At 39.0% G+C, this 72,089-nt stretch overlaps 4 protein-coding genes across 4 annotated transcripts; 3 read left to right on the forward strand and 1 right to left on the reverse strand.

The window, feature by feature from the left end:
• Positions 1 to 20,270: 20,270 nt before the first annotated feature.
• LOC149623880 (uncharacterized) lies at positions 20,271 to 22,136 on the forward strand. Its single transcript, XM_089852217.1, has 4 exons — positions 20,271 to 20,462; positions 20,533 to 20,676; positions 20,767 to 21,532; positions 21,587 to 22,136. Exons 2-3 carry the CDS (start codon positions 20,574 to 20,576, stop codon positions 21,249 to 21,251), a joined length of 588 nt encoding a protein of 195 aa, XP_089708343.1. The 5' UTR covers positions 20,271 to 20,462; positions 20,533 to 20,573; the 3' UTR covers positions 21,252 to 21,532; positions 21,587 to 22,136.
• Positions 22,137 to 26,732: 4,596 nt separating this feature from the next.
• LOC149623881 (uncharacterized) lies at positions 26,733 to 32,551 on the forward strand. Its single transcript, XM_089852234.1, has 4 exons — positions 26,733 to 26,900; positions 28,452 to 29,219; positions 29,301 to 31,222; positions 31,350 to 32,551. Exons 1-4 carry the CDS (start codon positions 26,733 to 26,735, stop codon positions 31,408 to 31,410), a joined length of 2,919 nt encoding a protein of 972 aa, XP_089708360.1. The 3' UTR covers positions 31,411 to 32,551.
• Positions 32,552 to 41,151: 8,600 nt separating this feature from the next.
• On the forward strand, positions 41,152 to 43,482 carry LOC149623882 (uncharacterized). Its single transcript, XM_089852235.1, has 3 exons — positions 41,152 to 41,163; positions 41,913 to 42,080; positions 43,218 to 43,482. Exons 1-3 carry the CDS (start codon positions 41,152 to 41,154, stop codon positions 43,473 to 43,475), a joined length of 438 nt encoding a protein of 145 aa, XP_089708361.1. The 3' UTR covers positions 43,476 to 43,482.
• Positions 43,483 to 67,046: 23,564 nt separating this feature from the next.
• Positions 67,047 to 68,252, reverse strand: LOC149623883 (uncharacterized). The gene has a single exon (XM_089852236.1). It carries the CDS (start codon positions 68,250 to 68,252, stop codon positions 67,047 to 67,049), a length of 1,206 nt encoding a protein of 401 aa, XP_089708362.1.
• Between the last annotated feature and the right edge of the window lie 3,837 nt (positions 68,253 to 72,089).

Raw genomic sequence — 72,089 nt, forward strand, 5'->3', positions numbered from 1 at the left:
ACCTACAAGCACCCACAAGTACCTACAAGCACCCACAAGTACCCACAAGCACCCACAAGTACCTACAAGCACCCACTAGTACCTAGAAGCACCCACAAGTACCTACAAGCACCCACTAGTACCTACAAGCACCCACAAGTACCTACAAGCACCTACAATCACCCACAAGTACCTTCAAGCATCCATAAGTTCCTACAAGCACCCACAAGTACCTACAAGCACCCACAAGTACCTATAAGCACCCACAAGTACCCACAAGCACCCACAAGTGCCCACAAGCACCCACAAGTACCTAGAAGCACCCACAAGTACCTACAAGCACCCACAAGTACCTACAAGCACCCACAAGTACCTAGAAGCACCCGGGGCAAGAACCCATAAGTACCCACAAGTACCTAAAAGCACCCACAAGTACTTACAAGCAGCCACAAGTACCTACAAGCACCCACAAGTACCCACAAGCACCCACAAGTACCCACAAGCACCCACAAGTAGCCACAAGCAGCCACAAGCACCCGCAAGTACCCACAAGTACCCATAAGCACCCACAAGTACCCATAAGCACCCAGAAGCACCCACAAGTACCTACAAGCACCCACAAGTACCTACAAGCACCCACAAGTACCTACAAGCACCCACAAGTACCTACAAGCATCCACTAGTACCTATAAGCACCCACTAGTACCTACAAGCACCCACTAGTACCTACAAGCACCCACAAGTACCTACAAGCACCTACAATCACCCACAAGTACCTTCAAGCATCCATAAGTTCCTACAAGCAAGCACCCACAAGTACCTTCAAGCATCCATAAGTTCCTACAAGCACCCACAAGTACCTACAAGCATCCACAAGTAACTACAAGTACCCACAAGCACCCACAAGTACCTATAAGCACCCACAAGTACCTACAAGTACCCACAAGTACCTACAAGCACCCACAAGTACCTACAAGCACCTACAAGCACCCACTAGTACCTACAAGCACCCACTAGTACCTACAAGCACCCACAAGTACCTATTAGCACCCACTAGTACCTACAAGCACCCACAAGTACCTACAAGCACCCACAAGTACCTACAAGCACCCACAAGTACCTACAAGCACCTACAATCACCCACAAGTACCTTCAAGCATCCATAAGTTCCTACAAGCACCCACAAGTACCTACAAGCACCCACAAGTACCTATAAGCACCCACAAGTACCCACAAGCACCCACAAGTGCCCACAAGCACCCACAAGTACCTAGAAGCACCCACAAGTACCTACAAGCACCCACAAGTACCTACAAGCACCCACAAGTACCTAAAAGCACCCGGGGCAAGTACCCATAAGTACCCACAAGTACCTACAAGCACTCACAAGTACTTACAAGCAGCCACAAGTACCTACAAGCACCCACAAGTACCCACAAGCACCCACAAGTACCCACAAGCACCCACAAGTAGCCACAAGCAGCCACAAGCACCCACAAGTACCCACAAGTACCCATAAGCACCCACAAGTACCCATAAGCACCCAGAAGCACCCACAAGTACCTACAAGCACCCACAAGTACCTACAAGCACCCACAAGTACCTAAAAGCACCCGGGGCAAGTACCCATAAGTACCCACAAGTACCTACAAGCACTCACAAGTACTTACAAGCAGCCACAAGTACCTACAAGCACCCACAAGTAGCCACAAGCACCCACAAGTACCCACAAGTACCCATAAACACCCACAAGTACCCATAAGCACCCAGAAGCACCCACAAGTACCTACAAGCACCCACAAGTACCTACAAGCACCCACAAGTACCTACAAGCACCCACTAGTACCCATAAGCACCCACAAGTACCCATAAACAACCACAAGCACCCACTAGTACCTACAAGCACCCACAAGTACCTACAAGCACCCACAAGTACCTACAAGCACCCACAAGTACCTACAAGCACCTACAATCACCCGCAAGCACCCACAAGTACCCACAAGTACCCACAAGCACCCACAAGTACCTACAAGCACCCACAAGTACCTACAAGCACCCACAAGTACCTACAAGCACCCACAAGTACCTACAAGCACCTACAATCACCCTCAAGTACCCACATCCATAAGTTCCTACAAGCACCCACAAGTACCTTCAAGCACCCACAAGTACCTACAAGCACCCACAAGTACTTACAAGCAGCCACAAGTACCTACAAGCACCCACAAGCACCCACAAGCACCCACAAGTACCCACAAGTGCCGACAAGTACCCACAAGTACCTACAAGTACCTACAAGCACCCACAAGTACCCACAAGTACCTACAAGCGCCCACAAGTGCCCACAAGCACCCACAAGTGCCCACAAGCACCCACAGGTACCCATAAGCACCCACAAGTACCCATAAGCACCCAGAAGCACCCACAAGTACCTACAAGCACCCACAAGTACCTAAAAGCACCCACTAGTACCTACAAGCACCCACTAGTACCTACAAGCACCCACAAGTACCTACAAGCACCTACAATCACCCACAAGTACCTTCAAGCATCCATAAGTTCCTACAAGCAAGCACCCACAAGTACCTACAAGTACCCACAAGTACCTACAAGAACCCACAAGTACCTACAAGCACCCACAAGTACCTACAAGCACCCACAAGTACCTACAAGCACCCACAAGTACCCACAAGCACCCACAAGTACCTACAAGCACCCACTAGTACCTAGAAGCACCCACAAGTACCTACAAGCACCCACTAGTACCTACAAGCACCCACAAGTACCTACAAGCACCTACAATCACCCACAAGTACCTTCAAGCATCCATAAGTTCCTACAAGCACCCACAAGTACCTACAAGCACCCACAAGTACCTATAAGCACCCACAAGTACCCACAAGCACCCACAAGTGCCCACAAGCACCCACAAGTACCTAGAAGCACCCACAAGTACCTACAAGCACCCACAAGTACCTACAAGCACCCACAAGTACCTAGAAGCACCCGGGGCAAGTACCCATAAGTACCCACAAGTACCTAAAAGCACCCACAAGTACTTACAAGCAGCCACAAGTACCTACAAGCACCCACAAGTACCCACAAGCACCCACAAGTACCCACAAGCACCCACAAGTAGCCACAAGCAGCCACAAGCACCCACAAGTACCCACAAGTACCCATAAGCACCCACAAGTACCCATAAGCACCCAGAAGCACCCACAAGTACCTACAAGCACCCACAAGTACCTACAAGCACCCACAAGTACCTACAAGCACCCACAAGTACCTACAAGCATCCACTAGTACCTATAAGCACCCACTAGTACCTACAAGCACCCACAAGTACCTACAAGCACCTACAATCACCCACAAGTACCTTCAAGCATCCATAAGTTCCTACAAGCACCCACAAGTACCTTCAAGCATCCATAAGTTCCTACAAGCACCCACAAGTACCTACAAGCACCCACAAGTACCTACAAGCACCCACAAGTACCCACAAGCACCCACAAGCACCCACAAGCATCCACTAGTACCTATAAGCACCCACTAGTACCTACAAGCACCCACAAGTACCCATAAGCACCCACAAGTACCCATAAGCACCCAGAAGCACCCACAAGTACCTACAAGCACCCACAAGTACCTTCAAGCATCCATAAGTTCCTACAAGCACCCACAAGTACCCACAAGCACCCACAAGTACCCACAAGCACCCACAAGTAGCCACAAGCAGCCACAAGCACCCACAAGTACCCACAAGTACCCATAAGCACCCACAAGTACCCATAAGCACCCAGAAGCACCCACAAGTACCTACAAGCACCCACAAGTACCTACAAGCACCCACAAGTACCTAAAAGCACCCGGGGCAAGTACCCATAAGTACCCACAAGTACCTACAAGCACTCACAAGTACTTACAAGCAGCCACAAGTACCTACAAGCACCCACAAGTAGCCACAAGCACCCACAAGTACCCACAAGTACCCATAAACACCCACAAGTACCCACAAGTACCTACAAGCACCCACAAGTACCTACAAGCACCCACTAGTACCCATAAGCACCCACAAGTACCCATAAACAACCACAAGCACCCACTAGTACCTACAAGCACCCACAAGTACCTACAAGCACCCACAAGTACCTACAAGCACCCACAAGTACCTACAAGCACCCACAAGTACCTACAAGCACCCACAAGTACCTACAAGCACCTACAATCACCCGCAAGCACCCACAAGTACCCACAAGTACCCACAAGCACCCACAAGTACCTACAAGCACCCACAAGTACCTACAAGCACCCACAAGTACCTACAAGCACCCACAAGTACCTACAAGCACCTACAATCACCCTCAAGTACCCACATCCATAAGTTCCTACAAGCACCCACAAGTACCTTCAAGCACCCACAAGTACCTACAAGCACCCACAAGTACTTACAAGCAGCCACAAGTACCTACAAGCACCCACAAGCACCCACAAGCACCCACAAGTACCCACAAGTGCCGACAAGTACCCACAAGTACCTACAAGTACCTACAAGCACCCACAAGTACCCACAAGTACCTACAAGCGCCCACAAGTGCCGACAAGTACCCACAAGTACCTACAAGTACCTACAAGCACCCACAAGTACCCACAAGTACCTACAAGCGCCCACAAGTGCCCACAAGCACCCACAAGTGCCCACAAGCACCCACAGGTACCCATAAGCACCCACAAGTACCCATAAGCACCCAGAAGCACCCACAAGTACCTACAAGCACCCACAAGTACCTAAAAGCACCCACTAGTACCTACAAGCACCCACTAGTACCTACAAGCACCCACAAGTACCTACAAGCACCTACAATCACCCACAAGTACCTTCAAGCATCCATAAGTTCCTACAAGCAAGCACCCACAAGTACCTACAAGTACCCACAAGTACCTACAAGAACCCACAAGTACCTACAAGCACCCACAAGTACCTACAAGCACCCACAAGTACCTACAAGCACCCACAAGTACCCACAAGCACCCACAAGTACCTACAAGCACCCACTAGTACCTAGAAGCACCCACAAGTACCTACAAGCACCCACTAGTACCTACAAGCACCCACAAGTACCTACAAGCACCTACAATCACCCACAAGTACCTTCAAGCATCCATAAGTTCCTACAAGCACCCACAAGTACCTACAAGCACCCACAAGTACCTATAAGCACCCACAAGTACCCACAAGCACCCACAAGTGCCCACAAGCACCCACAAGTACCTATAAGCACCCACAAGTACCCACAAGCACCCACAAGTGCCCACAAGCACCCACAAGTACCTACAAGCACCCACAAGTACCTAGAAGCACCCGGGGCAAGTACCCATAAGTACCCACAAGTACCTAAAAGCACCCACAAGTACTTACAAGCAGCCACAAGTACCTACAAGCACCCACAAGTACCCACAAGCACCCACAAGTACCCACAAGCACCCACAAGTAGCCACAAGCAGCCACAAGCACCCACAAGTACCCACAAGTACCCATAAGCACCCACAAGTACCCATAAGCACCCAGAAGCACCCACAAGTACCTACAAGCACCCACAAGTACCTACAAGCACCCACAAGTACCTACAAGCACCCACAAGTACCTACAAGCATCCACTAGTACCTATAAGCACCCACTAGTACCTACAAGCACCCACAAGTACCTACAAGCACCTACAATCACCCACAAGTACCTTCAAGCATCCATAAGTTCCTACAAGCACCCACAAGTACCTTCAAGCATCCATAAGTTCCTACAAGCACCCACAAGTACCTACAAGCACCCACAAGTACCTACAAGCACCCACAAGTACCCACAAGCACCCACAAGCACCCACAAGCACCCACAAGTACCCACAAGTACCCACAAGCACCCACAAGTACCCACAAGTGCCCACAAGCACCCACAAGTACCCATAAGCACCCACAAGTACCCATAAGCACCCAGAAGCACCCACAAGTACCTACAAGCACCCACAAGTACCTACAAGCACCCACAAGTACCTAAAAGCACCCACTAGTACCTACAAGCACCCACTAGTACCTACAAGCACCCACAAGTACCTACAAGCACCTACAATCACCCACAAGTACCTTCAAACATCCATAAGTTCCTACAAGCAAGCACCCACAAGTACCTTCAAGCATCCATAAGTTCCTACAAGCACCCACAAGTACCTACAAGCACCCACAAGTAACTACAAGTACCCACAAGCACCCACAAGCACCCTTAAGTACCCACAAGTACCCACAAGCACCCACAAGTACCTATAAGCACCCACAAGTACCTACAAGTACCCACAAGTACCTACAAGCACCCACAAGTACCTACAAGCACCTACAAGCACCCACTAGTACCTACAAGCACCCACTAGTACCTACAAGCACCCACAAGTACCTATTAGCACCCACTAGTACCTACAAGCACCCACAAGTACCTACAAGCACCCACAAGTACCTACAAGCACCCACAAGTACCTACAAGCACCTACAATCACCCACAAGTACCTTCAAGCATCCATAAGTTCCTACAAGCACCCACAAGTACCTACAAGCACCCACAAGTACCTATAAGCACCCACAAGTACCCACAAGCACCCACAAGTGCCCACAAGCACCCACAAGTACCTAGAAGCACCCACAAGTACCTACAAGCACCCACAAGTACCTACAAGCACCCACAAGTACCTAAAAGCACCCGGGGCAAGTACCCATAAGTACCCACAAGTACCTACAAGCACTCACAAGTACTTACAAGCAGCCACAAGTACCTACAAGCACCCACAAGTACCCACAAGCACCCACAAGTACCCACAAGCACCCACAAGCACCCACAAGTAGCCACAAGCACCCACAAGTACCCATAAGCACCCACAAGTACCTACAAGTACCCACAAGTACCTACAAGAACCCACAAGTACCTACAAGCACCCACAAGTACCTACAAGCACCCACTAGTACCTACAACCACCCACAAGTACCTACAAGCACCTACAAGTACCTACAAGCACCCACTAGTACCTAGAAGCACCCACAAGTACCTACAAGCACCCACTAGTACCTACAAGCACCCACAAGTACCTACAAGCACCTACAATCACCCACAAGTACCTTCAAGCATCCATAAGTTCCTACAAGCACCCACAAGTACCTACAAGCACCCACAAGTACCTATAAGCACCCACAAGTACCCACAAGCACCCACAAGTGCCCACAAGCACCCACAAGTACCTAGAAGCACCCACAAGTACCTACAAGCACCCACAAGTACCTACAAGCACCCACAAGTACCTACAAGCACCCGGAGCAAGTACGTACAAGCACCCGGAGCAAGTACGTACAAGCACCCGGAGCAAGTACCTACAAGCACCCGGAGCAAGTACCTACAAGCACCCTGGGCAAGCACCCAGAGGCACCCGGGGCAAGTACCCACAAGTACCTTCAAGCACCCACAAGTACCTTCAAGCACCCACAAGTACCTTCAAGCACCTACAAGTACCCACAAGCACCCACAAGTACCTACAAACACCCACAAGTACCCGGGGCAAGTACCCACAAGTACCTTCAAGCAGCCACAAGTACCCACAAGTACCTACAAGCACCCACAAGTACCTAAAAGCACCTACAAGTACCTAAAAGGACCCACAAGTACCTACAAGCACACACAAGTACCCACAATTATCTTCAAGCACTCACAAGTACCTACAAGCACCCACAAGTACCTACAAGCACCCACAAGTACCTACAAGCACCCACAAGTACCTACAAGCACCCACAAGTACCCTCAAGTACCTACAAGAACCCACAAGTACCTACAAGCACATTTCCAGGCTTTTCCCCATATACTTCCCTGAGTTTACCAGGTTCTTCCCGTATATGGAGTATCCTATGGAGCAAATGTTAACGAATGAGGGAAGGGACAAATAGGACTATTACATAATCAAAGGATATCCCCGTATCTCTTATATAACCAGAGTTACGAGCTTCCAAAATTTAGTGTAATGTTAATCCTATGGAGAAGGCAAAGTACCTACAAGCACTCACAAGCACCTAAAAGTACCCGGGGCAAGTACCTACAAGCACCCGGAGCAAGTACTTACAAGCACCCGGAGCAAGTACGTACAAGCACCCGGAGCAAGTACGTACAAGCACCCGGAGCAAGTACCTACAAGCACCCGGAGCAAGTACCTACAAGCACCCTGAGCAAGTACCTACAAGCACCCGGAGCAAGTACCTACAAGCACCCGGAGCAAGTACCTACAAGCACCCGGGGCAAGTACCTTTAAGCACCCACAAGTACCTACAAGCACCCACAAGTACCTTCAAGCACCCAAAAGTACCTACAAGTACCCACAAGTACCTACAAGTACCCACAAGTACCTACAAGTACCCACAAGTAGCTACAAGCACCCACAAGTACCTACAAACACCCACAAGAACCCACAAGTACCCACAAGAACCCACAAGTACCTACAAGCACCCACAAGTACCTACAAGCACCCACAAGCACCCACAAGTACTCATAATCACCTACCCACAAGTACCGACAAGCACCTACAAGTACCCACAAGCACCCAAAAGCACCTACAAGTACCCACAAGCACCCAAAAGCACCTACAAGTACCCGTATCTCTAATATAACCAGAGTTTCGAGCTTTCAAAAATTAGTGTAATGTTAATCCTATGGAGGAGGCAAAGTACCTACAAGCACCTGGGGCAAGTACCTACAAGCACCCTGGGCAAGCACCCAGAGGCACCCGGGGCAAGTACCCACAAGTACCTTCAAGCACCCACAAGTACCTTCAAGCACCCACAAGTACCTTCAAGCACCTACAAGTACCCACAAGCACCCACAAGTACCTACAAACACCCACAAGTACCCGGGGCAAGTACCCACAAGTACCTTCAAGCAGCCACAAGTACCCACAAGTACCTAAAAGCACCTACAAGTACCTAAAAGGACCCACAAGTACCTACAAGCACACACAAGTACCCAAAATTATCTTCAAGCACCCACAAGTACCTACAAGCACCCACAAGTACCTACAAGCACCCACAAGTACCTACAAGCACCCACAAGTACCTACAAGCACCCACAAGTACCCTCAAGTACCTACAAGAACCCACAAGTACCTACAAGCACATTTCCAGGCTTTTCCCCATATACTTCCCTGAGTTTACCAGGTTCTTCCCGTATATGGAGTATCCTATGGAGCAAATGTTAACGAATGAGGGAAGGGACAAATAGGACTATTACATAATCAAAGGATATCCCCGTATCTCTTATATAACCAGAGTTACGAGCTTCCAAAATTTAGTGTAATGTTAATCCTATGGAGAAGGCAAAGTACCTACAAGCACTCACAAGCACCTAAAAGTACCCGGGGCAAGTACCTACAAGCACCCGGAGCAAGTACTTACAAGCACCCGGAGCAAGTACGTACAAGCACCCGGAGCAAGTACGTACAAGCACCCGGAGCAAGTACCTACAAGCACCCGGAGCAAGTACCTACAAGCACCCTGAGCAAGTACCTACAAGCACCCGGAGCAAGTACCTACAAGCACCCGGAGCAAGTACCTACAAGCACCCTGGGCAAGTACCTTTAAGCACCCACAAGTACCTACAAGCACCCACAAGTACCTTCAAGCACCCAAAAGTACCTACAAGTACCCACAAGTACCTACAAGTACCCACAAGTACCTACAATTACCCACAAGTAGCTACAAGCACCCACAAGTACCTACAAACACCCACAAGAACCCACAAGTACCCACAAGAACCCACAAGTACCTACAAGCACCCACAAGTACCTACAAGCACCCACAAGCACCCACAAGTACTCATAATCACCTACCCACAAGTACCGACAAGCACCTACAAGTACCCACAAGCACCCAAAAGCACCTACAAGTACCCACAAGCACCCAAAAGCACCTACAAGTACCCGTATCTCTAATATAACCAGAGTTTCGAGCTTTCAAAAATTAGTGTAATGTTAATCCTATGGAGGAGGCAAAGTACCTACAAGCACCTGGGGCAAGTACCTACAAGCACCCGGAGCAAGTACCTACAAGCACCCGGAGCAAGTACCTACAAGCACCCGGAGCAAGTACCTACAAGCACCCGGAGCAAGTACCTACAAGCACCCTGAGCAAGTACCTACAAGCTCCCTGAGCAAGTACCTACAAGCCCCCGGAGCATTCGACTGACATTTTCGACTCGAAATTACCCAAAGAACATAGCCCTTAATTTCAGACAGATCTTTCAGAAACACACTGTGTAAGACTTGGTAATTAAGGTTTGTTACATTTCAGTTCTTTTCTTTCGCAAATGAAAAACAAATGCATTACGAGCGCAACGTTGAAGAAATGGAATTTGTAAGGCGAATCTTTAATTTTGAATGGTATGTAAAATAATGTGTTTATATTACGAAATATTTCAATATACGTCAAAACCGAAATTTCTTCTAGTATAAGAAAAAACATAATTGTTTTGCGAACTAACGCCCATAAATTCACGTTGGTAAGTAGGAAAATCTTACTTTTAAAGTATTCGGTGGTTCGTGCCCAATTTTGAGACTTAAAGGCCGACTTCCATTGAAAAAGTTCTAGCGAACTGAAAACCGAGCATCGAGACTATGGAACGACCGTGCCTATTTTCGAAGGCCCGCTGGGTCAAACGTTGGAAGGGTTCTAGCTACCTGAAAGCCGTGCAATGTGGTTTTAGCGAACTGAAGATACACAATAGAGAATTTCCTTCAGGTCAAAGCAAAAATTCGTGAGGAAATAAATTTAAAAGGATTTCTATTGTTCATCTTCAGTTCGCTAGAACCACATTGCGCGGCTTTCAGTTAGCGAGAACCCTTCCATCTTTTACCCCAGCAGGGATTCGAAAATCGGCACGGTCGCTCCATTGTTAGTCTCAATGCTGGGATGCTATTCTCTAAAAATCGAAAATCATTCGGATCACTCCGAATACTTATGATTCGGTTCGGGCTCATTCGGAGTGGACCGAAAAAACCGTATTCTCTAACCCCAATCCTTATCGTCATTCGGATACTTCGAAAATTTTCTCTCAATCCAAATGGACGTCACTTCCTCTTAAGCCACGTGGTACTTTTTGACGCCCACTTTTTCTTTATTGGACAATTTTATTTGGCGCTCTTTCAAATTGTAGGGATGGAAACTTTGGTTTTTCCCAAGGAATGGAAATTTTGGGAAATGGTCTTTGTATTGGGAACACATTCAATGCAAAGCAAATTTTCTATTTTTCGATTTCTTTTCTTAAGATAGAAATAAGTGCTTTTTTTCCTTATTTATTTATTTATTTATTTTTGATTAAAAAATTATTTATTCTTAAATTGCTTCATAATATTCTTTTAAAATGGGTATTAAAAAACACGCTAAACAACAGTTAATATACGTCGAATTTTGAATGAAACTTAGCGCAAGTTTTAGTAGGGTTAAATATGAGGCAATGAGAAACTAGAATAACCACGTTAATTAATCGCTATTATAATCCAATTGTGTGGATCTCATGAGATTATGATAAATTCATCAATGTAGATCATTAGGCCCCCTATCAATGGTTACACACCTACCAAAATTTAATAATTTAAATAGATGCTAAACGAAATAACCAAATTTAATCTAGCAATTATTAATAATTGATGCAAGTGGTCAGAAATAGGTGGCTCTAACTTACAAGCCCCGGTCGAAAACGTATTAAAATGAACAATTAAATCTGTGTTAAGTAATTGGATGTCGCGAAATTATCCCTTAAATGTAGGATAAATTCAACGACTTTTTTACCTTTAAATCTACCAAAAAGCCGTCGATCTACCTTGTAGATTTCGCCAAGGCCCGCCAAGGCCTAAAGCCATTTCCCGCTTTAACCTAAAAATTTGCCCACGCTTGATTTTAAGTCTCGAAAAACCCTTTGAACTCGAAAATCGCGACGGCCAATGCGATTACCATGTTCAAATCGCAAACGATGAAGCTTGAGTTGAAAAAACAAAGCAGCCATACTAAACAAAAATATGAACCGCAGCCAAGGTGCCAGCAAAAAGGAACGGGGAAAAATACTAGAAAACACCGGCGAAAGTTCATGGAGGGAAGAGAGGCGGTAAAAACTCCGAATGCCCGATTCGGCCGTCTCTTACGGCCGCCGAATGATTCGAAGAGGTTATCACCGTATGATTATGATAAGGTGCTTACAGAATACGTTTTATTTTCATTCGGAGAAATTGACTCCGAATGAAAAGATTCGGATCGAAATTCCTCCAAAAGGACCTTAGGGAATAGCCTCCCTGGGTTTTCAGTTCGCTAGAACTCTTTTCGATGGAAGTCGGCCTTTAAATTCAAAATTTCTCTAACTAAGATTCACGCGTCACAAATGCTCTGGCCAGATAAGGTTCTGATTAAATCGTTTTGTAGTTCTTATTTTAAATTTACTTCTTTGGTGAAGATTTAAAGAAACGATATTTGCCTTAAAAAGGCTCTTGCCAAAGGCTGCATAGACCTTGAATCCGTTTTTGGTATAATTAAATGTTTATTGTCCATTAACAGGCATTTTATGATTTCGATTTTAGAGTCGTGGCCTGGAAGGTCGATACTATTTGGTGATGGCTCCGCTCCCTCTAAACACGTACTTAAATAACGCAAACATTACTGCCCGTGGGTTGTGGAAATTTTCTGACTCGTTTATCATGTCCAGGCCAATACCCGTTCTGACTAAATCATTCACCTTTTTAAACATTGATTTAATCGTAAGTACAACAAACGTAATCTTCAAGAACATGGGAACTAATTTCTTTCATTTTGCAGACAATAATTTGCCTCTTTCTGAGCATCGTCGTAACATCAATTCTATTAACGCGAAACGAGTCAATTTCTTCAATAAACGTTTCGCGTCGGGAGAGCACCATTCACAAGTTTTTTGGAACTCTTTGGAACGTCGCTTTCCTCATCTTACTAGAACGTAATATTCAAAGTTATTCTAAAAGTAGACCTACAGAGTGGCTAAATTAAAAATTCCAAATATATCGCGTAGCTTATCCAGTCATCCCTAGAACAATGTCCTCGAAATTCATATTGATATCGTGGCTGACTGGATTGACATTCTTTCTCATCGAGATGGGATGTCACTTACGATCAGAATTTTGCGAAACGAACTACATTTTCCTGAACACCATTGACGATCTTGCTCGTTACAACGTCACCCCTAACTTTGTAGCCGCCGAACACTTGCGTGATCACATAAAGGATCCGACACGAGATGTAAGTGCCGATTTGACACAGAGATTTATAGTTTTTAATGAGACAGTGTAAAAGTAACCACCCAAAACAAGAAAACATTGAAGGGACACCGATGAAACTTCGAGATGAGGTCGAGTACTCAAGTTAACTCGCGACGCTTGAGACATGATAAAAGATTGTGACAGATCGCTTCGGCTTCTATGTTTAATTGCTCAAATTGACTTCAGTTTTGTGGTATATATTACAGAATGAAAGGGACAGAAGAATCTTAAAATGGTTGGACAATGATTCGAAAACTTGGATGACTATAAACATTTTCTCCTTCTATATTAACGGCAATTTACTTTACAAGTTATGGACAGCGGAAAGGCCAAATGCACTCATCGCGAGTGGCCTCAAAGTTTATAAGTCGTTACTTGATAAAAACAAGGTCCGCAATAATGACGTATTAAAGATCAAGGATATGAGTTTCTATTCGTCAAAAACTCGCTCGGAATATTTGTATTACGGAATACCTAATTCGATAGCGAAAGAGGACCCGATTTTCAGCGAGTATATCACACTGGCGTAAGATTAACTCTTTTCTAAACCTTTCCGTGTCCGAAGGGTCCGAAATTTACTCGAAATCCCGTATGCTTTTCACAAAACTCCGAAATCTTTGGTGAAATCCCGAAATCTTTGGCGAAATCACGAAATCCCGTACGCTCTCTTGGGAATGTCGGACCCCTCGCCTGTGTCTGCGAGGAAGGAACCATAAGTGTTTTCTACATTTTCTAGATTTCAAATATTATTTGAAACCGAGGCTTTGGCTTACCTAGAAATAGCATCCAAAATACTAGAGGAAAAATTAAAATGGATAAAACCACCAAAAATCCTTGAGGCCCTGAATTTTGTGGCTTTGGAATCCCCCTTTAAGATGTTCATTTACGGAATGGTCCTTTCAGTTGGCGTCCTCCTTTTTGAACTAATAACGAAACTCGCGCTTTTAATGACAAGTCGAAAAAGAAACCTATCAAAAGGCGGACCCTAACACTGGATCCTTAAATTCAAAATACTCTGAAACAACTTGGCATGCATTTAGAAAGTCAAGCAAGGTGTTTAACTAAGTTTCGTACATTTTACTTACTGTCAATTATAAAACTAAATATTAACTTAAGCTTTTTGTAACTGTTCATTCCCGCAATCTTTTTTAGTCGTTTAAACTCACTGTATTTATGAACTGCTAAAGCTGTGCTTCTTGTGTTTGACAAATTGTTTTTTGGTTGTTCAAGTGAAAGGGTCACTAATGAAGGTAACAGCAACTTGTCAGAAGATGACGTGTGGAAAGATCACTTATTTGGCAAAATTAAATTAACAGTAGCAACAAGCGAGTAGAAGGGAATATTTTGCTTTCAGCGGCAATTTTGTTTACAGGATCTTACCCTAAAACCATTCTACGAATGTTAAATTTCATTGGTGTGCAAACGTGTTCTTATAGAACCTATTTCCGCAATCAGTCCAGTTACTTGTTTCCGGCAGTTGAGCGGGTATGGGATAATGAAGAAAAACGTATGTTTGAAAAATTCCGTGGAAAGAAATTAATACTCGCTGGTGATGGTCCCTCAGATTCTCCTGGTTTCTCAGCCAAATATGCGAGCTATACTATTGTTGAAACATCTGAAAACAAAGTAATCCATTTTTCCTTGGTGCAATCAAATGAAGTTGGAGGGAGCTCCTATATGGAAAAAGAAGGTCTTATTCGTTGTTTGGAATTCCTTAAAAAAGACTTTTCAATCAGTCACATTATTACAGATCGTCATGTTCAAATTAGATCATATTTAAAAAAGTGCCATCCAGATATAATCCACCTGTTTGATTGTGGGCACATTAGTAAAGGATTTGCAAGTAAATTGAAAACGCTAGGAAAGAAGAAAAAGTATTCAATTCTTGGAGAATGGGCTAACAGTATAGCTAATCACATTTATTAGTTAGCTTCTACAAGTGATGGAGAACCAGAGATTACGGTTGCAAAATGGCTATCCATGCTTAATCATATTCTGGATATCCATGTGGGCCATGATGGCCCTTTTGGCTGTTGCGAACATGTGGAACTTGAGGGACCTCCTCGAAAGTGGCTGGTTAGAGAAACGGATTCCTTTATTGAATTGGAAAAAAATGACATTGAGGCCTGTACGAGATGTGAGGCAGCTTTCACCTTACGAACCGACTTCTAGTGCAGGAATTTTCCACAGCGTTATAAACCATTTTGCTCCTAAATCTACGCACTATTTTCTTCGTGGGATGAATGCTCGACTTATAACAGCTGCTTTGCATTTTAATCAAAATAGTAATAAAAAGCAAGCTAGAAAGGCGGATGGTAGTCTAAGGTACAAACTTGTATATCCCAAAGTAAAAGCGGGCGAGCACAGTTTAAAAAAAATTATAGAGGAAAGTACATATGCATATTTAGAACAATTGATGGCGGAACTACATAGAGTATTAGAAGATGTTTCAAGTTATGAAGAAGGAAAAAAAATAACTTCTAAATCCCTTTTAAACCTTGCATCTTCCTACAAACGACCTACAATGGAAGATGCAATTAAAAGTTTTCAGTCCAGATACGCAAAAGGAAACTAAAAGTATCAACGTTCGAATTTACGTTGATTAGTATTATTTAAACGTGTTTAAATGGCATTGCGTTAGACAATGGAGGAGTTTAGTGGATTTTAAGTATAGTTTTTCCACTTTAGTGATGTTTAAATGTCCGAAAATTTTGAAAGAGCATTATAAGATTAATTTAAACTTGTTTAAGTCGTTAATTAGCTTTAATTTTGTTTTGTTTCGAAAAATGCCGAAAATAAACACACTACTGTACCGTGTTTCGCAGGCTTTTTTGTTGAGAGAATACGTTTTAATTACTTTGATTTGTAATATTTAAACGTATTTAAATGGTCTTGCGTTATTATATTTGTTAAGTTTAGGTTCTCACGGGTTGTAACAGGACTCACTCAAGTTAAAACAATTAGTTAAAATAAACATCAGTACTTTATTCAGGTTAAAATCATACGGCAATCCCTAAATTACCGCCAACTTGGAATCTGCCGAAAATTGCCGAAAGTAAAATAGTACTTTTCCCACTATGCGTCGTCTGCTAGAAAACACCCTTTGGCTAGATTGACTTGGCTTTCGACTTAGGCGGTAAAATAGAGTAGTAATTCGGCAAATCAAAAGACTAGGCGGTAAAATCCAAATAACCATGATTAAAGCTAAATAACGACTTTATTTGAATATAATAACGCAAGACCATTTAAATACGTTTAAATATTACAAATCAATGTAATTAAAACGTTTTCTCTCAACAAAAAAGCCTGCGAAATAGTGGCGGTACAGTAGTGTGTTTATTTTCGGCAATTTTCGAAACGAAACAAAATTAAAGCTAATTAACGACTTAAACAAGTTAAAATTAATCTTATAATGCTCTTTCAAAATTTTCGGACATTTAAACATCACTTAAGTGGAAAAACTATTCTTAAAATGCACTAAACTCCTTCATTGTCGAAAACAATGCCATTTAAACACGTTTAAGTAATACTAATCAACGTAAATTCGAACGTTTACTCTCATAAAATAACAGCGCAAAAACTTAGCGGTAAAATTGTCTCTTCATTTTCGGCATTTTCCAAAAGAAAGAAAGAAAAAACACTAATTAAAACTTCTACTGGTTCTATCCAACCATTTAACGGAAAAAATTTTAATTTCGGCAATTTCCAGAAAAGCCCTAATAAAAGCTAACTAACTAATTGTTTTCAAATACCAAATCGTTTTGCTAGTTGTACCGAACCACGTAGCACATAAATTGACAACAATGACCATTAAAATAATTTTACAATTAACTTTAATCATTCTCGGCGTATTAATATTCTAATTTAAACATCAATTCAGTAGAGAATTCGCTTAATACCGATTAAGTTTCATCATCGTCTAATGCAAATGCCTTTACACACCTTTAATCATTAATTACCAAAGTTAATTATACTTAAATGACTTCGTTACGATTTATCTCATTCAAATAACCCGCTACAAAAACATGGCTGTCCAAACCAGGCGGTAATTTAGTGTATGTACGCTTTCGGCACTTTACAAAAATCACGTCAATTGCCTACTCTAGAGCCTAGATGGCAATCCCATCCCCATCGCCGTGAAACAGATCGATAGAAAAATGGCTGTCCTAACCAGGCGGTAATTTAGTGTATGGACACTTTCGGCACTTTACAAAAATCACGTCAGTTGCCTACTCTACAGCCTAGATGGCAACCCTATCGCCGTGAAACAGATCGATAGAAAAATGGCTGTCCAAAACCAGGCGGTAAATTAGTGTATGGACACTTCGGCATTTTACAAAAATCACGTCAGTTGCCTACTCTACAGCCTAGATGGCAACCCTATCGCCGTGAAACAGATCGAAAGAAAAATGGCTGTCCTAACCAGGCGGTAAATTAGTGTATGGACACTTCGGCATTTTACAAAAATCACGTCAGTTGCCTACTCTACAGCCTAGATGGCAACCCTATCGCCGTGAAACAGATCGAAAGAAAAATGGCTGTCCTAACCAGGCGGTAATTTAGTGTATGGACACTTTCGGCATTTTACAAAAATCACGTCAGTTGCCTACTCTAGAGCCTAGATGGCAACCCCATCCCCATCGCCGTGAAACAAATCAATAGAAAAATGGCTGTCCAAAACCAGGCGGTAAATTAGTGTATGGACACTTCGGCATTTTACAAAATTCACGTCAGTTGCCTACTCTAGAGCCTAGATGGCAACCCCATCCCCATCGCCGTGAAACAAATCAATAGAAAAATGGCTGTCCAAAACCAGGCGGTAAATTAGTGTATGGACACTTTGGCACTTTACAAAAATCACGTCAGTTGCCTACTCTACAGCCTAGATGGCAACCCTATCGCCGTGAAACAGATCGATAGAAAAATGGCTGTCCTAACCAGGCGGTAAATTAGTGTATGGACACTTTGGCACTTTACAAAAATCACGTCAGTTGCCTACTCTACAGCCTAGATGGCAACCCTATCGCCGTGAAACAGATCGATAGAAAAATGGCTGTCCTAACCAGGCGGTAAATTAGTGTATGGACACTTTCGGCAATTTCCAGAAAAACCCTATTTAAAAGTAACAAACTAATTAAATAAATAGTTTTCGAATACCAAATCGTTTTGATAGTTGTACCGAACCACGCAGCGAATAAATTGACAACAATGACCATTAAAATAATTTTACAATTAACTTTAATCTTTCTCGGCGTATTAATATTCCAATTTAAACATCAATTCAGTAGAGAATTCGCTTAATACCGATTAAGTTTCATCATCGTCTAATGCAAATGCCTTTACACACCTTTAATCATTAATTACCAAAGTTAATTATACTTAAATGACTTCGTTACGATAAATCTCATTCAAATAACCCGCTACAAAAACATGGCTGTCCAAACCAGGCGGTAATTTAGTGTATGTACGCTTTCGGCACTTTACATAAATCACGTCAATTGCCTACTCTAGAGCCTAGATGGCAACCCCATCCCCATCGCCGTGAAACAGATCGATAGAAAAATGGCTGTCCTAACCAGGCGGTAATTTAGTGTATGGACACTTTCGGCACTTTACAAAATTCACGTCAGTTGCCTACTCTAGAGCCTAGATGGCAACCCTATCGCCGTGAAACAGATCGATAGAAAAATGGCTGTCCAAAACCAGGCGGTAAAATAGTGTATGGACACTTCGGCATTTTACAAAAATCACGTCAGTTGCCTACTCTACAGCCTAGATGGCAACCCTATCGCCGTGAAACAGATCGATAGAAAAATGGCTGTCCTAACCAGGCGGTAAATTAGTGTATGGACACTTTCGGCAATTTCCAGAAAAACCCTATTTAAAAGTAACAAACTAATTAAATAAATAGTTTTCGAATACCAAATCGTTTTGCTAGTTGTACCGAACCACGTAGCACATAAATTGACAACAATGACCATTAAAATAATTTTACAATTAAATTTAATCATTCTCGGCGTATTAATATTCCAATTTAAATATCAATTCAGTAGAGAATTCGCTTAAGACCGATTAAGTTTCATCATCGTCTAATGCAAATGACTTTACACACCTTTAATCATTAATTACCAAAGTTAATTATACTTAAATGACTTCGCTACGATTTATCTCATTCAAATAACCCGCTACAAAAACATGGCTGTGTAAGGACACAAAGAGAGTATAGGGGAGGAGTGGAAAGAGAGGAAAATCTTGTTGCTCTTTTCTACCGCGCATCCTCAATGCGCAGTACCGAGGCATTTCCGTTTGAGACATTAACATTAAATAGTATCGTAGGTGGCACGACTGAGCCGGAAACTCCCTCGTACCACTAGTATAATTTAGGGGCAACGTTGTAATTTAGCCTTGTGAAGCGGGGGAGCTTCCACTCCTTGCCTATACTCTCTTTGGCAGCTCACTGCTCATAGTGATCGGATAGTGCTCAGCCTCAGCATACCCGAATTTTTTCCATCGTTTGATGAAATTGATGATTTGATGTTGAGATTAAGTTTCTGGTAGTTATGCTTAATTTTATTTAAGTATTATGCTTTTAATGATATGTATGGTGCCTAGACAGTAATATAAACAGTTCTTTCTTTGACAAGTTGATTTTGTGTCTGATTAGTTTGTTCAACTTTTTGTTGAAAAATTTTTATCATTAGGCCTTTGCCGTATTTGATTAATTGAAGTTTAACTTTAACTACACATTTTGTAGTTTTGAAATCATTATGCCATTTGGCTATTATATGATTTATTAAATTATACTTGGCACTGCTTAGTGCAGGTTTTAAGTTATAAGCCATTTGGCTACATTAATTGCAAATTTAAGTTTTAAGCCATTTGGCTACATTAATTGCAAATTTAAGTTTTAAGCCATTTGGCTACATTAATTGCAAATTTAAGTTTTAAGCCATTTGGCTACATTAATTGCAAATTTAAGTTTTAAGCCATTTGGCTAAACAGTGCAATTTTAAATTTATAACTTGTGCAATTTTAAATTTATAAGCCATTTGGCTAAGTATACAAGAACTTCTTTGTACTAAAGTTAAAATTTTTAATAAGTAACTTTAAAGACTTTATTTTGCACATTGCAATTTGTCATTGGTAAAGTGAAATTTTCAAGTTGCGTTAAAAGCCATTTGGTTAATTAAACGTAAGAAATTATTCCTTGTAGCTTGGCACTATACTTTGGTGAAATTTTAAACCGACATAATCATGAATTCAGAAAGTGATTTCCATGATTTGTCTGTTGATGACACTGGTGACGAATATTTTCCATCTAATGATGATTATGACAGTGACTTAGCTTTGGAAAAGGGTAGGAAAGAGACTATACCTTCTAGTAATATTGATGAAACTTGTACGTCATTTAATGGTAGTGAGGATAACTATGTTAATTAAAAAAAAGCAGGAAAGCAGGATTCAATAGTTGGTGATACTATGCCAGAAAGCGATGTTGAACCTATCGTGAGTGAATCGCTTTCTTGGAAATCTAATATTACCCAAACACTCGATATTAAACAAGTGTTCAATGTTTTGAATAAAGTTAGAGAGGGTAAGTTTGAGGATAATGTCTTAAAATATAGTCCAAAAAATGGAATAAAAGGGGGCGATGTTTTCATTTTATCCACAAATGATGATTTCAAAAGAAAAGACCTTTTCAATGATGGTATGCGTTGGGAAAGTCAAAAGACTTGTACAAACAAAAAACTCCCAATTACAAAACGAACGTTTAATATTAGGACTGAAAATTCTGCTAAGGGGTCTATTGAGTTTCAGAGACACGTCTACATTTTTGATTGTAGTAGCTCGCCTTACCCTGTTTTAATACATTACAAAGGTAACGAAAAATTATGGAAGGATAGAGCGCATGGAAATACAAAAAAAAAATAAGAAACGCCCATGGTTTCCAACAAACTATTCCACATTGAAAAACATTCAGTCTAAAAGTACAAAAGAAACTGCACCCAAAGAATTGTATCAGGAAACCTTAATTGATGTTAACAAACAATTAAAGGAAGTAAACTCCTATATATGCCAACCAAATGTGCTAGAAATAGAACCACGCGCATTGCCAAGGAACACTAAACAAATTGAAAATGCAAAATACCTGGCGAAGAAACAGGAGATAATATGCATGGATTCTGTTTATGCTGTTATTGCATTGAAAGAGGGTAAATATAGACATGTTATACGAGAAATTGACCTTGAAAGAGATCTTTCAATAGTGTTTGGTGATCCCGAAGCAGTAAAATTGGGCCAACGTCTTCTAAAACAATGTTTAAATCATGAAATTATGGAGCAGTCTATCAATTGCGATACAACATTTAAACTTGGCAATTTCTACGTGACTACTGTTGTCATGAGAAACACCGAAATAGTAAATGACCCATTGATCCCTGTAATGTATTTGTTACACCAAAACAAATTTGGGATTGTACACGCGAAGTTTTGGAGAAATTTAGTTTTAGAACTAAAATATGACGAACTGGGAAAGAATTGTCCTATTGTAACAGATCGTGAAAGAGGAATTATTGATGCAATCAAAAATAGTTGTGTTACAGCCTCTGAAAACCTATTATTTTGCCACAACCACATCATTGATGATGTGACTTATTGGTTTCGTCGTAATGGGGGTGATAATGTGGATATCCAAGGCTGCAATTACCATATGCATGAGCTACTAAAATGCGAGACTATTGATTCATTTGATGAACTTTATGATGAGTTTCGTAAAAAATGGACCGAAAAATTTCGAGAATATGTCGATAGAAGCTTAATGGAAGACATTAGAAATCATGCTATTGCAGCTCAATATTTGCGATTCGCCGCGTTTCAAGAGAAGATTCCAACAAACAATCTTAGTGAATCGTTTTATAAACAATTAAAGGACAAAACAAAGAACTTGGAAGTCAATTTCGATGAAGCTGTGTTGATTTTTACTTTATTACAGCAGTTTTATTTGTTTGAATTTAATAGAACATACAAAAACCAGGGTAATTATCACTTGAAAGAAAGTCTTGAGGTTGAAGTTTTAAATCTTCATCTAAATGTTGATATACCCCCAATTTCGGATATAGTGCAATCGGTGAAATCTGGGTTATATTCTGGTTCTGGAGACGACCCCCCTCTGTTTCCAAAAAAGGCAGAATGCAGATTATCATTCAAAATGTTGGCTGAAATGAGTGTCGAAAATGGATTAATTGAGTTTTGCCCTCATTTACATGTATTTAAGGTTAGAAACCCTTTTCATGAAAGCCGAGCTTACCTTGTAAACGCTAGAGATGTGCAGAGAGAGTGCTCTTGCAAATACGCAAAAGGACAATGCTCCCATCTCTTAGCGGTCAAAATGGTTTGTGAGAAAGCTACTCCTATTGCGAAAAATCCAGTTTATTCGCTGTTCGATAGTTACAAGGTATCTACTACAGGTAAAAGAGGTCGTAAAGGAAATTTTCCTGACCTCGTAGATTACACTGTTTTGGACGCCCCTGACTCGATAAACGCCAGAAGTCAAATTAAGTCTTTGCCTCGTCAATGTTCGAATGAAGATATATCACACTCTGGGATTGATGATCGCATATCTGCTGGAAACGTGGAAGTCTGCAAAACCAAAGATATGAGCATTTTGAATTCAATCAAAAATGTCTCGTTTACTAAATCTAAAAAAATGAATTTAAATTCTAAAGCAGATAGTGAATTAAAAAGTTTAACTATTAAGACAAGGAAAAATATAATTCCTTTATCCCCAGGCTTAAGCTCGTCAGAAAACCTAGTTGAAACACATATGAAAAATAAGGTTGTTGAACCAGCTAGAAGTAAGGGCCATAAACGGGTCTTTACAAAGAGTGATGAAAATGAAGAGCCAGATTGGGGTCCCCAAAATTTTTGCCGTGATGATCTAAGGTATAAAGAAATGATAAAGAGTAAGACTTTTCAATGTCTAAGGCCAGAAACACCCATCGAGACACCAGTTTTGGAGAGCGCTTTTAAAAAAATTTTGCTGCTTGGAAATAGGTCTGACACATATTTTGTCAGTACTTCTAATTACTTTCTTTCACAAGGCAGCACAGCTGTATCGATGGACTTTTTAGATGAGACCTCAAAATGCCCAAAAATTTTGGCAATCTTTTTAATTCCATCTTGCGAAATTGAAAATCATTTCATGCTTGGCATAGCGTTTAAACAATTCAAGAAAATAACTATTTTGGATCCTTCCCGAGACGTCTTTGATCTTAACTTGCAAGAAGAATTTGAAACACTTGGTGCTATTTCAAAAGTAGCATTTCATTTGCGACGTCCAAAATGGGAGAAGCGAGTGTATAATGGCTTTCCAAAAACTACAAATTCATTTGATTTTGGGTTGTATTGTCTTTTGTATGCATACCTTGCCACCAATAAGATACATACTGGACAAGATGCAAAGTTTGACAGCAAAGTGTTACGAAAATGGGTATTATTTTTACTAAGCCCATCTGAAATTCAAAAAAATTCAGGTGTAAAGAGTGTAAAAGAACGTAGGAGAATAAATCAATCTAGGTTGGAAAATGTTCCAAGGAAAAAAAGCAAAAACGATGCCCCTATCGACCCTACCGTTGAAAATGTGAGGTCTGGAATCCAAAAAACTACTGATCTTGTTGGTTGTTTAAGAACAGAATTTGATTTTGACCATTTCGAATGTGACAGATCTTGCGAGAAAGAAATTAACACGCTGTTGAAATATAGTACTCTAAGGCCTGGACAGAAAATAGTTTTTTTCCTTTTGGACGAAGCTATTAATGCTCTCGTGAAAGTTTTGGAAATGGACGCTGTTTTTTGGTTGTTCCTGTTGGTGTTTACCAATTCATGTTTATTGAAGACGAAGGTGAAAGCAAATTGCAGGTGCAACGTTTTTTCCAAAGATGTCACCGTGCTTTTATAGGCCTAAATGACCGCGATTTAATCATGGTTATTCCACGAGATGTGGGCTCGTCGGATCATTGGCTTCTTGGTGTTATCCGTAAAAATGGTAAGATTACAGTTTTTGATTCTTTGAGAACGTCGCTAGAAGTGCTAAACAATCACAAGGCGAAAATGATTGAGTTGGCGAATTTACATTTCAACAACCAAATACGGGAAGAAAATTTTGAATTGGAATATGTCACTGAAACAATCCCTAAACAGTCCAACAGTTTTGATTGCGGCATTTACGCAGTTTCAAATGCGTTTAATATTTTGAAAAATAAGGACCGAAAAGACTGGAAGATGAATTTGGATAGTTTGCAAGGCCGTAAGTGGATTTACCATTTGGTAAAAAAATATGAAGAAGGCACTCGTTCATACGAAGAGTTAAAAGAGATGGGTCTGTTCGGGTAAATTATTTAATTAAATTTTTTTAACACCTTTGAAGACTATACACAGCCATTATTCAACACGTAATGAAATAATTTTTCAGTACTTTAAATAAGTGAATAAATGAAACAGTAGATCATGTACATTTTAAATTAGAAAAACGCTGGTTAATTTTAAGTGATAAATATATACATCAACTGATTAAATAGAAACACTAAGACTATGTTTTTAAAAGTCGCGAAGTTGTTTCAGTGATAGAAATTATTTTCTTGTTAGCTTTGAAAAGTCTAGATACGACGCTTTGCCACTTGAAACTCTTGCGTTTCACAATATTTAAAAAGTAATTTTTGATAGCTACTGATTCATTTCCTGTTTCATAAGATAGATAAATATACTTCCTAGTTAGGAAAAAAAGACATTTTTTAAATGCTTTCACAATTTCGTATTCAGAAATTCTGAATAGGTCTTGAAAAATGTTTTATGTATTCTATAACTAAAGATTGTACAATAATTTCTATAAAAACCCAAAATAAGTTTAAAAAAATCCTGTTTCTAAATCAAGTGAAACCGGTCTACTGGTGGGTATTCTTGCTACCTATATTCGATTCAGTCAACTGACCCTCAGGTAATAGAGCTATAAGAGTGGGAATAATAAACACCGCAGATGCACCTGTTTACTTCCTGTTAAGTAAATCTATTACCTATTGGTTTGTATATGAATTTGAATGAGCTGAAGTAGAATTAGAGTTTTACAGAGAAAACTTTCTTTATGAAGCTCTACTTCTTTCTTCTAAGGTTGGGTTATGCCTTGGAGTAGAGAAATTTACATTCTACTTCAAGTTTCTAGTATAACTCTCCCAGCTCTGTTAGCAAGATTGTCCTGCCCAGTACTGATGAGCCTCAAATAAGGTGAAACCGGGATCTATTTATAATCGTTTATGCAATCGAGATTGTACCACGTAAAAAACTCAAATTGCCCTCTGATTGCTTTCAGAGTGGTAAATAAAAAACGTCGTAGGTGTTAGCTTCTATTAGATGAAGGCTAGAACGTGCGAATGTGCGATATCGTAACGAATCTACTAAAGCAGGGATAGATTTAATTTTGAAGTAGGAATGGAGAACGGTTAGTGTTTACTTCAGTCCGACTCATAGCCCAGTAAAGAGTCCCTCCCTCCAACACGTTGGGAAAAGTTTAAATTATATTATTGGCTCACATAAACAACGTTTTTATGACGTTGCTGACGGGTATGGCGAAAAATACATCATTTTTTTTTTTTGGATTTCAGTAAATCTTTCTATTCTATTCCCCATAGCGCCCTCCTATCGGCCCTCTACGATGCTGGTGTCGTGGGCGGTGCTCTCAACTGGCTTTCCCAATACCTCACTGGCCGCAAGCACGGAATCACGACTAATTGGCAGTGCATTGAAAAAGGGTCCCACAGGGCTCCATTTTAGGACCATTACTTTTCAATGTGCTCATTAACTCTATGCCTTCAGTTGTTGCAAGCTCTTCCTTAGTCCTATTTGCTGACGATGCCAAACTCTACCATCTCATCCATAATTCAGCTGACAGCGCAGCCCTCCAACGCGACCTCGACGAGGTTGTCCATTGGGGTAGGGTTGACGGGCTAACATTTAACATTGCGAAATGCAAGGTTCTCCACCTTGGCCGTAAAAATCCACTATTTGATTATACGATTAATAATGAGGCCCTATCTATGTACACCTGCGAACGTGATCTGGGAGTCCTTATAGACACCCTGCTTAAAATGTCAGCCCACTGCTCAAAGGTAGCTAAACGGGTGCGGAGCATCACGGGCATCCCTTACCGAAAAAAGCCTCTAAAAAACGTCTTCATCCCAACCTAAGACGTTTTTTAGAGGTGGTATTTTCGGTAAGGCATGATACGACGTAACATTCATTTCCGCTCCTTACCCCTAATACAAACGCTCTATTCTTCCCTTGTTCTCCCTATATTCGACTTTTGCTCCCCAATTTGGTCACCCCACCTCTCTACCGACCTTCACACATTACAATTGGCTCAAAATGCGTACTGGAAGCTCCGCAATCAAATCTGTAATCGCCCAGCCACGCTTAGGCTCTCATTACTACACCTTGACCCTGTCCCCACCCGCCTCAAAATTAATGATCTCTGCCTCGTTCATGAATTTATTCATGGTCACCTTGCCTCCGCCTTCTCCGACTGTTTTACCCGTAATTCAACCACTCGTACCCGTGGTCACTCTCATAAATTTTTTAAGCCTAGGGCTCTAACTACATATCGTCGAACTCATTTTACTACTGCGGTCATCGATGACTGTAACTCTTTACCCCCCCCCCCCGATCTCGTTATTATTACCAATAAGTAATTATCCGAGTATTTTAAGTCTACACCTTAGCTAGAAACTAGATCGTTTGTTTCGTCATATAGCAGGCCCCTCCATTCCAGTTGTATTTTTACTTAATTGTTTTCTCTATATATATTCTGTTATCTCTCATAGGAAACGCATATTATTATCGCTGCTCATGCTTAAACCACTCAGCTGGCTCTGTGGGATATTGTATTGTATAAAATAAATAAGATAACTCTGTCGCTATGACCCGCCTCTTCTTTCATACCCCCGCCCCCTTCCCGGGGTAGGTGGTCCGGGACTTGGACGGGTGCCCAGATTACTCTGTTCTCCATTGCTACTTAAAAAAATAAATCTATCCCTGCTAAAGCATAACTGTGTCGATTCTTTGGGATGTCGCCAAAGATAATTTAAGTCAAATATTGTATTATAGATATTTCGGTAAACATAGGTCATGCATTATAGATCAAAGGCTTTCGTTTTTGTATTTTATTGGAAAAAATGTTCAAAAAATTAATAATAAAGGCTTTTTTGGCATGCAATCTTTACGAATCGATTCTTCTTTACAAAGATGTAGAAAATTTAATGATATGGTACTGTCCTTTTAACCGATGAAAGCGTAAGCATGAGTTTGAAACATTTAAATATACCGCGAACACACTAACCCTATGTACGTGGGGTCACGTGATGTTACGGCCAGCTTCACGGCGGCACCTACCTACTCCTAGATCTGGTAATTTTACTACTTCTTGTCTTGTGACTCTTGTCACTTTGTGGTATGCGATTTGCGAAGTTGTGAACTTTCTATAGTGTACTCTTAATCATTGTTTTGTTAAAGTTGTGAAAAATTTATTACTTTTCTACCATTAATTATTGACCTAACTGATAGTTTTTATTACGTTGGCGAAATTCTTGGTACGTTTCAAAGAGTAAATTTTGAAGTTGTTGAACCAAGGCTTACGTCTTGATCAACAGAGAACAGAGTAAACCTTGGGTCAGGAAGAGTCAGGATAAAAAAGGTTAAATCGCTACTTTTGCGAAATACTTGATATTCATATTTGATTAATCTAAATGCCACTTGAGCAAAAACAATAACATGATATGATCGCTACTTTTGCGAAATACTTGATATTCATATTTGATTAACCTAAATGCCACTTGAGCAAAAACAATAACATGATATGATCGCTACTTTTGCGAAATACTTGATATTCATATTTGATTAACCTAAATGCCACTTGAGCAAAAACAATAACATGATATGATCGCTACTTTTGCGAAATAATTTAAATCTAAAGGCCACTTGCTATTTAAATGCCACTTGAGCAAGAATAGTCACATGATAAATTCACTACTTTTGTGACATTTTTAAGTCGAAAAGGTTTATGAGATTGTAAACCAGAATTTGGTTTAGACTGATACTGATATGGCAACAAATATTAAATCAGGAAATGTCGAACGTTCCACATTTGACACAGGTGTCACAACTAGTATTGACCTAAATTATGCCTATGAAATTTTAACAAAAGTAAAAGATGGAACATTTAAGGGGAAAATGCTTGACAAGCTACCCTCTAAAGGCATAAAAGGCGGTGATGTTTTTGTCATTTGTAACAGAGAAAACAGAAGTGATAAAACAATTTTGAAAGATGATGGAATTGGATGGAGAAATAAGAGCAGTAAATCCTGTAAAAAAGACAAGCTTCTCATTAGAAAGAGGTATTTCTATGTAAAAACTGCCAAAAGCGCATATTCAAATGAATTCCAAAGAGATGTTTTCACATTGAATACATGTGTTGGCAGCCAACCTTATCTTGTTCATTACAAAGGCAATGAAAAGTTGAGTGTTAAAATTCCTCATGGTAATTCCAAAATTTTGAAGGCTATTCCTCTAAAGGAAAAAAGAAAGGCTAGCACTGAAGAAGTAGAACAAAGTATCTCTGACATAAGAGATGAAATACCAAAAGACATTCCACAGGAGGAATTAGTTGAAGATGTAGCAGAGAAATCAATTGGCCATGGAGAGGCAACAAAATGTGATGTAGAAATTATTGGGGAACAACAAGAAAACGTCATTAGTAAGTCCAGATTTTGTAGAGATTCACTATATGCAGTATTGGCTTTGAGAAATAGTGGATTTAACAATGATATTAAAAAAGTACAAATAGAAAAAGAGCTCCAGGTAATATTTGGTCTTCAACAAGCTATAGATTTGGGAAAGCGTGTGCTTAAAAATTTCAGTAACAAATTTTCTGCGAAACAGTTTATAGCAGTGGAAAAAATTAATCTGGGCAGTGGAATGTACATTACTGTTGTTTCTATGCGAAACACTGAACTTGAAAATGATCCTTTTTTTGATGTATACTATTTGCTACATGAAAATAAGTTTCCAGAAACTATCAGATTTTTCTGGAAAGAGTATGTTTGTAAACATTTGCAACTGGAAAAATATTTTGGAAGTGTAGCTGTAGTGGGCGATTACACTGACAAACATTTCACAGAAATTGCCAATGACGGAAATTGGTTGCTATATTCTCCAGCCCAAATCCTCGATGGTATAACTCGTTCTCTTATTGATGTTGAAAATTTTAATGTTGTAGCTTTGCAACAACAATTGAACGATCTCATTAACTGCGAGTCAATTGAAAAATTTGATGAATTGTGTGCCCAATTTCAGGTAGAGAGCTGGGTTAAAATTTCTGAGTTTCCTCATTCTGTTATTGACAATGCATTGAGAAATCACGCTATCGCAGCTCAATTTAAGGCCTATGATGCATTTAAAGACGAATTGCCTTATAATAAAACGTCAGAAAGGTTTAACGACAATTTATTGCATGAGATCAAAATTAAAAATCTCCATTATGACCAAATTGTCCTAATTTTTCTCTTCAAGCAACTGAAGGCAATTGAAGAGTTTAATATTGCTTACGTTAGGAAAGATGGGCCTTATTTGGTTAAAGACAAAATTAATCCAAAGAAAATAGTCTGTTCCTTTACCATTAAGTTTTGTTCAGATGAAGATATTATCGAGTGTGTTGTCATGGGAGTGTATCCCTCAGATAAACCAAAGGCACTAAAGAGACCCAGAGTCCCAGCTTCTCTGAAAACCATGGGAAAATTGTGCTGTGAGAAGGGTCTGATTCATTGGTGCCCAAGTTCTGACGTCTATTATGTTAGAGACCCTTACGAACTGGAAAGAATTAATTTTGTAAATCTGAATGATGTTGAACAGCCATGCAGTTGCGCGTCCAGAAAGAAAAAAATGTGTTTTCACATTTTAGCAGCGAACATGTTTTCAGAAAAAAATCCGCAAACAATTTTAAAACAAAATAGAATCTTTCAGCTTAGTGATCTAAGCAAATCAAAAAGAAGAAAAGCAACGTGTTTATCTCAATCGTTTGTTGACTCCACCCAATCCATTAAAATGGACTTGGATACCCCGTTTACAAAAATTTTGTCAACTCCCTGTATTGAAGAAGCGGAAAAAGATTTGTCATTCTCTCCCAGCGAAATATCAGATTCGAAATCTTCAAAGAAAGCGTCAAGCCGCAAGCTTTATTTTGATGAATTAAATCAGAGGAAAGATGATTACTCTGATTCGGGATGTGACATCTCTGGTGTTAAACACGTAACTTCAAACAACTCTTCTTTACGAAACAGTGAGGAATTTATTGTTCATCGGATTAACCAATGCAATGGAAATTTGATAGATGAATTTGATTTCGTTTCATCAAAAAAAGATGGCTTTTGGGACATAGACGAAATTGTTTACAAGAAAATTAATTTGCCAGAAATTTGTAAAATTCCGAAATACGAGACTTTGTTACCTGGTGAATATATATCAAACTACGTTTTAAATGATTGTATGTCAACACTTGTCAACAGATTGGATATGAAAGATCTCGTACTAGCCGTTAGCAGCGATCATTATATTAGGGCTTTTTACAGAAATGATACGCTTAGTCTACAGTACCTTCTTCAATTTCTCATTGGAGGAGAAGCTTGTAAAAAATCCGTTTTAGCCGTTTTGATTCCCAGAAATCCCAGTCGAGACGATCATTGGATGTTGGGATTAATATTTTTGGAACAAAAAGAAATTCATATTTTAGATTCGATGAATACATCCATTAATGAATTGTTAAAGCCTTTCCAAACATTGATGTTGATTGGATCGTATAGCCTGGGGTATTGTTGTGATCGAAGTGTTTGCTTGACAGATTGGCACTTTATTATTTCACAGGATTGCCTTAAGCAAACAAATCATTATGACTGCGGATTATATACTCAATTGGCATTGTACTATTTTCTTAAGGGAGAAGAGGCAAAAACCATTCAAAGTGAAGATGGTCGAAAATGGTTGTATAGCATTTTGAACGGGTCATCCGAAAAAGACAAAGATGAAAATCTGGCAGACGGGAATTGCTTTAAACCAGAAATAATTAAGGCTATTGAAAACAGGATTAATAAGGCGGTAGTTAAAATTTCAAGTAAAGACACCCAAAACCAAATGAAGGGTTGGTTTTTGGATAATGCCCAGAGTCCTCATTTGCCTAACCAAGACCATACCTATGCCCATTTTACAAAATCGGTTTCAGAAAATATACCTCACAAGTTCAATTACGCTGAAATTTCCTCTGAAATACGCAAAATTGACGATATTTATAAGTCAAATGAAAAAAATGAAACGCAAGAGTGTTTTCAATCCATTCAGGACATCAAAGTTTCACAACAGGGCAATACATCACCCTCCAAAATTGGACTGCCTAATGGAAACGATAAAATAGTGGAGTCTGTTATGGAAGTAGTGCAAAGTGAAAGTACTTCGCAGCACGACACCTCGACCTTGGGTTGTGGATTTCCTAGTAAAAACGATGAAATCATTGAAGGCATCCTTAGGAAATGGAACTACAAATTAGAGACATTTCCTTTTGACACAATTGATGAAACTCTTTTTGAAAAAGATCGAAATCATGCAACTCTTCAAAGCGGAAAGTTCATTTGCACGCACCTTTTAAATAAAACTGCTGAAGTATTAGTAAAATCGACAAAACAAACCTACGAGCCCAACATGGAAAATTTTGTTTTACCATTGCCAACTCATATGTATGAAAATGCATACATAGGCCTAGAAATGTTCAACTCGAACAAAAACAATGATTTACTACAGCGCGTTATGGCGTTTTTGCACTTACATGAAGCTGCAAACAAAGATATGATTGTCGTCACCATGGTCGATCAACCAGGAGTAGAAAGAGTACATTGTATTTTGGGTGTTATCCATTTCAAGGAAAAAAGCATTTATATTTTGGATCCTAAAAGAGAATCTTTTGAAATTGCTACATCTCATTATAGAACTCTGCTAGCAATTTCGTGGATGGCTCACAGTGTAGCTAAGATCAACTTCTATCCTAGGAAATGGCGTTTTTTCAAAAGTAATGATTGCGCTTTGCAACCAAATAACTTTGATTGCGGCTTATATGCTCGCTTTTACCTTTATGCCATTCTCACTGCTCAAAAATCAGACGCTGTTCAAGTTGGAAGTTGTGACGGTAGAAAATGGTTGTATGCTCTTTCTAAAAGTCATAACAACAAGCATATTTACAAAGATGGAATGAAATTTCAAAAACACCTCAAAATGCCAGAGTTTTCATTCAATGAAACTAAAATATTATACGAAATTAAGATTCATCCAAAACTTAAAGGAACCGAAACTAAAGTTAGCGGCTGGTTTGAAAATACAAGGGTAAACTACACAATTTGTAACAAAGGCACAAAAAACTGTAAAAAAACAAGAAAAGATAGGCAGGTACATTGCACTGTTTGCCGTGGGTGGTACCATTACACTTGCGAAGGTGTAAAATTTGAAAGTTACCAAACATACTATGTTTGCCATAAGTGCCGAAAAACTGCTTCCACTGTGTAATACGTTGTAATATTCAACGTTTGTGTTCTTTTTTAATTTCATATTAAAATATACGATAATTGGTAGCCACAGGAGGCCCTTTGGATTTAGGGCTGTCAGAATCTCCGCGCAAAACACAAATAAAGTAAGTTACTTAGCTACAAAATACAAAAAATTCAAAGATTCAGACCAAAAAAATTTAATATATATATATATATATATAAAGCAGAAAAAAAATGAGTTTCTAGATCTGGTATAATGAAACCGGTCTGCTGGTGGATATTCTTGCTCAGAGTCACTATGTTAGGTTCACTGAACTAGAGGCAATAGGGATGGAATAAAAGAAGTAATAATAACGCCAAGGGGTGGTGTTGATTCCTGCTTTTAATTTACACCTATTGCCTTTTAGTATAAGCAGAGCTTCTCACGGATAGAAGCTCTACTTTTTCTAGGTTTGTTTAATAGTTTATACTATGGACATATCACCTGAGTTAGCACACTCGCGCTCATTTTGTCCATTTTTAAGTGCTAACCAAAAAGTGAGTGAACCATAAGCACTTGTAGCAAGATAATCCTGCCCAGTACTGATGAGCCTCAGATAAGGCGAAACCGGGTTCTGTAAAGACCAATAAATCTGTTGAATTTGAACTTTTAAAATCATTCGTAGATATTTCCAAGTTATGTAGATAGCTCTTCTATTAAGTAAAATAATAATAATTGAACAGGATTTTACTTAGTTCATGATAACATACAAAAATACTTTTCTAAATCATACACTATTAAATTACACTAAATTAAGTCATGTTAAATAATTATAGTAAAAAGATTTATTCGTGATATCCTTTTAAGGAAGTTTCGCTTATTTACAAAAGGGTCCAATTAAGTTAAAAACAAGGCTACAATATTTTTTAAATATTCAATAAGAAAACTGTAATTTAAAACGAAACTTAGCTCATAAATTGATGTTGATTATATATGGAAAACCTTTTGGAAGTTAACACTGGACTCCCCCGTAAACCACACTTTAGCCTGAACGGGAATATCCAAGAAATAAAGCTTTATTATTATTATTCTTGTAATTTCACGTCATTGAGAGAGGTGCAAATCAATTTTTTTAAACACGTTTAATTGGTTTATCCGTTTTGTGCTTATTGGGAAATTATTAGTGTTTTATGTCGTTATATTTTACACTTATATTTCTAAATTGCACTAGGCTATTATCAAAATATTATCTTTTATTTGCGTATCGAGTATCAGTAGGAAACCACAAGTATAAAGAAGATGGTCTAGCCCATAATTAAGCCACATCGTTTACGTACTCTCGCTATCCCTACTACAATAAATATACTTCTAGTGAAATATCCCCTAATAGGGACTTGGCAGTACTACGTCATGCAACGTCAGGCTACCTTCCACTAGTGCTAAAAATATATATAGCTTTCATTCTTTTCAAAAAATATACCATAATGGCGCGGGGGGCGGAGTTAAGCCCAAATTGCCAAGTCCCTATATACCGGTCAGAGGGAATAATTTTTCAATGGTTGCTTGGCAAAGAGAATCAAATATCGCGAACGCCCGTTACTAAATTACTAATTATACTACTACTACTGCTACTACTCAGGTAAAACTATTAGTCCCATCGATCGATCCTTGTAGCTAAGATGAAACCAAAAAAATTCCAAAGCGCGCTTCTAGAATTCCGGTTTTACATCCATCCCATTTCTCTCTCTCTTTCTCTCCCTCTCTCCCTCTATCATTACCTCATATATTTAATGAGTATGGAATTGTTCATGGACACATTTTTGGGAGCTCTAGTGACCCAGTATTTAATTTGAAACCTGACCTACGCTTGAGCCGAAATGTTGTCCCGCTAGTAGATTTCACAGTCACCAAGACAATCTACCAATCTATGGTTCACCATAATATTGCCCCCCTACACCGTTTGCCGCACTTCCTTTGGTGCCACGCTTACCTCGTTTTAACATCTTTGGTGTATGGCAACCGTCACGCCGTTCGAAATTTACGACTCGAATGGAGAACTCCCTTCAATGGCGCCTAATGCATGGTAGTCTACCTTTCCCTTCGCGTATGCACCATGTCCATACTGATTACGCCACGCCCTCATGCCCGTTCTGTCCATGTGTTGGGTCATTAGATCACATGTATCTCACTTGCCCGCATTATGAGACAGTCTCCTCTCGCGTTCTTTTGTGGGTTCACGAGGTGCGACATCACGCTCATGATGATGCTGATATCTGGTTCCTTCCCTTAGGCAAGAATCACGACTTTTGCAACCTTGCCTTTCTTTTACTAAAACGCGTTTTTTACGAGTTTTATAGCGCCATCCCGCACAATACCCTGAACCCCGTGGATTTTAATAATATTGTTGAACGCCTTGTTTCCAGGCATCGTCGCCTCACCATTGCCAGTTTCTGCTCTACGCTCTGGGAGTGACGAACCTGAATTTCTAAAAATTCATGGAATCTCACGTGGGATTTTTCGATTGCCAGTACCCTTCCCCCTAGCAACTATTTTACCCCTTTTCTTTTGTTTATTTTTTAAAAAAAACAGCCAACCCCTTAGTTTTAATTTCTTAATTTAAATTGGTTATTTTGATTTGTAATTTTGTAATATTTTAGTAATACATTGTAATTATCATCATCATATTGTCATACTGACACATTAAATGATCTCCTTTTAAAAACAAAAACTCTCTCTCTTTCTCTGTGGAGAAGAAAATAAATATTATGAATTTAAAAATCGTTCACATGAAAAAAAATATGGAGCCAGCGCCACATAGAAGTGATTTTCCGAAGTACTATTTAAAAATAGCGAACGAAACATCATCATCATCTTCTTCTTCTTCCACACACCAGGTCAAACTAATAGCCCATCGTATATACGATGTGGCTAAACATTGTACAGCTGATTTCACGAGCGGTTTGCGTAGATATTCATGTAACTTATTAAAATAAAGACAAATTCTTTCTCTCATTTTTGATTCAATTTGTATTTTAATTTAATGATTTAAATAGCCAACATTTAAAAATTAGAATCAAAACGGCCTTGAACTATGTTGATGTTTAAAACTGATACAGGTAAATATTTCCGCATTACACCAAGTGATCAACATGGAAATTCAAAAAGGGTAAACACGAAAATATGGTTAAAGGATCAAACTAGAGATTAGCGTCTGTAGCTTTCTTATGGAAAACTCAGGGAACTTGAAAATGGCTATAAAAGGCGAGGGATTTAGAAAATAAGTGTAAAAAGTGAATGGATTCCAATTATCAATTTGTCATAAAAATCATGTAATTTTATTTGAGTTGCGTAATTTTACTATACTTATACTGCTACACTCGTGTCGTAGTTCAGGGACACTTCTTTCCTCAATTCCGACTGAAAAGTGAAAACGAGTATAAAAATTTTATTATAGAAAAGTTTGATATGAAAAATCGTGGTTTTAATATTTGGCAGCGTTATTGTCCTTTCAAGCTATCTCTTAGCATTTCACGAAATATGCATATAGGTCGTAATTTGCGGTGCAAAATAAGCCCAAGCACGACAAAATTGGTCAATAATTAAGCATTATTCGAATTTTTTAAAATTATGATGCACCCGTGTATTGTGGGTATCACCTTTACAGGGGCCGATAGGAAAACATTAAATGACTTAACCCTTTAAAAAAGTAAAAGATTTTAAACATGACAATTTTTGAATCCTACTTTCGACCTCTGAATAGAATCCCTACGCCTTAGTTTCATACTTGCTAATCTCTCAAAGTGAAACCAAAGCTGAACAGATACATTCCTTAAAATTGGAATTTAGTTTTTATACAGCAAACCCCGTTCGTTGCAAACTTGAAAATAGACTAGAAAGGACTTCTATCTGGATCAAGTTGTTTCTTTAATTCCTAAAAATTTCCTATTTAGAAAGGTTTGACGAATTTAAAACTAAATTTAAATTAAACCTTTTAAAATTGCTTGCAAAGGATAGGGACGGTAAAATCTTGTCTATAATATTATTTTTATCTATAAAAACTATCCCTTTTGGCTTTTGCCTGGTTACAGGTTACAACCCCCTCCCCCCTTGGTTAACCCCATTGTTCATCACGAGCACCGTCAAGTTCGCGTTACGAAAAAAACTTTGCACCTGCAAAGTCGGACGGCCTAAGATAACTGGTCAAAGTTCGCAGAGCTGCATATTCGGGTTTTTGGTTAAATCTCCAACGAGTCACCGCCGGACTTTCTGATGGAAGTGAAAAACCTAAACCAATCGCCGTTGGACGTTCTAACGGAAACGTTGAGGTCCCAGTAGAAAAACCTGGGCTCAAACAATGGACACCAGCTTAGATCTCTTGGATCCCGAACGCTCTAGGGCTCGGACTTTCGGACACCCCATCTCTGTCCTCAGGATGACGCTAAAATTCAGATTAACGATGTACCTTCTTGGGTAAACTGATCCAGAAACGTAAAATCTAACTCCGGCCGAATCTATACTCGAGGACTGGGCTTACGCCGATGGTGTCTCGACTCCCGTACCACCAAAACGTCATTCCACTTTCAAAAGAAAGCGTATATCCGTGAGTGCAAAAACTATTGAAATCTTCAGGAGTTAACCAGCCTATATTAAAGTGAATTAACCGTTAAATTTAAGAATTATGTTAAACTTCATACGAGGCGATCATTACTATTTTTTACGTTTGCTAATTTGATTGAACACTGTTTCCAAGATATATTTCCCCGAGTCATGTTCCCTTTATTTTTAAACCAATGCTGACATAAAATTCCCTAGGCAACCGATCAAAATTTTATCTCTTATTATTAATTTATAACTGAAACTTAAAATATAAATATTAGTAGTAAAACTAAAAAAGTAGCGAAAACCTCGCAAAGGTGAACTTTCAACTAGGGGAAAAATGCAAAAGTCAAAGAATTTTTAAGTAGAAATCTGATGCAACCCTAATATAACCACAAGGTAATACTAGCGGTATGAATCAAGGGATAGTCGTATAAGGTTGTGAAATCTTGGATTTTCTTAAATTTAGACAAATAATTCATGTAGAATTGAAGCTAGTATTTTGGACTGTGTCAGTTTTAGAAGTTATAATTAGTCAATTTTCTGTTTAAAAAACTTGGCTTTTCTCTATGTTCGGATGTTCGATTTCTGGTCTAAATATTCGGCGTCTTCGTAGAATGCTAGAGTCCAATTTTTCTCAATCTGATTCGAATCGTTTTTGGTTATGGTCACGACATCATCGTCATACTGAATCCAAAAATTTGGTTTTCGAACGTAAGTGACATAATGAGAATACATTGACTCAATTTTTAGACCTAATCTGACAACCACACTTCTCAATTTGTAGTGTTTTTGAGAAAGTATAATTTCATGGTCTAAATTACATGATTCATAGCTCATGTTATCTAGCCCAGTATTCCTTGGACAATACGCGATAAGCACTTTGGAATTTCCAAAAATGACTTTCGTCAAGGTCAGGCCAAAGCATTTCTGACATCTTTCAGTAGTTGTTATTCCATTAACTTGACCTTCAAGTCTTTCCGATAGCCTTTTGCTACTACCATCTAAGTTAACTATGAACCCGCGAGGAAAACAATGCTGTTCACTAACTGTCTCAGATTTACATTTTTGGCAAAACTGCCTTAAGACTATTTCTTGGACAGTGCTTTTAGGTATGTTGTCTTGAACGATGGTCGTAAAAAATTCTACTGGGTCATTTTGCATGTCGCTTCGGAGAGCTCTATTTTTGCAATAAATCCAATGTAAAACTTCCAAGACTTCCCCTTCTTTTATTACAAAATTTTTAATTACATTTTCCACAAATTTATTAAACGGATTACATGATGTACTGGTGAATGAAAGTAAACCAACCTCAACTAGAGCTTGAGTGGAAGCCGAGAGCCAGCAGTTTTTACCATTTACATTGACTATTCCTCTCCGTAATATGTTTTGACATAGCAGGCATTCCGTTTGATCTTTTATTACAGACATACATTGTACATGAAATGTTTGACTGCATTTGGCGCAGTCAAACATAGGCCCAACTCCTATTCCAGCACAAAAGCAACTGGATATTTTTAAAGGAATGGGAATATCTGGTTTTATATATTTACGACTTAACTTTGTAAGCGGTCTTGTGGCTTTACAGTTTAGTGCTGAGTATGATGATACACAGGCTGAAGTCAAGTTACTCTCTGCGTTATTTTTTTTGATAATCAAGGGTCTAACGTATTTTCGGCTTAACTTTGTAAGTGGCCTAGATAGTGAAGGTTCGTGAATTTGTTTCATATTTGTGCTATAGTCTTTTTTTATCTTAGACGTATTTGTTTCAAATGAAGAAAGTGTTTGAGAGTTTGTACGATTTTTCTCTTTATCGTTCTCGTCTCCCTGAAAAAGGGATCTTTCACTTTCTCCGGCGGTTTTCATTTTTTTTATTAGTTATATATTTTAAATATCAAGAAAAATGTGCCCTTTCCTTTACTTCAAATTAGGCCTATATTAAAATCTAGCTTAATATCAATATTTTGAATCAGGTAGACTGGGGTATTTGACATGTTTCATTGTAAATTTTTCTAACAGGCCCGGGTTTATCAAAAACTAAGAGAAAATGGCCTTGAAATGTATCGATTATTACCAAATAGGAAATTCTTAATCCAATATGTCAAATGCCCCTGTAATATTTTCACCAAATAGAAGATAAATCCAATTCTAAGCCAACTGGCTTGGAAACATTTTCAACAAATAGGCGATTTATCCAATTCGATGCCTAGTACCAGTAGTGTAATCGTTTCACCATATAAACGATTAATTCAATTCTAAGCCAAGTGTCATTGTAATCTTTTCACCAAATAGGCGATTAATCCAGTTCTAAGCCAAGTGGCATTGTAATCATTTCACCAAATAGGCGATTAATCCAATTCTATGCCTAGTACCAGTGTAATCGTTTCACCATATAAACGATTAATTCAATTCTAAGCCAACTGTCATTGTAATCTTTTCACCAAAGAGGCGATTAATCCAATTCTAAGCCAAGTAACAGTGTAATACTTTCACAAAATAAACCATTAATCCAATTCTAAGCCAAGTGGCATTGTAATCATTTCACCAAATAGGCGATTAATCCAATTCTAAGCCAAGTGGCTTTGTAAACTTTTCATCAAATACGCGATTATGTATCCAATAGTATTATTTTTTCAAAATATAGGAGATTATATATCCACTAGTAACCCAGGGGGAGACTAAATATCGAGACTTACTACAAATCTGTGTATAGTCAATTCTAGCGTCGTTCTCGACCTGGATTTCATTAAAGCAGTAGCACTACAAAGTATAGCAAGTGGCACACATATTGAAAATATCTTATAAACTTATGATGGGATGTATTGTTTTGAGGAAAGTGCAGCCATCCTGGCCAAATACTGGGGCTGAATTATCTAGTACCTTAAGTTTACTTAACTTAAATATTGGCTTCCAGAGGGACCGAACATTAAAATAGAGCCACTTACCTCGCAGTGAAGCTTAAATAATTTTTAGTCTATATTATCATGAAACCGCTTGGGCCGGCCATTAAATTTGTAGGGCTGTGCGAATATTACTTTTTAAGGTATTCGTCGAATACCAAATACCACTATTTTTGGGTGTTATCTCTCGGGTCGGAATAGGAAAATGACGAAATAATTCGACCAAATATTGTTAAGTTTACAAATTCTACCAAATTTCAATTTATATAAAACTATCCTACCAAATTTCAATTTATATAAAACTATCCTACCAAATTTCAATTTATATAAAACTATCCTACCAAATTTCAATTTATATAAAACTATCCTACCAAATTTCAATTTATATAAAACTATCCTACCAAATTTCAATTTATATAAAACTATCCCACCAAATTTCAATTTATATAAAACTATCCCACCAAATTTCAATTTATATAAAACTATCCTAAATTATTTGGTCCGACCAAATAGTAACGAATAGTCTGCACTCCCCTAGCCATGAGTCTTGTTCTCATGGTTACGCTAAAATCGTATCACGTGATCTGAACGTGACGAAACTACGACGTCAAAGTTGCGCACGATCCGGGACTGCTATTGCTCATTCGCTCTTCAAGTTGAAACAAACACAGACGTTGTTATTTCGTGAGGCAGCAACAAAAACCAAGACAAACAAAGAAAAACAATAGAACAACATGAGCCAACTGGTGAGTTATCTATCGGAAGACCTTAGCATAAACCTCCCTTATACATTAAAGGCAGTATTAAGTCTTATCTAAGGGAGATACCAATAAATACCTAAAATTCCTAGATGGTCCTATACAAACCTATAATTTCTAAATTTAACCTATAAATATCTCTATTTTTAATACGTTGGTTAAAAACCCCGAGGCATATACTTTCAGTAAAAATTTGAAACTTATAAAACTAACATAAGTTTGAACTTATAAATTAATCATTTTTGGACCTATTAATATCCTATAATTTTGGATGTTTAGACCCATAATACCAATTATTTTTTTTTTGGCATTAAACGCCAAAAAAAAAAAATTGGTAATGGGCGGCTATGACTGTTAAAGTTTTATCTTAATAGAGATATCTCAGTTCTGACGTCAGTGCCTAGGTAAAACGTCACGGGGTTGGATTTGGCTTGGGTTCTATGAACAAATAGCATGGGTGACGACTAAGTCTTCTGAGATAGTTCTATAATGGGCTGATAGCATGGGTGACGTCACACTGAGACTTCTGACAGCACCGTATAATTGAAATTAAATTTTCCTGACGAGCTAGGGCTCAAACAGCCTTACAGCTCCCTTTCGCTTTTCCGCTATATTGAAGAATAGCTGCACTTTTCGATTTAAGCATGAGGTCGAGGAGCTATTATTCAATGTCACTCTATTTTTTATGGTTCTATGATTATTCGGATAATCTAACAGTTGTAATTTTATATAAACAGGTAAATTTCGAGGAATGTGCCTTTGTGCCCAGCATAGACGAATTTATTAAACGGTCGACAAGATGTACGGAAGAATTGAAGCAAAAAGAGGCGATCTATTTCCAGACGGAGACGGTGCTGTGCGGGGTACTAAGTACTCTTAATGAGACAACTAAATTACAAGATATGGTAATGATTTACAACTATTTTTATTTTATAATTTAAGAAATTAGAGAGATTTAGCATACGCATACCCCATACGCGTACAGGCATATATTGGTGGTCACTACTTTCTTTCATATGGGATTTTATATTATGCATTAACTAAACATGACAAAACATGTGGAATCATTTTTATATAAATAATTTTAACAATTTGTGACGTCACGAGTAATGTCAGTTCTACTATGCAAACGTCATACCATAGAGTAGTGTCGGTAGAGGGGGAGTAGACTGTGTATCCCTCCCTCTAGGCGCGCTTTTGTAAGTGGGGATACTGTACGCGCCTGGTAAAATTTAAAAGAACGGATGATTTTTCTCACGCCGTATTTCAAAGATCTTACGTTTAGGGCGCTCAACGTTTATGTAAACGCTTTTCGGCCAATTTCTTAAACTTTCTATTAAAATAACATCAATCTTCACTTTGGACCATAAATAATAATAATAATAAAAAAAACGTTTCGGCTGGCAGTCAAATTTGGAACAATATGGTTATTACCAGGGGCTGGAATGCATACTTATACTTGGAATCTTTAAGAGGACATTTTCTGGGTCTTAGTGCTTGAATTAAAGGGAGGATGTGTAGAAACCGTCACTATTGACGTCATGGTATTTCAAACCGAGTGGCTCGTGATATTGATTGAGGAAGAACACGTAATTGAGAGTTAAAATAAAGAAGAGTATTTAAACGGGCTATTACTCAGCAGTGGATTTTCTCCTAGTCATTTAATTCAGGCTAAAGTCGCGATTTAGTCAATGAAAGCCATGCACATGGTCTGTGTTTTGTTCTGAGGCACAAGTCCCTTTCAGAATCCGCTGTAACTATCCCTTCAAATAAATAATAAAAAGTGCGACAGCGAAACGTCTTCGTTTTTAGTCGGAATATTTATACATATGACATTCAACTATGTTCCCAACTTCCCTCAATTCCGATATGGCGTTAAACCCTCCAAGCTCTTACTTTGGTTTGGCAGCCATAATGGTGAGCTTCAGGTTTTTCCCTGCATTCGACCAACCTGTATGGCCGAGCATATCACTCGAATCTGTAGGGCTTTACATCTTTTCGATCACCTTCTGAAACTGCGTAATTTTTTTGACGTTATATAGGCCGAAATTAAGTCAGCATTAGATGCAACAAAAAGTCTCGTCTTCGAGCACATGAAAGTGCTCGAAGAGCGTCGTCGCGAAAATGTATACGTATTCTTTCCAAAGACCAAAGAATTGATGGAAAAGTGCGACCTGGAAAGAAACTCCAATCTGTTCGGTCCGCAGCTATTGGCTGAACATGAAAAGGCCATAAAAAGCCTTGAAGTTATCGAAAAAATAGAAGGAACAGAAGAAGTAAGTTCGTCTCGAAATCTATAATCGCGTTTAATTCATTTTGAAGGGAGAATGAAATGGTCAGACAAGCATTATTATTTCGGATGATCAAAGGAGGATAATCTCACGCATAAAAACTAACTCCTTGCAATTAGTGGAATATAATTTTTAAATTAACTATTTGAACGGCCGTGGATTTCAGCCGGACCCATATTGGAGAGGTTATTACGGTCAATGGCGAAGACCTTATGGAAGAAGGGGCCGTCCCTACTAAAAATGTTTCTTTCTTTCTTTTTTTTTCTTAAAAAAATTCTTAAATCCTTAAAAAATATTAACATTTAACCTAAAAAATATTAACATTTAACCTAAAAAATATTAACATTTAACCTAAAAAATATTAACATTTAACCTAAAAAATATTAACATTTAACCTAAAAAATATTAACATTTAACCTAAAAAATATATATGTAACCTTCAAAAAATTAAATATATGTCACCTAAAAAAATTTGGTCAAGAGGATCTTTTAAATTTAATTAAGATTAATATAACAGTTTTGTCGAAACCGGAAATCACAAATTCGACATTATATTCGGCGACAAAGCCGGCTCGGATGAAGTGTTCTCTGGTAAAATAAGCAGGGAAAAACCGAGATGGGCACTGCAAAAATCTCTTTTAAGTTCACTGAGTGTTTGTATCGAGGTATGTATTCTTAGATTCTTATCACTATTTAAAAGACCTATACAAAATTTTACACCGAAGAGATCGCCTGTTTCTAAGAAAACATAAAACCAGAGCGCTCTTGTATGAGGAGATACCATGGATGAAGAATGCGCGTGAGGAAATTTGTTTTCACGCTATAGGATCGGCAACTCCCTATCTCTTACGACAGCTTATACTGTATATACTCTGTTACAACATCGGTTGTCATCACGCGCAAAGCTAGGTCTCGATGTAACGTAGCCTTGTACGTGCTGTCAAGAGACCAAAAAAACTTCAGGATCTTCAGGATTTTAATATCCACGAGTTTTGACAGCACGTACAAAGCTAGGTTACATAGAGACCTAGCTTTGCGCGTGCTGACAACCGATGTTGTAACAGAGTAGGCCTATATACAGAATAAGCTGTCGTTCGAGATAGGGATTTGCCGATCCTGTAGAGTAAAACAAATTTCCTCACGCGCATTCTTCATCCATGGAGATACTGTACACGCTCAGTAAGGGGATGACACTGAGGCTGAGCTAAGAGATAGAAGGGTCTGACGTTGGCCAACGTAGTACTGGCATTACTCTATCGGAAAATATTTTCTTAAAGACCAGTTTGTTGGGTTGGCGTGAGGGGGGGTCGCTATTTTTAGATAGTGTGAAAGATAACTGGCTTACATGAATGAGATAAATCGTAACGAAGTCATTTAAGTATAATTAACTTTGGTAATTAACGTTCAATGGTGTGCACAGGAGACAATGATTATGGAACTTAATCGGTATTAAGCGAATTCTCTACTGAATTGATGTTTAAATTGGAAAATTAATACGCCGAGAATGATTAAAGTTAATTGTAAAATTATTTTAATGGTCATTGTTGTCAATTTATGCGCTACGTGGTTCGGTACAACTATCAAAACGATTTGGTATTTGAAAACAATTTACTTAATTAGTTTGTTACTTTTAAATAGGATTTTTCTGGAAATTGCCGAAAGTGTCCATACACTAATTTACCGCCTGGTTTTGGACAGCCATTTTTCTGTTGATTTGTTTCACGGCGATGGGGATAGGGTTGCCATCTAGGCTCTAGAGTAGGCAACTGACGTGAATTTTGTAAAATGCCGAAGTGTCCATACACTAAATTACCGCCTGGTTTTGGACAGCCATTTTTCTATTGATTTGTTTCACGGCGATGGGGATGGGGTTGCCATCTAGGCTCTAGAGTAGGCAACTGACGTGATTTTTGTAAAATTCCGAAGTGGCCATACACTATTTTACCGCCTGATTTGGACAGCCATGTTTTTGTAGCGGGTTATTTGAATGAGATTTATCGTAACGAAGTCATTTAAGTATAATTAACTTTGGTAATTAATGATTAAAGGTGTGTAAAGTCATTTGCATTAGACGATGATGAAACTTAATCGGTATTAAGCGAATTCTCTACTGAATTGATGTTTAAATTGGAATATTAATACGCCGAGAAAGATTAAAGTTAATTGTAAAATTATTTTAATGGTCATTGTTGTCAATTTATTCGCTGCGTGGTTCGGTACAACTATCAAAACGATTTGGTATTCGAAAACTATTTATTTAATTAGTTTGTTACTTTTAAATAGGGTTTTTCTGGAAATTGCCGAAAGTGTCCATACACTAATTTACCGCCTGGTTAGGACAGCCATTTTTCTATCGATCTGTTTCACGGCGTTAGGGTTGCCATTTAGGCTGTAGAGTAGGCAACTGACGTGATTTTTGTAAAGTGCCGAAGTGTCCATACACTAATTTACCGCCTGGTTTTGGACAGCCATTTTTCTATTGATTTGTTTCACGGCGATGGGGATGGGGTTGCCATCTAGGCTGTAGAGTAGGCAACTGACGTGAATTTTGTAAAATGCCGAAGTGTCCATACACTAATTTACCGCCTGGTTTTGGACAGCCATTTTTCTATTGATTTGTTTCACGGCGATGGGGATGGGGTTGCCATCTAGGCTCTAGAGTAGGCAACTGACGTGATTTTTGTTAAAGTGCCGAAAGTGTCCATACACTAATTTACCGCCTGGTTTTGGACAACCATTTTTCTATTGATTTGTTTCACGGCGATGGGGATGGGGTTGCCATCTAGGCTCTAGAGTAGGCAACTGGCGTGATTTTTGTAAAATGCCGAAGTGGCCATACACTATTTTACCGCCTGATTTGGACTGCCATGTTTTTTTAGCGGGTTATTTGAATGAGATAAATCGTAACGAATTCATTTAAGTATAATTAACTTTGGTAATTAATGATTAAAGGTGTGTAAAGGCATTTGCATTAGACGATGATGAAACTTAATCGGTATTAAGCGAATTCTCTACTGAATTGATGTTTAAATTGGAATATTAATACGCCGAGAATGATTAAAGTTAATTGTAAAATTATTTTAATGATCATTGTTGTCAATTTATTCGCTGCGTGGTTCGGTACAACTATCAAAACGATTTGGTATTCGAAAACTATTTATTTAATTAGTTTGTTACTTTTAAATAGGGTTTTTCTGGAAATTGCCGAAAGTGTCCATACACTAATTAACCGCCTGGTTAGGACAGCCATTTTTCTATCGATCTGTTTCACGGCGATAGGGTTGCCATCTAGGCTGTAGAGTAGGCAACTGACGTGATTTTTGTTAAAGTGCCGAAAGTGTCCATACACTAATTTACCGCCTGGTTTTGGACAACCATTTTTCAATTGATTTGTTTCACGGCGATGGGGATGGGGTTGCCATCTAGGCTCTAGAGTAGGCAACTGACGTGATTTTTGTAAAATGCCGAAGTGGCCATACACTATTTTACCGCCTGATTTGGACTGCCATGTTTTTTTAGCGGGTTATTTGAATGAGATAAATCGTAACGAATTCATTTAAGTATAATTAACTTTGGTAATTAATGATTAAAGGTGTGTAAAGGCATTTGCATTAGACGATTATGAAACTTAATCGGTATTAAGCGAATTCTCTACTGAATTGATGTTTAAATTGGAATATTAATACGCCGAGAATGATTAAAGTTAATTGTAAAATTATTTTAATGGTCATTGTTGTCAATTTATGTGCTACGTGGTTCGGTACAACTAGCAAAACAATTTGGTATTCGAAAACTACTTACTTAATTAGTTAGTTAGTTATATATGGGGTTTTTCTGGAAATTGCCGAAATTTTATTTTTTTGGCGTTAAATGGTTGGATAGAACCAATAGAAGTTTTAATTAGTGTTTTTTATTTCTTTCTTTTGGAAAATGCCAAAAGTGAAGAGACAATTTTACCGCTAAGTTTTCGCGCTGTTATTTTATGAGAGTAAACGTTCGAATTTACGTTGATTAGGATTATTTAAACGTGTTTAAATGGCATTGCGTTAGACAATGGAGGAGTTTAGTGGATTTTAAGTATAGTTTTTCCACTTAAGTGATGTTTAAATGTCCGAAAATTTTGAAAGAGCATTACAAGATTAATTTAAACTTGTTTAAGTCGTTAATTAGCTTTAATTTTGTTTTGTTTCGAAAAATGCCGAAAATAAACACACTACTGTATCGCCGGCTTTTTTGTTGAGAGAAAACGTTTTAATCACTTTGATTTGTAATATTTAAACGTATTTAAATGGTCTTGCGTTATTATATTCAAATAAAGTCGTTATTTAGCTTTAATCATGGTTTTTTGGATCTTACCGCCTAGTCTTTTGATTTGCCGAATTACTACTCTATCTTACCGCCTAAGTCGAAAGCCAAGTCAAAAAAGGGTGTTTTCTAGCAGACGACGCATAGTGGGAAAAGTACTATTTTACTTTCGGCAATTTTCGGCAGATTCCAAGTTGGCGGTAATTTAGGGATTGCCAAATCATACAACCGGTTCCTACTCCCAGTCGTAGCTGTCTGTCTTCCCACGACCCCCTCTCCTCTAGATCCCCTTCCATGGTTCAGTTCAATTCAGTTCCTTACATTAGCGACCCCTGGTATAGTTTTATAGAGTCACGAAATGGCGCGTAGTTTGATTGCGTTACGTTACAACTTTTTTTTTGAGATGATTGTTATTATACTTGATAGCGTTGTGGTAGTCGAATGATGCGTTGTGGGCGACCCGTTGGGCCGGTGTCGGACGCTAGTGTGTTGAGCTTGTGAGGAGTAATCGTGGAAGGTGATTGAGGGTTCTGAGGCGTTAGTGTCGTCTCTTGATGAGGTGATGCTGGGCCGTTGTACGGCGGTGGTTGTTCATTTTGAGGCGGTGACTGTCTGATTTGTGGTGGTGGTTTTCTTGGGCCTCCTATGACTGTGGTTGCCCTTGGTGAGTGTGGACTGTTTGGTTGTGTGTTTTTTAAGGAGTTTGCAGGATTATTGGACGAGGCTACGTGAGAAATTGCGGTTTCATCCATGGTAAACTGAGGTCGTATTTGGCTTCTTGTTCGTCGGATTATCTTGTTTTGTTGTGTTTGAAGTTGGTAGGAAAACGGTTCTGGCCCTACCGAGGCTATCAGGGCTGGTAACCATAGCCTGGGTCCGGCCAGATAGCGTATGGATTGCCCTGGGTATAGCGGAGGTAGTGATGTCGTCGATCTTTTATTGAAGTTTTCAGTCATGTTTGTTTGTCGTTCTGTAAGAACGCGTCGCGTTTCATTTGTTGGATATAGGAGTTCTAATGACGTGTTGGTGGTGGTTAAAGGTGTGCGTATCCTACGTCCCATCAGTAGTTCTGCTGGCGATGGGAGATCAATTTTAGGCGTGGCTCGGTACTCCATCAAGACATCATTGAGATCTTTGTTTTGACGCTTGGCTTTTATCAGTGAGTTCTTTATGGTTTGGATGGTCCTTTCTGACATGCCATTCGACTTTGGGTAGTAAGGGCTTGAGGTCACATGAGTTGTACCCCATTGTTCAAGGAATAGTCGAAATGCCTCTGATGAGAATGGCGGACCGTTGTCTGTGATTAGTTTTTGAGGGGCGCCATGGCGGGCAAATTGAGGTTTCATGAAGTTTATTACCGCTTGAACGTTTGTTGTGAGCAGCTGCTTGGCCTCAACAAATTTCGAATGATAATCTACTAGTATTATGTAGTGTTTCTAGTCCAATTCAAATAGGTCTGATCCAACCGTTTGCCATGGCAATTGCGGGACTGGATGGGGAGTTAGAGGTATCGCCATGTTAGCTCTATCTCTTTCTCGGCATATGGGGCATGCCCTGACGAAATCCGATATGTGATTGGACATGTGGGGCCAGAATACGTTAATTTTAGCTTTCGCCACACACGAGTTGATCCCTTGATGTGTGTTATGTATTTACTCGAGTATCTCATGTTGCAGTTTTTTTGGTACCACGAGGCAGGAACCGCGATAAAGCAGGTTGTATCGATGTGCAGTTCGTCCTTGTGCTGCCAGAAAGGCTCCAGATCTGATGTGAGGGCCTTTTGAGTGTTTGGCCAACCTTGGTGAATGTATTCGATGATCTGTTTTAGTGTCGGATCAGCTTGAGTCGCTCGTTTATACTTGTCTTGTGTGGTTGCTGGGAATGTGGTGATAGCGTGTACCGCTGTGTGCGGACCCTCAAGGTTGTCGGTTTTTATTAGGGTATGAGACACATGGGCTCGTGAGAGTGTATCAGCTATATATAGTTCAGGGCCGGGAACATAAACCAGGTGCATATTGCAACGGAAAAGGCGCATCACTAGACGTTGAAGCCGCGGCGACAGGATGTGTAATGGTTTATGCACTATAGCCAGAAGGGGTTTATGGTCAGTCTGTACCGTGAACACTGTGCCCGCCGTATAGAAGTTGAAGTGTTCACATGCAAATACGACAACCAGGAGCTCTTTTTCTATCTGAGAATAGCGAGTTTGCGTCGGTGTGAAGGCAGTCGACGTGAATTCGACGGGATGAGAGTCTTGCAGAAGAACTGCTCCAACCCCACTTTGACTAGCATCGACAGAAATGACCATTGGGCGGTCCGCGTCGTAAAATGCTAGTACTGGTGCTGTTGATATAAGAGTTTTTAAGTGATCATAGTGAGACTGATGACTAGACTCCCATGTAAAGGCGATTTCTTTCTTTAGGAGTGTCCGAAGCGGTGCGGTATCAGTTGTTGATGCTGGTAGAAATTTGGAAATGTAATTAATCATTCCAAGAAATCGCTGTAAAGCCTTTTTGTCCGCGGGAGGCGGTAGGGAGCAGATCGCTTTGGTTTTGCGGGGATCGACATGAATTCCTTTGTCGCTTATCACATGACCCAGGTATGTGATTTCCGGGACAGCTAATTGCATTTTTGAGAGGCTGAACCGTAATCCATGTCTGCTCGCTTGATCCAGAATTTTCATTAGCATTATGGCATTTGAGTGTACGTCAGAAGAGGCAATCAGAAAATCGTCAGTTGAAATGTACACATTAGGGAACTCCGACGTGGGATAGATGGTTCTCATAACGTATTGAAAATACTCTGTGGCCGTGACAATTCCGTATGGTAATCTGGTGTATTTGAAGCGACCCCACGGCGTGGCGAAAGTGCAAAGTTTGGTACTCGCTGGTGTTAGCTCTACTTGCCAGAAGGCTGTCTTGGCGTCTAGTGTTGTGAATACCGTGGACCCCTTGAGCTCAGCGAAGATTTCTTTTGTCGTTGGCAAAGGATATGGTTGACGCTTTATCGCTTGATTGAGCTTGCGAGGGTCGATACAGATTCTGACGGACCCATCTGGTTTCGATACAACCACCATTGGGTGAACCCATTCTGTTGGCTCGGAAACTGGTAGAATTATTCCCTCTTCGACCATCCGTGATAATTCTTTCTGAACCGGGGCGCGATAGTGATGGGGAATGTGATGAGCCGCCGATATGGATGGGGTTACATTTGGTTGAAGTTCAGTAGAGTACTGGCCTGGGAGTTTCCCTAGTGTATCGAAAACCGTTTGGTATTGTTCAATGACCTTAGCTGGTGTGAGTGTTGACATGTCAGTGTTAGCATGTATCGTCATTACATCAAGTTTTGGTGGAGGTCCCAATGGACGTTGTACATGGTCGATTAGTCCGAGTTTGATTGACGCCTCAGCTCCTAATATGGGTGTTCGTTCTTCGCTAGTGATGTAAAACTGGCATGTCCATTTCGCAGTATGAGAGGTGCATGGGAGGTTTGTTACCCCTATAACAGGTACCTGATGACCAGAGTATGACGTTACCCGATGGGTCGGATTTGTCAGCTGCGGTTGGTACGACAGGGCGTCATACATTCGTTTCGTGATGATATTAACCTGCGACCCAGTGTCGACTTTAAAAGCGATGGGTGTGCTGTAGATGTATATATCATCATATAGTTCATCTTCGGCTCTTCTTGACTGTAGGGAATCTAGTCTTTGATCGTCCCGTGAGTTAGGTACCAGTACCAGGCCATAGCTGAGATATTCATCCTCGTATATTGGGTTGCGGTGATTGAATGCTTCTGTGTTGCTGGTGTTATCTGACGGGTGGCCGACATCTATTTCTTCTAGTGCGTGGGTGTACCGGCAGACTGAGGCCCAGTGACCACGAGCTTTGCATTTTAGACACGATGTATCACGCGCCGGGCAGGGTTTAGAGGTGTGGGGTCTGCCCCCGCAGTTTGGGCATTTTTGAGATTGGCTTGATTGACCATTATTTCTGTTGGTCTGAGTTAAGTGTCTATATGTTTGTTGAGTTTGAGGGTACAGTGCGTTATCTGTGTTACGATATGGTCCGCGTCGGTTGTGATAGTCTCTGCGATTTGAGCGGTACCGACTTGTGTCTGGTCGTTGATTAAGGGCATCAATCTGATCATTTGGAAGTTGAGCTTTACTGCTTATGGCCATAGCGCTGGCATGGATAGTGGAGGTCTCGCCTGCTTGACAGAGTGCTATTGCCTCTGTTAGTTGTAGATTCGGTTTTGCCAGTAGTGATTTACGGAGAGAGTCCTTTCTGATTCCAAAGACAATTGTCATACATAGTAGTATGTCCGTTAGAGGTGATAACTCGCTCTCCTGGGCCTTGGTCTTGAGTTCAGTATAAAATTCATCAAAAGATTGGTTTTCTTTTTGCGTTGAAGTGAAGAATTGGTATCGAATATAGGTGAGGTTCTTATACGGAGCGTAATAAGCGTCAAATGCAGCGTAAATAACTGCCAGGGTTCTCAGGTCGCCCTGCTCTTGTATCGTGAGTGTTTTGTAAATTCTTTTACCTGCAGGTCCTAGTATGTGGAGAAATGTAGCTCTCTGAATCGGGACTGTCTCAGCATCAAGCTTGGCAGCCAACGCGTATATTTCAAAGCCCTCCTTGTATTCGCTCCATGCCAAAGCTGGGTCAAGTCCAGGTGAAAAAGGTTCTGGGCTCTTAAATTGACTCATCTTCTATTCTTGCAGTGTTTGCGTGATTCAGCCGGATCCAAATTTGCACAATGAGATGCCGAGGGCTCAAGGCTTAACGAGTTCGGTTCTGAGAATAATGTTCAGCATCCCACCTCTATCACCATGTTAAGTTTAGGTTCTCACGGGTTGTAACAGGACTCACTCAAGTTAAAACAAATAGTTAAAATAAACATCAGTACTTTATTCAGGTTTAAATCATACAACCGGTTCCTACTCCCAGTCGTAGCTGTCTGTCTTCCCACGACCCCCTCTCCTCTAGATCCCCTTCAATGGTTCAGTTCAATTCAGTTCCTTACATTAGCGACCCCTGGTATAGTTTTATAGAGTCACAAAATGGCGCGTAGTTTGATTGCGTTATGTTACAATATTCAAATGAAGTCGTTATTTAGCTTTAATCATGGTTTTTTGGATTTTACCGCCTAATCTTTTGATTTGCCGAATTACTACTCTATTTTACCGCCTAAGTCGAAAGCCAAGTCAAAAAAGCCAAAGAGCGTTTTCTAGCAGACGACGCATAGTGGCAAAAGTACTATTGTAGAGTTTTTTACTTTCGGCAATTTTCGGCAGATTCCAATTTGGCGGTAATTTAGAGATTGCCACTAATAGTGATAAAAGAAATTGCCTAACCCTTTGCTAATACCGACGACGACTATTGTTCTATTGAGACGCGATTGGCTGAGACTAGCGGAAGTGAGAATCAGCTGGCCGAGATCCCTAAAAGAGGCCGCCACGGGTAGGTTTAACCTAGGTCTTTTTATGTATTTGGCGGCTGTCCTATACAACTCCGAATTTTTCTAATAACTTTCTAATTGATTTTTTAAAAATGAAATCCTTCAAAATTTATTATATTGCACATAAAATATCTTTGACTGTACAAAAAAATCCAAAATTTTGATATTAGTGACAGTTGTCCGTTAACTCTGGCGTTCCATTAGCCAACATGCTAAATGGCTTGCAAAAACGTCCTTTAACTCTGGGGTTCCATTTGCCAACTTGCTAATTCAAACAAGGACGATCCTTGATTCAAATTGCAATATTCCTGTTTGGAATAAATCTTTTTGGTGTTGTTCGCGAATTACGTGTCAAGAACAGGATTGGAGCGGAAGGAGGGTCCAGGCAAAAGTTACGTAACAAATCATAATTTAAGAAATAAAATTAGTACAATTACTCAAATGGAAATCGGGACTCGATAAAGGTGATATAAAATGTGCAATGGCCGAGATAGCGTTGCTCTGAAATCTTTCAGGTTTTGAACAAATTTTGATTGGATTTTTGAAATCAAAATTCTGTCCATGTTTGATCGGCCCAATTTTGGATTAACTTCATTTGATCAATATTTGATCATACATTTTCGTAACGGATGTGGGTGGCATATTCGGTTTCATCAGTTTTATGCATACTTTCTAAAAAACATGAAATTTAAAATGATAATAAATTTATACACAAAGATATTTCAGAACATCTACCTTTATTTTGACCAGTTTTATGAAAAAACGATCTCGCTACTCTTATGAGAAGACACTAAATTCTTGCCGTTGTCATATAATTGCTTATTTATAACATTATACATGGAAATGCACCATCAAATATTGTCTCTTATATTTTACACATATAGGCTAATGTTACTTCATTTGCGGTGACATTCAGTAGCTCTAATCCTGTATATAAAAAAATAGATGTGGTGTAGCCATAAATATTTACTATATTTTTGTGAGATTCTCTAAATAAAGTGATAAATACATGGTAATTGATAATTATTATTACAGTTTAAAGTTGGTATTATAGATTGAAGCGTGGACGTCATCAATATACCTGACGTCAAAATCTTTGTCTTAAAAATTCCGAACTATCAATATATAACCAGAATCTCGCTCCTCTTTGAAAGCTTGTAGAAAAGGGAGTTTTTTATAACAATAAACAAGGAGCTAAAGTAATGTACACGACCCCCTAAATTTTAGGCAGCGTTGCCAGACGTACTATAATTATACTACAAATCGATAATTTTTGCTTTTGATTTGGTTTGTACTAAAATTTTATGCTTGTACTATACAGTACTATTTCTACTATAATTTTACCAACATTCCAAAAAATTACCAATAATTTTTCAAGAACAATTTTTAGTGTAATAAAACTTTGGGATGCTTTAATTTTCTCGCGTTTTATTTCACGAGGGAGGATAGTGTATAAATGTAGGGACTCCGGGAGACGGCAAACCTTACATGAGGATATGATAAGTTGGCCATTCATACTTCAGAAGCGTGGTGTAGTCTGCTAGCTTGTTAGAATTTGGCTTTCTGTTGTGTGGGAGTCAGTGGGGCAGAGTCACTGAATCAGAGAGTTTTAGTTGGGGTTGATCTACTGAACTTCCGAAGGTACCGAATGTGATGGCGTGCGGTTCTTCTTTTAAAGGTAAAAGGTAATGCTTAAATGTGTAAGGTATTATTAATTTATTAAGGCAAATCATTCTAGATCTGTCACTGCCACTGTCGTCACAATCAGTGTATCTGAAGGTTATGAAACTCCAAAACAAGACGAAGAGCCAAGGAAAACGGAAGAAAAAGAAAAAAACAGAAGTATCGGAAAGAATGGGAAAATCAACCGGAATTTGCAGTTTGGCTGAAACCAATAAAAGATGATCCCACCAAAGCGAAGTGTGAATTCTGCAATATGACATTTCAAGCACAGATGCAAGTGATTAAAAATCACATGCATGGAAAAACATCAAAACAAAGTTAAAGATGTAAAAACCATCAAGAAAGATGTAGGAACATATTTTATAAAACAATCATGGACCAAAACCAGTCGCAGATGGTGTAAAGCGAGCTGAAATGAAAATATCAGCTTTCGTGGTTAAACACAAAGATTCCTTTCAATCCATTGATCATTTGACGACCTGATGAAGACATGTTTCCCAGACACAAAATTGCTCAAGAAATGATGCTTAAAAGGACTAAAACATGTTTATCAACTAGGGTGATAGGAGCATCACATAAGCAGCAGTTAGTAAACAAACTTAAGAATACTCATTTTAGTATTTTGATAGATGAAAGCACTGACATTTCATCAGTAAAAACTACCTGTATTGTAGTAAGATTTAACAATGAAGCTAGCGAAAAGGCTGTGAGCAAATTCTATGAATTGATTTAAATAGAAAACACTGCTGAGCCTGGAAAATCTACTAAAGATATTTTTCAGTCTGTAGTAAAGGTATTTCAATCTCAAAACATCAGTTTTGAAAAAGTAATAGGCTTTGGTTCGGACGGCTGTAACTAACACCATGATGTGTGCTTACAATTCTGTGTCAAGTTGTTTCAAAGAACAATGCCCTGGCATAGTTGTTATGAAACACATTTGCCATTCCCTGGCGTTGTGTGCTAGCGAGTCCTGGAAACACCTTCTTCGACGATGCAAGGACCATGGGGTGGAAAAGATCGCCGCGAGCGTGGTACTATGCGATTACCTAGAAGAGAGAAGGGGAAGATAGGGGGGGAACGCTTGTCTGAAAACCTCTCGCTCTTGGATTCAGACTAGTTCAGTTCAGCCAAATAGTTCATTTTACCCTCCAAACTGGATTTTGTGGTCAGACATTTTTAAAAGTCCTAGCACTGGCTGGTACAAATCTAACCCGTGCATTGTTGAAAACATGATTTACAATTCACAAACATAGTGGTTTTTGTTTATGTTTTCTGGCGTAAGACCCTTATTATTTACAATTTTCATCAATCTCTCGCACTTTCGATCGCATTTTTAAGGAAAAGGTATAAAAAACACGCCTTTTATTTTCCTATTTGTCGTTTCACAGTTTTTGCACCTCTTATATTTTCCCGTTTTGATAACTTGCTTATTTTACTTTACTATTTTCAAAAAAGAAGGAGACTTAAACTCAAATTTCATTAAATATTAGGTCAATATTGTTTGAAAATATTTTATAAAACCGTACCTTTAAAAAATAAACAATATTCAAGCACCGAGGGGAAGAGTTTTAGCTCAAAACGAAAACGCTAGCGCCAGACGCCAGTTCTATTTGATTCTATAAAATTTGGGTTTCCTAAATTGTGGATCTGAACTGAACTTTAGATTTCAGACTTCCTGTTTCGTCAAATGTCTACCTCCCCCAGATTAAGGTTTCTTCCCCCTCTCAAGTAGGGAAGCGCATAGTCACACGAGCGCCCGTTAAAAATCTCCCGGACTTTCAATCTAGGGTACGATAGTTCTATATTTTCTTTGCAAGGACCTTGCCAGGAGTAGTAAGTTACCACACTTTTAGCCATGCAAATTAGCCGAAAATGATCAAAATTTGCATAATACAGAAATCCCACTTTTAACCATGCAAAATTTGTCAAAAATGATCCAAATTTGTATAATTCAGAAAGACGACCTTAAACCATGCAAATGAACCGAAAATTATCATAATTTGCATAGAACAAAAAATCACACCTGTCAATCAAAAACTGTTAATAAAAGCAATTAGTAAATTGATGAATAAGTCATTAGCAATAAATAACTCGACAAGTAAACATGGCAATGTTAGCACCCGCTTACGATTCCTTTTACATTACTTTACCTAGTAATGCCTCCATGCAATTATATCCTGAAAATACTAAAACAAGTTATAGGACGGAACTACCTACAACGTATAATTTATCGGAGGGAAATTGGGAGGTTGGATTGTCGGAAATAAATATGCCTTCAAAGTGGGATAACATAACTGATTGTTTTGATGAATTTGTCGTTAGATCGGTGGATCTTGATTATGAGTACGAAATGGGGGAAGGGGGTTGTAGTAAATTGGGAAATATAGTTAGGGGTCCGAACGACGAACTTACTAGTATATACCAAAAATTATTCGAAACGTTTAAACAATCAATAACAACAAAAGCTGGGGATGATATAAATTTTGAAATAATGACGAAAGAGGGAATGACATTTATGCAAATTAAAATTAGCGGAGACAAACAAACGGCTATTAAGTTTCCTAAAGAATATGGGAAAGTACTTGGAATTGCGGAATTAGATTGGGATCGATGGATTTTTCGGGAAACATATATAGCTAGTAATCCTTTAGACACCGCACGGGATCAATTAGATACCAGAAATTTGGGAAAATTCCAAGTCAAACAATTTGTTCCAAGGGAGCGAAATAGAGCCGTTGATGTTGATAAAGATGTTAATAAAACATCAATCGAAACGAAAGCTTATAAGATACCTCACGGAACGTATGAAAGTATAGATACCGTACTCGAAGCAATGAAAATGGTTTTACCCGAATCGAAACGAAAATATTTCGATTTTGTGTATAATAAAACAGGAACAGTAACAATCAAATGCGGGGTTGGAATTGTTAAAGAGAATACCCCATGGCATAAAATTACCAAAAATGAGGAAAAATATATGGATTATTTTTCAATTACATTTCCAAAAGATAATCCCGGATTAGGTTACATGTTAGGATTTGATAAGAGTCAAGTAGACACTCCGTTGAGGAACAATACGGAAAGTAAACATCTCGGAGATATAAATAGAGGTGTACAAACCTTATTCATTTATACGAGTCTCATATACCCCCAGGTAATAGGTGACTCTTGGGGTGAGCTTTTACGTACAATTCCAAGACCTGAAAACAGTCGAGATAATAAACCTCACGTGTTAACATTCAATCCAATTAATTATTATCCAGTACGTACACACAATTTTAATTTAGTTGAGATAGATATAACGACAGATTCGGGAACGAAAATCCCATTCAAACTCGGAAAAACCGTTACGACTTTACATTTTAGAAGGATCCGTAATCACTAATAATGTCTGTACGGAATAGATATTATCATTATTATTTACAACAATCGGGCGAGGCGTTTGTTGGCCCAGTATTTCAAAGAGGAAATGGGTTAGGATCTATATTTAAGAGTTTAGTCCGCTTCATAACACCCATACTCAAACCAGCAGCAAAAGCTGTTGGACGAGAAGCGATAGGTGTCGGAAGTAGATGGTTCGGCGACATATCAACGGGAGCAGATCCTAAAAGCTCTTTCAAAAAGAATATTAAAATTGCGTGGTCTAATTTATTACATAAAGCGGGTGATAAAATAGGGGAAGCGCAATTTGGGAGTGGAAGACGTAAAAGAAGAAAAAGAGCCAGTAAGCTAGGAAATAGAAAAGTGAAAAGAATAAGGAAGAAGACTGATTTTTTAGCTTAAAGAAGAACCCTAAATATCTAAGGGGGGTATAAAAGTAGGGAATTTACACGAGTAATAATTAGTTTACGCTTAAACAGTGACAAATAAAGGTATTCAAAAAATGGAAGGAATGATGTCAGAATTAGATTTTTTCGCTAAACCCGTCTCTAATTTGAATAGTGTGGCCAGTAACGACATACAACTACAAACTGTTAATGCTATAACGGATGGTGGGCCATTGGAATTTTTTATTCCCGGAACTCCTGATAGTTATATAGACACTTCAAAAATTAAACTGTACGTTAAGGCTCAAATATTAGGATTTAACACAACTGATAATAAATGGGTAGAAATCGCGGGAAACGATAAACTCGGACCGGTTAATTTAACCTTATGGAGTTTATTTGATCAAATAGAAGTTATGTTTAACGATACCCAGGTTCAAGTCGTGAATAATTTAGCCCCATATATCGCTTATTTTGAAACAATGTTAAATTATGGGAAAGAAGCTAAAGACACGCAATTGGCGTTAGAAATGTTTTACAAAGATTCAAAACTATCAAATACCGATTCACACCATGCCGAGAATAACGGAATGAAATCTAGAAGAAGTAGAACCGGAGCATCTAAAATATTTGAAATGATAGGGAGATTACACGTTGATGTATGTAAGATGAACAAGTTCTTATTGAACAACGTTGATATAAAGTTTAAATTTATTAGATCAGCTGATACTTTTCCAATAATTTTCCAACCTCCTCCTCCTGCTGCTGCTCCGGCCCAAGGGAATGCTCCTCCTCCTGATCCGATTAATAATTATAAAATCGTTATTAAATCAGCTTCTTTATTTGTACGGAAAATAAAACCAAACTCTGAAATTATGCTAGCCCATGCTATGGTTTTGGAAAAAACACCGTGTGTGTATCCCATTAATCAAACTGTGGCAAAGTATTTTAGTATCGAAACCGGGAACAGTGACACGATTAAAGAAAACTTATTTTTGGGTAGAATTCCTAATCGAATGATTATCGGATTCGTTAAAACATCAGCCTTTAATGGGCATTTATCTCAAAATCCATTTTATTTCGAACACCTAGATTTAAACTTTTTATCAGTTACAGTAGGGAACAAAAATTATCCAGATCAACCTTTCACACCGGATTATACTCTCGATCATTACTGTAGGGAATACGCTACCTTATTTACGGCTCTAGATATGTATGGGAAAAATAAAGGAAACTACATTAGTCTTTTTGATTATCCTAGAGGGAACACTCTATACGCTGTTGACTTTACTCCGGAGGAGCAGGCTAGTGCCGAGCATTGTTCTTTAGAATAACACGGTAGTTTAAAGTTGACTATACGTTTTAAAAGACCTCTCACTTTCGCGGTAACAGCCATAGTATACGCCGAGTTTGAAAACGAGTTATTAATAACGAGGGATCGTAACGTTTTGTACAAACTAGAGAGAGAATATGGACGAGTACGTTTATTTTCCAACTCGAAAAGATAATAATCTTCTCGTAACAGTTAGAAATAACAAAAGACACGTAACTATCGTCGGTAATTGTTGGGATTTTAAGGAAATTAAAAAAGTGTTGAAAGAAAAATAAAATTAAACGTCTCCAACGAATTAGCGTCAAATGATCGCGTGAAAATCATGAAACAACAACAGTACAATCTCTCCGATAAACAAACTATCGAAATAGCCGAAGCTGGCGATGATCTAATTATTTCCATTTCCGATAATGCGAGAACGGAGTATATGGTTACTATTAGTAACAAAGTATATCAAAACTTATGGTTGCTGGTGGATTATATAAACTTGTTTTTCCAAGACGTCTTACCCCGCTTCCACAGTACCCTACCGGAAAATTTTCAAGTTGAAGGTTACGTATCTGGAACCGGAACAAAGTATATCGACATTCGACAATACGTATGCGAAAATTCGAATATTCACCGTTACGATTTACTGTGGATGGCTACGTGTAAAGGATTTTGTTTAAATAAAACCACGTTTAACCGATTGAAACAAATAAAACCGGAATCGGACCGGCAATTGGAAATAAAAGCCAATACCAAGGAATTATTCAGACCAAAGATTTTGCGAGACATTACCGAAAACTTACTGGAAAAGACCAACTGCTGCGGGAATCTTAATTGCCAAGGGGAAATCGAACACCACGTATCCTGCACCTCTAATTCGAATACTGACTTGAATATCCTACAAGCGATATCGATGTTAAATAAGACGAACCTGAAGAATGAGTTTGAAAAACGATTTGGAGAGAAGAACGAAAATTTGGATAAATTATTTCTTATTATTACCGACAATGTAACGGAATTGAAAAGAGATGTTTTTTACAATTACGTTTGATAAATAAAAAGCTTATTCACAGATGGTTTTTTTCTTTATTACCCAAATACCTTTAAAGATGGTTAGTAAAAGAATAGCGCGTAAAATCGAAAATATATATTACGATCCGCAACATCCCGCGAGTTTAGCATCGGTGAGAAAATTACAAAAAGCTCTACCAAATGTATCAAAGGAAGATATCGAACAATGGTTGATTTCCCAGCTCGCGTATACGAATCATAAACCCAGAAGAAAAATATATCCTAGAAATCAAACGTACGTCACTAGTATGAACGAGGTTTTCCAATGCGATTTAATTGATTTACCCAGAAGTAGATCATATTACAGCTCCCTAGAAGTACTGGACGATATAACATCGCTGTGCATCAGCATTGTCTCCCAGCACTGAAGGGAAAAGGGTATATGCGAAACGTAGCGGCGAATTTGTGAACTAAACCAGAGGAATGATTTCGGCGCGAAAGAAATTTTTGATAAGCGGGGCAAGCAAACGGAAGTAAGTGGTAGCCAATGAGGAAAGGTTTGAGAGAGAAGAGCGCGGAAGGAAACAAGTTGTTCCATACATAGTGTTGGCTTGTGAGTATAATAGTAGAAGTCCACTTTATTTTTCCGATTTTAAAAAATAATTGGCAGTCTATAGGTATTTTTTCAATGCTTTAACGTTTTCCGTTTGCGAAAGATGCTGGTCAATATTTATCAGTTTTACAAAACGTTTTAGTTGCTTACGGTTAAGTGCTTTTAATATCACATAGATTGTGTTCAGATGTATCTTTCATTTGGGCACGCGACGATTGTAATTAGTTACATTGATCCTAGGCGTTTTTCCTAATTAACAAAGAAACATAAGTCATTCTAATTTAAAATTATAACGCGATAACAAGCTTCACACTAATCACGACACTGACGGCGGTCTGACAGCCAATACCATCAACCGGAACTTCCGTAGGTTAACCTAACTCAAGATCCGGGTTAATGGGAAAACTATACTTGTAAAACTGAGCTATAGATGGCGGGCTTGGATGTCTTGGAAGAAAACGCTGTTTACAAAAGCTTAACCTACGTCCAGTACTTATAGGGAGCTGTAATATGATTCACTTATGTGGTGACCTATCACTGGTCAGCATTCTGGTCCCATGGTCACTCACGTGAGGGGTTTCACCCGTTCCATGATTCGGGTACCTAATCACTTGTGGTTTTCAATGATGACGTCCTAAATCACACTCCCTGATTGGCGCGTACGGATTACACGTATACACGCACCTTTGCTACTACTAAAGTTTGTTGACCGGTGCACGTTGGGATGCTTTCCCAAGAACTCGTTATCTATTATTTTCATCAACATCTATGAACATCTAAGGCGAGCGCCGCGCACAAGATAAATTACCTTGACATTGGTCGCTACTGACTATGGTCGAGTTTTAGCTAAAAGCATGCACATACATTGACAATTATTTTATACACTTGGGATTGACTCTGGGTACGGTAGCTTTTTCTAAAGAAAGGAAGTTGCAAATAACAAGGAGGGATAGGTATGTCGCCGACTCTATGGCGTCGACGTCTAAGTTTGACGAGAGAAGGGTTAACCTCAAAGGCTAGGCGTTTTGGTGCTAGACCACTGTCTCAATTGTTTGAGTTATGGTAGGTAGAATAGGTAGATACTATCATCTGCCCCCTTTTAAGACCAAAACGACCGCAAGTGTGTCGCCATTTAATTGGAACCATATCCAATAACTCTCTACATGGCGTCCTAACTCAAAGCTCAGAAGCCTGTAACCCAAAGGTAGACTGGTAACGACAATATTTCGTTACAATACTAAGGTGTGCAAAGTAGTAAGGGGATTATGGTGTGCAAGGGTTGTTTATTTGGTTTGCATATGAAGTTGTGCAAGGTAGTAGGTGGATGATGGTGTGCAAGGGTTGCTTAATTGGTTTGCATATAAAGTTGTGCAAAATAGTATGGGGTGGTGGTGTTCTTGAAAGGTGTGCAAGATTTGCGTAATCAGTTTGCAGGCGTGCAAACTAGTGGGAGTTTGAAAGGTGTGCAAGGATTGCGTAATAAGTTTGCAGGGGCCTGGTGTGCAAACTAGTGGGAGTTTTGAAGGATTTGCAAGGTTTGCAAAATCAGTTTGCTGGTGTCAGGTGTGAAATCTAGTAATATTTTTGAAAGAGGTGCGAGGGTTGCATAATTAATTTTCAGGCGCCAGGTGTGCATACTAGTTGGACCCTTTTAGGACCACTTTTGCAAATCTTGTAAATCACTAGATAACTACTTTTAATTAAATTATTATTCTTACAAGTATTTTCGCAAACATATTATAATCATAGTTTTGTCTATTTCAATAGGGAGAGGCGGTTCCACATCTTCTGTTCGAGGTGTAATTTCTCAGTTCAACTTGGAGTCTACATTCCACATGCTGATAGCATTTCGTATTTGGACGAGCATTACCATAAAGAAAATCGTCATTGAAGAGATGTACACAATAAATATGGCGCCAACATCCCCAAGAGATGTCTTAGAAAACATCAGGCTTTGCTCTGTCTTCAGGTATTTCGAACAGCCGTTCTTGTTCAACAGGACGTTGGCTCTGATTTCGTGTCCAGTTTCCCAATAGTTCAGTAGTCTATCGCGTAAATAAAACGTCATAAAATAATTTTACCAATAACATCGTCTCTTACCTTAGATTGATCAAGTCTTTCAATGTATTCGAAGCTATCTTAGACACTTGTAAAACTTCGGCGAACGACATGAAACTATCGTCACCGTAATGCAACGTTTTTCCCGCTCGACACTGATGAAGCCAGGTATATTCCATACTAGCCGTTACCCGCGGCGTCGCACGCGTGTTATAAGAACTTCCACCTAAAATGATATAAAGAATGTGTAGATTTTACTGATGACTAATATTTTTGTAGCACCCTAGGAGCGAAGGCACTCGGCACAGTCCGTCAGCCCTTCGGGATATTTTTTAATACTTTTCACGCGGACATTATTCCATAAAGAAGTGTTTTTAAGTTTTTGGCCGCCATTTAAAAAGATGGCAACAAATCGAACCCAAAAGACCTTTAAGCTCGTCTATAGGTTAAAGGAAACCATTTTACTAAATATTTGTGAAATCGGTTGAAACGCGCGGACTTTGTTGCATAGAGAATATTTTCTTACATTTATGGGCGCCATTTTAAAAGATGGCGAAAAATCGAACCCAAAAGACCGTTCAGCCCGTCTTAAGGTTAAAGCAAACCAGTGTACTAAATATTTGTGAAATCGGTTGAAACGCGCGTACTTAATTGCATAGAGAATATTTTTTACATTTCTGGGCGCCATTTTTTAAGATGGCGGCGGATTGGAAAAATCTTTCTTAGTACGCGCCTACTACTTACGAGTAACGTTCCTGCAAATTTTCAGCCTTCTAGGGCAAGCGGTTTGGGCTGGGCGTTGATTATCAGTCAGTCTGTCAGTCAGTCTGTCAGTCAGTCAGTCAGTCTGTCAGTCAGTCAGTCAGTCAGGACTTTGATTTATATAGATATAGATGAAGAACGCTGCCAATGTAGACGGCGTTCCCTTCATTAAAGGTGACGTCATTGTCTCCCTTTCTTCGGTTAAATTTTTGGAATCTTCTTTCGTATTCTAGCACAACGTCTTCACGGGTAGTCTAATTAGAATGAAAATTACGTGATATAATAAGAAGGAAAAAATATTTAAGTCCCCGCTGTTATTTTTTTAAATAACAAATAAAGTTATTTCAGCAAATGATGGTGTAGCTACAGAAATTTATATAAGAAAAACTGGAAAATCAGAGGAGGGCCAAAAAACTATTTGAAATTACCTTTTTGGATATAAATACTAATTATAGTAATACCATGAGGTCAAAACCAGAAAATAGGCACTATTAATGTAGGAGACCAAAGCTAAATCGTCACAAAAGTAACAGATTTTGAACTTTGACCCTATCTATCATCCCTATAGAGATAGGAACATAAATACCTTTAGAGTGGCAACAACGAAGCGTCCCCATAGACTTCAACCTTATCATTAGTGAATATACAACATTAAATACAGTATACCTTATCAAGTGCGCCCCTCGCCATTTGTGCAAGAACGAAAGAACTAATTTGTTATATATATATATGAAATATATATTTATATTTATAAGAAATATATATATATATATGAAATGAAATGAAATTGAAGTTTAATGTGCCTAAAAAAGTTGCAAGACAACTCGCGAGATTATACACAGAAATTAAAATTATGCAAAATGTACACTCACAAATTATATAAAATTACATAGAAATATACAAATTTAAACAGTGTCATTCGAAAGTATGAAAATTTACAAAGCCACGACATTAGTTCATTGTAGGAGAAACTTATTAAGTTAATATTGAAAATTTTTACTTAGTAATTGTTTAACAACTCTTGGCGTCTTGCAGGTTGTCAGAAAAAAAGGTCAATTAAGTTAGCAAATTTATTGCTAGTAACTTCCATGCGGACTAAAGGGTTTAAACTTTTACGACTGATATAGAAGGTGTCTGGGCAACGCAAATTTTTACGAGTTGAGAACTTGAGGGCCATTAAAAGAACAGAGAGAGGAATTTTGTTATTTAACAATTTAAGGAGAAAAGTAAAATCATTCATACGAATATAATCGTCAATTGTTAGAATATCAAGAATTGTTAACAATAAGGTATACTAAGATTGGGGTAAAAATAATCTGTGGCAAAAACTAATAAATTTACGTTGCACGCCTTCAATTTTATTTTTAAGATATTGGCTACAATTAGCCCATGCAACCCATCCGAAAATTAAGCGCGAGCGGACGAGGCTCAAATATAATAGCCGAAAATGACGCAGAGAGCGTAATTTACGACATATCTTTAGAGAAACGGCTAAGGTACGGCGGCATTAATTAACTGTTCTATGTACATGGTTAGAAAAAAGTAGCTTGGCGTCAAACAACGTACCAAGATCTTTAGTTTCGGTTGCAGAACGAATCAAATTAGAGTCTATTGTATGAGATTTTTGAATAGTACGACTAACTCTCCTGGTAAAAGTCACATGGACAGTTTTAGCGGGGTTAACCGGAATATTTTGCCGGCACCAATTAAAGACAGTGTTTATGTCATCTTGCAATAAGGAGCAATCAAGTACATTTTCAATGATCATACTAAGTTTATTATCGTCAGCAAATTGTAAGAGATTGGCGTGACGTATAAGCAAATGGAGGTCGTAAATGTATATATTGAAGAGCAAAGGCCCTAATGATGAACCCTGAGGAACTCCACAACTTAAATGGTACTCGATTGATGTTAGCTTCCCATTACATTTGAGCACATAAACTCTATCCTTTAAATATTGGCAAATCCAATTAAGGAGCAAGCCGTTTACGCCCAAGGCGCTAAGCTTGTCCCTCAAGAAGCTATGTGACACCCGATCAAAAGCCTTTGCAAGGTCCAAATAGATAACGTCAACTTGCCCACGGCTTTCCACCACCGGTGCAACGTAATGCATAAATGCAGCATGATTGGTATCAACTGATTTTCCCGGTGTGAAACCATGCTGACAATCGTTAGGGAACAGATTAAACCACTGTTGTAAATGTCGATGCATAACCATATCAAATATTTTAGCAAATACACAGAGAAGTGAAATGGGTCTGTAGTTACCCGGATTGCAGGATGCACCTGATTTAAAAACCGGAGCAACAACGGCTTTTTTCAAATAGGGGGGAAGGTACTGGTCTTAAGTGACAATTTAATATGTGGTCTTACAACGGAAGTAGGACGGCCTCGCAGCCCTTAAAGATAAAAGCTGGGATACCATCCGCTCCCGTCGAGAATTTGTTCGGAAGCTTGGTAATGGCATTATGGATATCCTGCCGTGTAATAACCAGAGTGTGGAAAGGCGAAGTAGCAATACTTGAACAATCAAAGTGATACGGCTCACTTGGTTGAGTATTATCTACAGAGACACGGGAAAAGTGCTCTGAGAACTTCTATGCTAGACGTTCAGGGTCAGAAACCATGGCGGTACCAAGTTTGAGAGTTATGGTTCTGGAATCTTCTCGAATGTTACCATTGACAAGGCTCCAGAACTTTTTTGGGTGCAAAACCGCGTCATTGCAAACTCCTGCAATATGAGCATTCCTGTCGCGAGATAGCAATTGCTTTACAAGCGCACGGAGGCCGTTAAACTCGATGGCATCAGCTAAGGTGTTTGTACGCTTTTTCTTTCGATAGAAGTACCGTTTACGTTTTATAGCGTTGCGCAGAGCCTGAGAAAACCAAAAAGGAAATCCAGGAGAACCGCGGCGCGTCTTACGAGGGATAGCTAACTCCATAGCCACCTGAACTCGATCAGTGAGCAAAGCAACACAATAATTAACGTCCTGCGAGTCGAGCAACGCAGCCCAGTCAACATCCCTTAAAGTAGAGTATAGTAGTTCGTAGTCTCTTTGAGCATAAATATAGCTGGGGTCAGGTGGTGGAGGTAGCGTGAAAGTTGTGTCGGGGAGGGTTATAAATAGTGGGGGATGATAGGAATCAATAGAAACCAACGGGTCATCAAGCCCGCCAATTTCTATAAAATTTATATTGGTGAGACATAGATCTAGTAAATTGCCGGTTGTAGTAGGTTGAATAACTTGATTAAGATTAAGATTATAACAAAGTTCAAAAATAGGTTTGACCTTGGATCGAGTAGGTGAATTGCAGCCAAGAGTGCTGCAATTCAGCCAGTCGATCCTGGGCAGATTAAAATCACCAAGAAGAACAATGTCAGCGGTAGGACCATCCAAGCCCTGCAATAATCGATCCGTGTATAGCGTGTAGTCAACATCAGAGAGGGTTGGTCGAAAGTAAGCAGTTTTTAATATTAATGACCCAGAGGACGATGTCCGAATTTCAATAATAACATTCTCCGAGGTGCTCTCAAGATCATGACGCCTACAGCAATTAATTGATCGACGCACGGCAATCAACGCGCCACCACCACGGACATTGTTAAAATGAGGATCTAAGCGATCCGCGCGAAAGACATTGTAATAATTAGGAAAATAGTCATTTGTAAAGTGAGAGTCGTTTAACCAGTTTTCGGTTAAACATATAATGTCATAATCTGTCGAAGTAACGTTTGTAAAAAATTCCACAGATTTCGTTCGCAAACCACGAACATTGTGGTAGGCTATGCTTAGTTCTTTCATGTTGATGGGGTCGCGTTAGCACAGGTGAGCTCACTACTATGTTTGTTGGTGTCACGTGGGAAGCCATTGAATTCGGTAATAATGCAATTAACAGGCCAGTTGGACGGATCAGATAGGGTAGTAAACTGGGTAGCATCATCACAGGACACGTAGAACGATGAGGGGTCAGCAGTAGGATTCTTGGGTTTTCGTCGAATGCAGATTGGCGAAGTGATGCCTAAGTCGTCAATCAGTATCTCACTGAGGTCCTTGGATAAAAGTGTTTCCTCCAATCGACTAACGAATATAGCCTTGCGGAAAGAATTTCTGGGACTAGATGGTCGAGAAACGGCTTTCAGTTTGGAATTAACCGAAGACTTCAATTGAGCAGGTTTAGCAACCTTCCGTGAAAGAGGAGGTTTAGCGAGAGGCACACCATTCAGACCGAGCCGAGGAAAATGAGGATTAGCGTGCGCCAACGCTGGTAAGTGAGTGAGTAACGTGCTGGAGTACATCGAGGAATCACGAGACGCAGACTGACCGTTGGTCACAATAGAGGGAGTGGCAGCATCAGACTGGCGACCATTTTGCAATTTTTCGGTGAGCTCTAGGTTTTCATTCTCCAATACATCCACGCGTTCTGCAAGATCAAAGGTCAGAGTTCGGAGCGATGTTATTTCCGACTGAAGAGATTTAACCAGCTTCTCAGTGGACTGAGCTTGTTGTAGTATGCAATCTAAAATAGAATTCCGATTGCGAGTAAGGCTATCAGGTGCGAGAAGTTCTTGCAAAGCATCATGAATATCAGCCATGGGCACAGAATCAGTGTGGCTGGCTGTTGAAGGTGATTTAGCATCAACACCAACAGAGCTTCGTACTCTATGAGAGGGACTGCGAGATGGTCTAGAAGATTTTGATGTACCCTTACAAACTTGGCAGGTAAATGATTGATCAGCGGAACATTTCCTGTGTACTCTCCTTCTACAGCCACCAGTGCACCAGAGGACTTGCTGCTGACCAAAGAAATTGGCATCACAACAGCAACACTGATCCTTAGAACCCGCCATTGTGATAGCCAAAAAACCACCAGCGCAAAATAGGACTGAGTTAGTCAAGTCTCAAACACAGTTATCGGAATAAGCACCGACATGAGTCCTGCAGAGCAAACGGAAAGAGTTTTTCCAAAACGTATGGCAAACCACTGCCAGTAGATAAGTACAAAAGACAACGAAAACGCGAAAAATAGTACAATTAACTGGAAATTAAGTTAAATTACCGTTAACGGACGAATCATAAACGCTGAATGAAAAATGTATGTATCTAATGTGATATCAAATAATAAATAGGCCCATGGTCACTCTCATAAACTGTTTAAACCTGGCGCTCTTACCACTTTTTGCCAGGCTTATTTTGCTAGTGCTGTCATTGATGTTTACCCTCGGAGCTAATTTCTATTACGAATAAGTCGATCTTTAGACGTAAATTCTAACTTTACTTTAACTCTATTTTACCAACACATTTCTTTTTTATATGCAGAACGGTTTAGCTCTTTTTTGTTTTTAGCCACATCGTAGTATACGATGAGGCTCTTAGTTTGATCTGCTTTGTTGTCATTCTCGTCGTAGTAGTAGTAGTAGTAGTGCCACAGTCCTGCCTTTGGCAGTATCGTTCGTCATTTTTGAACGTCGAGAGAAAATATTTTTCTTTTTAGTTAACGTTACAGTTCACAGGTGGAGTTTTAAACTTGATACAGGGAAGAGATTATATTTCTTAAATTTTCTTCCTCCACGGAGAATCGAATTGCGGACCTATCGCTCGCCAGCCCAGTACTAAGCAGCCTCGCCTAAATCCGCTTGCTATGAAACGCTCGGGAATAGAGGACTAGTCTCGGAGAGTTTGTCAGAGACAGGGTCCCATTCCTCTCTATCTCTTCAACTAGGAGTCATGATCTTATTTGAGGCCAGGAGATATAACTTCGCGGTAGGAGAAGCAAAAAGTATATTATACTGTATAGAGTCCTCCAAAATAATTGCTAAATTAATAGATTAGGCATCCCGAATGAACAAAGGGGGGCTTTTTTCTATAACGAAGCTACCTTTAAATTTTTTCAAGCAATTGATTCCATTGTTGAAACTTTCTATTCCATTAACTCAAATCCTTTGTCAGAAAATATTGATAGAAAATCTTTAGCCAAAACTACCATCATTAATAACACAACTATAAATGTAATGTGGGAAAAACTACTTGGCACACTCCAAATTGATAACAAAAAAATTACTACTCAATAAGCTAGTCGAGTCATTTTTAGCCTTAACGGGAAAGGTACTGTCTATTTATCATAGAAATCAACACCAAATATCAAAGAAAATAATTCTGACTTCAAAATCAAGCTTGAGAAAAGAACTCAAGAATAATACCTAAACTAAAATGAGAGTTTGAAAAGACACTTAAAGTACCAGATTGTTTTTTTTAAACCGTGATAACAATGTTCCTTTTTAAGTTCCTTTTTTTGTTCGTCACTTCAAGCTCTAGTGATAATGTATGCGGAAAATGATAATAATTTTGTTATATGCATATGGTGATAAGGTTTATTAAAGCTAAAAGTTTGGACAAAAATGTGTTTTTATTTTATTCTGTATTATGGTTAACTGTAGGAGCAAAAACATTCCCAACCCGCCGTAACTTATCAACATTTTGCTTGTACAATTGAACATTTAGAGCAGTGTTTGTAACGCAAGCTGCTCTGTGTTTCCCAAATTCTTTTTCTAAGTTATCTTGATTCAAGCGATTTGTCAAAACAAATTTTGCTCCTTTGTTTAACAGAAACTTGACAATCTCCGCAACCGATCTTGCTGTAATTTTTAAGCCCTCCATGGTCTCCCTACTTAACAGCATAGAATTTCTTTGATCTCCAGCGAATGTACTTGGAAGATTTTTAACTTCATTTTCCCAAGAATTTAGATATTCAACAAAATTTTCTTGAAGCCACTATAATAGAAATTTAGTACCGATTAGTAATATCAAGAAACTAGCCAGATCATATGAAAAATATTCACTAAATTTTAATCTTGGATTTTCTTCCAATGCATGCAATAGAGATTTCTTGAATATGTTGGTCCATCTCCACTGTTTGACATGCAGTTTCGGGTTGTTTTCATAAGATGGGGTGGATCTCATATGAAGAAAATCTCTCTTTCTTCATCCAGAGCGAAATCATTTCTGCATCTATATTCTATGCCAGCAGAGGCTTTGAAGACTTTCCTGTTGCAACTTGCTCCGTCACCAGTCACAGCAAGTACTCCAATTCCAATAAATTCTAACATGGAAATTGCTTCCCAAATTATGGAATGTAACAAATCACTAGTTAAATTGTCACAAGAAAAGTGCGCAAGGGGTGATGTAATATTGCTCGTTATGCCTTGAACCATAAGCTGTAGGATATGTGTTGCAATCGGTGCTTTTGAGGAACAAGTTAAAATTCTACTTTCTTCAACAACAGAGTTTGCATAATCATTCAATTGCACAAACCCGACTAGTTCACCAGTGCTCTTTTTGTATACAACGTCCTCTTTAATTTTTATTTCTGTGAGAATACTGTTATCTGCTTGAAGTTTGGAGAAGGGCGCAGTAGATCCTTCACTTTCAAATTGTTTAACTACTGAAGTTTGGGAGAGTTTGGTAAAAGGCATATCCAATGATTCAGACGCAGAGGTTTCGAATGTGATCAAAGTTTGTGCTTGTTCAACTGGAGAATGTTCTCGTAATTCAGATTTAATATTTTTTACAATAATGTTTAATTTTGGAGTTGAAGCTATTAGTACTTCTGAATTCAAAGAGAATGAAGATCCATCCAGAAAG

This window comes from Phalangium opilio, unplaced genomic scaffold, assembly GCF_054372755.1.
Source record: "Phalangium opilio isolate 3A_F unplaced genomic scaffold, DU_Popi_V2 ptg000106l_1, whole genome shotgun sequence".
Lineage (NCBI taxonomy): Eukaryota > Metazoa > Arthropoda > Arachnida > Opiliones > Phalangiidae > Phalangium > Phalangium opilio.

Bases quoted from the DNA above. Each gene is read 5' to 3' on its own strand.
- LOC149623880 (XM_089852217.1), top strand. From the start codon at position 20,574: ATGAATTCAGAAAGTGATTTCCATGATTTGTCTGTTGATGACACTGGT. The intron at 20,677-20,766 runs GTAGGAAAGAGA...ATTAAAAAAAAG, and splicing joins TGACTTAGCTTTGGAAAAGG to CAGGAAAGCAGGATTCAATA.
- LOC149623881 (XM_089852234.1), top strand. From the start codon at position 26,733: ATGCGTACTGGAAGCTCCGCAATCAAATCTGTAATCGCCCAGCCACGC. The intron at 29,220-29,300 runs GTAATATTTGGT...TCTGCGAAACAG, and splicing joins AAATAGAAAAAGAGCTCCAG to TTTATAGCAGTGGAAAAAAT. The intron at 31,223-31,349 runs GTATTGTTGTGA...TATTTTCTTAAG, and splicing joins ATTGGATCGTATAGCCTGGG to GGAGAAGAGGCAAAAACCAT.
- LOC149623882 (XM_089852235.1), top strand. The intron at 42,081-43,217 runs GTAATGATTTAC...GACGTTATATAG, and splicing joins CAACTAAATTACAAGATATG to GCCGAAATTAAGTCAGCATT.
- LOC149623883 (XM_089852236.1), bottom strand. From the start codon at position 68,252: ATGAAAGAACTAAGCATAGCCTACCACAATGTTCGTGGTTTGCGAACG.